The 72,089-nt window shown below is 36.9% G+C and overlaps 2 protein-coding genes and 2 long non-coding RNA genes across 4 annotated transcripts; all 4 read right to left on the reverse strand.

Moving 5' to 3' along the window:
• Positions 1-1,569: 1,569 nt before the first annotated feature.
• LOC119770055 lies at positions 1,570-17,067 on the reverse strand. The gene is made up of 3 exons (XM_038264199.1): positions 17,027-17,067; positions 16,283-16,298; positions 1,570-3,130 (listed from the first exon to the last, which is right to left on the reverse strand). The coding sequence occupies exons 1-3, from the start codon at positions 17,065-17,067 to the stop codon at positions 1,610-1,612; spliced, it is 1,578 nt and encodes a 525-aa protein (XP_038120127.1). The 3' UTR covers positions 1,570-1,609.
• LOC119768155 lies at positions 13,674-16,238 on the reverse strand. The gene is made up of 3 exons (XR_005277976.1): positions 15,644-16,238; positions 13,880-14,678; positions 13,674-13,823 (listed from the first exon to the last, which is right to left on the reverse strand). It is a non-coding gene; the product is annotated as an uncharacterized LOC119768155 (long non-coding RNA).
• An 18-nt stretch (positions 17,068-17,085) lies between the features above and the next one.
• Positions 17,086-21,360, reverse strand: LOC119770057 (uncharacterized protein K02A2.6-like). The gene is made up of 4 exons (XM_038264209.1): positions 20,988-21,360; positions 19,895-20,913; positions 19,032-19,829; positions 17,086-18,978 (listed from the first exon to the last, which is right to left on the reverse strand). The coding sequence occupies exons 1-4, from the start codon at positions 21,358-21,360 to the stop codon at positions 17,086-17,088; spliced, it is 4,083 nt and encodes a 1,360-aa protein (XP_038120137.1).
• A 4,605-nt stretch (positions 21,361-25,965) lies between these two features.
• LOC119768133 lies at positions 25,966-27,920 on the reverse strand. The gene is made up of 2 exons (XR_005277954.1): positions 27,364-27,920; positions 25,966-26,400 (listed from the first exon to the last, which is right to left on the reverse strand). It is a non-coding gene; the product is annotated as an uncharacterized LOC119768133 (long non-coding RNA).
• Between the last annotated feature and the right edge of the window lie 44,169 nt (positions 27,921-72,089).

Below are 72,089 nucleotides of genomic sequence, written 5' to 3' on the forward strand. Positions count from 1 at the left end.
AACTTGTCAAAAAAAAAAAAGAAAAAAAAACTTCGAAGACCTTCGTCGTAGTCGCGCGCAAGCCCCCCGTATGCCTTTTTCTTGCCGTCCGGCCACAAAACTTGTACACTTTGACAACTTCTTGACAGCCTTGACGTGGTTCTTGTTGACACCCAGGTAGATCAGGACCACCAGTATGTTGACACCGATTTTCATGGGAGCTTGGGGCTGCGGGACAGACGCAGCCTTTTCTGGCAACGGCACCGCTTCCGGCAGCAGCAGCAGCAGCCGCTCCCTTCTAAGCGGCAGAAGCCTTCTTGGCCAGTTCGGTCTCGGGCAGCGGCCAGATTCTTCATGCCTTCTTGACCATGCCGTACAAATACTCCAGGTAGTCGTGGTCGAGGAAGACATGTTCAGCGCGACCTTTGTCCGTTAGCAGCCAAGCAGCACCCATGCGGTTGCCTATGTTCCCCGTCCGGCTAAGGTGGTTCGCCATGCTCAGCAGCACCACCGGGTGCAAGTTTCTAGCAGCTTCCGGCCGGATTTTGCTTCGAATTTTTGCGGACAATTAAATTTTCAGCGACACACGATGTTTACTTTTTTCCCAGTTTGACAGATGAAAATGCGCTTACACGCAAAAATTAAATTTGCAATAATTTTGGAAAACGGAATTATTCCACCATCATTCTGGAATAATTCTGGAATGAACGGAATGATTCGAATAAAAATATTCTATGTGTCAACCCCTTTGGCTTTCACTTACTATCTTTTTTCTACACGCTCACTTGTAGGACCTTTAAGTGTCGAATAAGAGGAATCCCGGACCGCTAGTCGGTGTTCCCCGCAAGCACCGATTCCGTGACATCGCGGTGTCCCGAGGTCGCATTTCCGGGTGCCTAGTCAATCGAGGGCCCGAGCTTCTCACCGTGCGCGGTGATCAACATTAAGGAAGCAATACTCAGATCGTTGTATCCTAACTCGCAAAAGAGTATACCCATCTGCCGGAAGTACCTTTTTGTACGGCCGGTTCGTCAATCAGAAGAAGACGCCCAAGGTGTGTCTACCACATCCAAACCGCTTGCTGAAAGTCGAGTACCTATCTGGGGGCATCCCGGTCTGGACGGCCCAGACGACGCTGCTGGACAGCGGCGCGCGAACCTGTACAAACGCTAGATTTCCCCTCTGCAATCCACTCGGCCGTGGACCCACCACGTGTCCTCCATGTACCAGCCACCACAACTGTTCGTCAACCACACGGACGCGGTGTTCCTGAGCCACGAGTCGACAAGCAGCACGTGCACGAGAATCGAGGCCTCGAGATGATGTTTACTGGGTAAGACAGTTGTGGAAGATGAGTGAGTGATTCCCCAAAGTTGACATTTCCGTAGTTCGTATTTTTTATTTGGCCAGGATGACATCATGGATTGCTCCAACAATATGCGCGCATGTTTTGAATGTGCACGACAAAAAATTGGTTAAATTTTAACCGGCTAGAAAATCTTATGAAATGTTAGTGTCCGTTAGATTATGCCCTAGTTCACTGTCATGAATTACTTGTTGTAAGATTTTCGGATAGGAAGAAAACATGCATTCAAAAAATGTAAAATTTCATCTTTAATTGCCCAAAAAATTACACATGCTTGGGTTTGCTAACAGTTGCATATTCATGCTTAGAAATATTATTATCTTCATCATTCCGAACAATATTAACACAGTTTGTTGGGTAAGAGGCAGTTGATGTTTGATTATTTGTGTTTGATTTGCGTATCATACCATATCCTTGATAACTATCATCCGCCACCCTACATACTAAAGTATCTGGAGATGTAATTGTCATTTGATTACCACAGTTATCGAACACGTCAACAACATTGCTGTTACAAGCAAATAGTGTGGAAGAAGTGGGTGGATCTCCAACTATTTCATAATCGTCCGATAAACTACCTTGTGTGATAGAACCTTTCTGTTTTATTGGCACAATTGTTTTATATCCGGAACTTGCTTTATGACTGGTTCTGAAAAAATCCAGTTTATCGTAGCTGCTATCACTATGCGTTGCACTACTACTACTTTCCGGCATGGTAAGGGAACTCTCAGTATGCTTAACATCGTCAATACCAAGTTTTTTCCAAGCATCAGTTATGTCTTCAACACTTTCGTACTCCCGATCATTTTTCGGGGACAATGGCACAGAATTACTATTAGTATTAACAGATAACTCCTGGTTGCTATGATTACTTTGAATGAAGACAGATGAGACATTGCATGCAGAAATATTATTTCGGCTCTCCGGAATTTTAGAAAAGTTGTGCTGCTGAACAGTTGTTTTTCGCGGTGGTTTATTTGGAGGGTAGGGTATGTCAAGGGAGGCAACCATACTACGGAATGGGGTTTCAAGATCAATAAATTGTGCCTGAGTAGTTGGAGGTAGAGGGCTTCTAGAACCAGGCTCCATAGAAAATGCAGCACTAAACTGACTTGGAATGTTATGGGTGCTGCTGGTGTTGAAACTTTCACTGGTCATATTTTTTTTCATCGATTTCATTTTGGTTGACATACATCGAAATATTTCCTGCGGATTAACATTGTCCAGCTTAAAAGTGCCTTCGCCAGTGTCACACTTTCGTCCAGCTTCGAAAGTAAATTTTCCCTCGCGATATCCATACTTCCTAATGAACCTGTATGGCCAACTAGCAACGACCACAGCTTCATTATCATAACATTTCAATTGAATCTCTGTATTAGTAAGCATCAGCGTATACATTCTACATTCAAGACCACATTTCAACGAGGCGTCTGTTGGGATTAAGGTTGCTGTGAATATATCGCTATACGATGAGCAATACAAATCATTGTCTTCTTCAATACTTGAATTTTCATTCAAAATGCAAGTTTGTGAAATTTTCTCTTTGAAAGCAACAGATTGCAATGCAATCTTCCATTGCTTTGCAGTTACGTCACTGGACGAACCTAACTGAATTTGTCCTGTTTTAGTAACAACATTGATGATATTTGAAGGAGCTTGCTCAAGAACAATCTTAACGCAGTTCTCTAGTGTAACAATTCTTGTGTTTTTGTCTAATTCACTGTCACTTATTTCCAAACGTTCTATTCCATTTCGGCTTGCTTTGAAAAGCTGGCAGAATTTTGGCTGAAATAAAAGAAACACAAAATTAGTTTTATTTATGAATAATTTGATTCACGCTCATTGATTAGGCAATGTAGTTAAGACGCTGCAGAAATTCTGCTTGCTGCAAGAATGCCGCTTAGAGAACAGAAATTATATTTGAAATTAAATTTTTCCCATGTGTGTTTTGGACGATTCTGACTTTTCATCATTTTTAAGTTTAGTTTGACGAATACTTTCCAAAAAGACCGAGCCACGTAGCCTAGTTGTAACGCTTCCGCCTCGTAAGCGGTAGATCGGGGTTCAAATCCCGGCTCGGACCATCACAACTGGTGATCTTTACCCTTCTGGAATTGATTGCTTAGTAAAGGGAAGGTAGTGTATCTTCACAAACTGGACCTTATCACGACACCTTAGGGAGGCGACCTATGGAATGTTAACATTAACCTTAACATGTTAACATTAAGTTGAGAATGAAATTGCCACTGAATCCGCTTTGTAAATGCCGGCCCCGATACTCTTCAAGGGTGTTCCCCTCAGGAACTCGGAAAGATTTACTTTTTACTATCCAGCTTTTAAGCGAAAATGGCGTTCGAATGGTGAACGCTCGAAATGTCAAAATCGCGCAGTGGTACCAACATTGTGAAAAAGTGTGCCATGGCATGACAGCCATTTTTTGTCTAATATTTGTGCTACTGCGCGATTTTGACATATCGGACGTTCAACATTCGAACGCCATCTTCGCTTAAAAACCTGGATGCCTTCCAAAAACCCATTAAATCTAGAGCCGTATTGTTATTGTTAAACTTACCTGTGTTGTATTATCAAACTTACAATTAAGGTGGATTTTATGAAAACATTTCATCGCACCAAGGAGGAGGAAACTTCAAGAATAATAAAATCATCTTGATAGAATAACGAAATTTTAATATACTTTTTAGCATGAGCATGAGAGACCACCCATGGTTGTCCTTCTCCGTTGCTGAACAGAACCGTAATATCCTTTCAGCACTACTGATCATAGGCTTCGACTACCAAGTGGTATTTCCCTTATCAACAGCATGTATGAATGCGCTGAAAAGATAAAACACCATGATTGCCAAAACAAGATCAGTTGCGAATAGGTAACAGTCATTGGCCACCAACGGCGCCCGCCATGTCAGTTTGTAGATCTCGATTTTAAGGGACGGGAATGTTAGTTAGCGCAGGTTGCTACTAGGGCAGCTGATTTACTCTGTGCTTACACCCCACAAGCGCCAGGAACCTGAAAATTGGTTAGTAGGATAGGGTGTTTGGTCAGGATTCATCATAGAAGATGATGATGCGACCCAAAATCATAGTGTTTGTTGAAAGGTATTATATTTTATTCTCAAGGCAAACAATCGGTTGCTGCGGATGAGACATTTCCCGTTTAACTGTTGTTAAATTTTTAATGAAATGGTTTAATCTTAGACAGCCGGCTGTGGAAAGATATAACCAAATACTATTTATTTATAAAATGAGGTGTTAAACGCAATGCTGCAATGATAGCGTAGTCTGATTTTTAATTATATAATCATTTAGTTCATGAATTTGTTACGGAATAGACGCGACGAACTCAATCATCAAGTGCCTTCCTATCTTCTTTCTGTTAGCTAGATAAGGTATTGATTTTCGTTGCCTCTCGAGCTACGATGCTATGGAGAGGGCTTTACACACAAACAACCGACGTCGAGCCCTCCGAGCTACGGAGCTATGGGAAGGTCTTTTCAACACAAAAAAGACTCGCGCACCACATGACGTTCTTGATGAATCAAAATAATTTTGTTACGCGATAAACCTAGCGAACTCGGATCCTTTTTAATCGAAAACTATATCACAATTCACGACAAAAATGCGAAACAAAAGGCACACACAAAAAAAATCACTTTTCACTCCGAATATTTTTTACGACCACGCGCTCCCTTAATCAATTATGCACTGATGACGCTGCATTTTCAGAGGGTAATCTTCTCCTCGCAGCGCACAATTCACGACAAAAATGCGAAACAAAAGGCTCACACAAAAAAAACACTTTTCACTCCGAATATTTTTTTACGACCACGCGCTCCCTTTGTCAATTATGCACTGATGACGCTGCTTTTTCAGAGGGTAATCTTCTCCTCGCAGCGCACAATTCACGACAAAAATGCGAAACAAAAGGCTCACACAAAAAAAACACTTTTCACTCCGAATATTTTTTTACGACCACGCGCTCCCTTTGTCAATTATGCACTGATGACGCTGCCATAACGAAATTTTAATATACTTTTTAATATATTAACGAAATGTTAGAGCAACACATGTCTCATGGTGAGAAACATTGGAAAGTGATAAACATTGAATAAAGAAGATAATTAGAGAAAAAAATTTGCACTGTATTCCGGCGACCTCTTAGAACGTGATCTGTTTCTACTGGATAATCGTATAACATTTGTTCCATGTCTCCGACGCAACCATAACACCTAATTCTAAAGAGAGAGAAATTTACATAATAGAAGAGCGGGTCAAAAACTCAAAATTACTGCGAAAATAAGCCGCACAGAAAAAAATCATTTCTCGAAACCGTGAAGTCAGTTCACGATTATGAGAACCACGAAGGAATATATTCACGTTTATGGTGCAAATGCACCATACTCATTAATAAATTCCTTCGTGGATCTCACATTCGTGAACCTTATTCACGATTACGGGAATTGATTTTTTTCAGTGCGGTGGCTTTAATCCACTCAAATATTGGCATTGTTCAAGTAGGCAACCGCGTTTATACGTCGCATTTGGGTCGAGGTGTTCAGTATTCACCCAATGACCCTATGAACAACGACACAAATGCTTCTAAAAATATACTTGACCCACAATGATCTCGGAGAGCCACTGGAAAGAGAGAGAAATTGACATAATAGAATAGCGAAATAATTAGGTGTTATGGTTGCCGGAAAGTTTAGGTGTTATGGTTGCCGGAAAGTTCCGGCCGGAGTGGGCGACCGACCGAATCAAAGTGTCTTGTATTCCAGATTTCGGTCTTCCTAGCGGTATAGGAGGAAGAGGGCGGGCCATTCCAGAAGACGGGACGGGAAGGAACCAGTTTGCGACCGAGGAAACGGTTGGTGAGTCATGTTTTAGAAACGATGGAGGAGTGTGCTGGAATTGGACGATCGAAATTAAAAATAGGATGAATGGAACATCACAAATTCTTAACTTTTCAATTCAATAATTTCAAACAGAAAAATAAAAAAATCTAATATACTAAACCTTAAAAAAAAAATTCAACGCTGATTTGATTTGATAATTGTAAAATTAAATTAGAAACTTTTTCTTTCTTATTTAAAATTCTAGCATTCCAGAACTTAAGAATGCAAGAATTTGAAAATTCTAAATTTATTTAATTTCTTGATTTTGTGCAAATTGTTATTTTTTTAAATTTTAGAATTTATTAATTCTTAAAATTCTCAATGTCTTCAAATATTTAAAAATGAAATTCTAAAATATGAAATTTTGAAATTGACAAAAAATTAAATACCAATTCTCCAATTCTTGTAATTGTAATTGTAATTTTATTGAAACGATATCCTGTTAGTTTACACTGTATATCAGGGCAAGGAGGTAATGTGGATCTGAATTAAACTTTAGGAGCTACTAAAATTCTTCAATTCAGAGCGAGTTGTGGCGCTATAACCACGGCAAATAGTGTCCAGGTCATTCGTGGAAATACAATGTCCCATCCCAGAGGGTTCCGGAGTACCAAACCTTCTTAGCATGGTGCTCCCAACGAATACAACCAAATCTCGGAGCGTATGGTGGTGTGTCCCCACGCTTTTTCCTCCCCTGTCGATTCAGAATTGTGTTGTTGTTCGAACACTCAGTGCTCAAACTCAACCCAATTACGAGTCATCTCTGCGATACGGCTTTACGCAGTAGGCCTGGCCGCTTTAACGCTTGTGATGTTTCAATGCATTCCGATGCAATGGCGCACTACAAATGTTAATAAATGACAAGAAGAGTGCTAGGCGTCATCAAACCTAAGGCACTCTCCAGGATCCCTTCGAAAGATTGGCTGCGATTAGATTAGATTAGGAGCTACTAAAATTCTTCAATTCATAAATACTAAAAATCTAACATTATAAAGTTCTTAAATTTCCAAAACGTTTATCGCACGAATTTGAAAATTCAAAAAATTATCAGTTATATAATTCCAAAATTGTAAATTCAAAAAATGCTAAAATTCAAATTATTCATATTTTTTAATAAAAAGATACAAATTCTAAAAATTATAAAAAAATTAAAAATGAAAAAATACAAAGTACAAAAATTATACAAAATTAAAAAAAAAACAAAATATTTTTTTAAGTTTTAAAAATGTTAAAGTTATGAATTTCTTTTAAATATTTTATACTTTTAGAAATTCTTTAAAAAAAATCTGAAAATTCTTAAATTTTAAAATTTTAAATTGGAACACATCTACAATCTATCATTTTTGAAAATTTTGAAACGATTTTACAAAGTAAAAATTAAAAAAAAAAATGGTCTAATAAAAAACAGGAGTTATAAAAATATCACGAATTGAATTAAAGATTTTGGTATTGAGGTACTCTAAAATTTTAAAATTAGATTTTAAAATTTTCGAATTTAAAAATTTTAAGATTTAAAAATTTTAAAATTTAGGAATTTTAGAATTTTGGAATTTTAGAATTTTGGAATTTTATAATTTTATAATTTTATAATTTTATAATTTTATAATTTTATAATTTTATAATTTTATAATTTTATAATTTTATAATTTTATAATTTTATAATTTTATAATTTTAAAATTTTAAAATTTTATAATTTTATAATTTTATAATTTTATAATTTTATAATTTTATAATTTTATAATTTTATAATTTTAAAATTTTAAATTTAATAATTTTATAATTTTATAATTTTATAATTTTATAATTTTATAATTTTATAATTTTATAATTTTATAATTTTATAATTTTATAATTTTATAATTTTAAAATTTTATAATTTTATAATTTTATAATTTTATAATTTTATAATTTTATAATTTTATAATTTTATAATTTTATAATTTTATAATTTTATAATTTTATAATTTTATAATTTTATAATTTTATAATTTTATAATTTTATAATTTTATAATTTTATAATTTTATAATTTTATAATTTTATAATTTTATAATTTTATAATTTTATAATTTTATAATTTTATAATTTTATAATTTTATAATTTTATAATTTTATAATTTTATAATTTTATAATTTTATAATTTTATAATTTTATAATTTTATAATTTTATAATTTTATAATTTTATAATTTTATAATTTTATAATTTTATAATTTTATAATTTTATAATTTTATAATTTTATAATTTTATAATTTTATAATTTTATAATTTTATAATTTTATAATTTTATAATTTTATAATTTTATAATTTTATAATTTTATAATTTTATAATTTTATAATTTTATAATTTTATAATTTTATAATTTTATAATTTTATAATTTTATAATTTTATAATTTTATAATTTTATAATTTTATAATTTTATAATTTTATAATTTTATAATTTTATAATTTTATAATTTTATAATTTTATAATTTTATAATTTTATAATTTTATAATTTTATAATTTTAAATTTTATAATTTTAAATTTTATAATTTTATAATTTTATAATTTTATAATTTTATAATAATTTTATAATTTTATAATTTTATAATTTTATAATTTTATAATTTTATAATTTTATAATTTTATAATTTTATAATTTTATAATTTTATAATTTTATAATTTTATAATTTTATAATTTTATAATTTTATAATTTTATAATTTTATAATTTTATAATTTTATAATTTTATAATTTTATAATTTTATAATTTTATAATTTTATAATTTTATAATTTTATAATTTTATAATTTTATAATTTTATAATTTTATAATTTTATAATTTTATAATTTTATAATTTTATAATTTTATAATTTTATAATTTTATAATTTTATAATTTTATAATTTTATAATTTTATAATTTTATAATTTTATAATTTTATAATTTTATAATTTTATAATTTTATAATTTTATAATTTTATAATTTTATAATTTTATAATTTTATAATTTTATAATTTTATAATTTTATAATTTTATAATTTTATAATTTTATAATTTTATAATTTTATAATTTTATAATTTTATAATTTTATAATTTTATAATTTTATAATTTTATAATTTTATAATTTTATAATTTTATAATTTTATAATTTTATAATTTTATAATTTTATAATTTTATAATTTTATAATTTTATAATTTTATAATTTTATAATTTTATAATTTTATAATTTTATAATTTTATAATTTTATAATTTTATAATTTTATAATTTTATAATTTTATAATTTTATAATTTTATAATTTTATAATTTTATAATTTTATAATTTTATAATTTTATAATTTTATAATTTTATAATTTTATAATTTTATAATTTTATAATTTTATAATTTTATAATTTTATAATTTTATAATTTTATAATTTTATAATTTTATAATTTTATAATTTTATAATTTTATAATTTTATAATTTTATAATTTTATAATTTTATAATTTTATAATTTTATAATTTTATAATTTTATAATTTTATAATTTTATAATTTTATAATTTTATAATTTTATAATTTTATAATTTTATAATTTTATAATTTTATAATTTTATAATTTTATAATTTTATAATTTTATAATTTTATAATTTTATAATTTTATAATTTTATAATTTTATAATTTTATAATTTTATAATTTTATAATTTTATAATTTTATAATTTTATAATTTTATAATTTTATAATTTTATAATTTTATAATTTTATAATTTTATAATTTTATAATTTTATAATTTTATAATTTTATAATTTTATAATTTTATAATTTTATAATTTTATAATTTTATAATTTTATAATTTTATAATTTTATAATTTTATAATTTTATAATTTTATAATTTTATAATTTTATAATTTTATAATTTTATAATTTTATAATTTTATAATTTTATAATTTTATAATTTTATAATTTTATAATTTTATAATTTTATAATTTTATAATTTTATAATTTTATAATTTTATAATTTTATAATTTTATAATTTTATAATTTTATAATTTTATAATTTTATAATTTTATAATTTTATAATTTTATAATTTTATAATTTTATAATTTTATAATTTTATAATTTTATAATTTTATAATTTTATAATTTTATAATTTTATAATTTTATAATTTTATAATTTTATAATTTTATAATTTTATAATTTTATAATTTTATAATTTTATAATTTTATAATTTTATAATTTTATAATTTTATAATTTTATAATTTTATAATTTTATAATTTTATAATTTTATAATTTTATAATTTTATAATTTTATAATTTTATAATTTTATAATTTTATAATTTTATAATTTTATAATTTTATAATTTTATAATTTTATAATTTTATAATTTTATAATTTTATAATTTTATAATTTTATAATTTTATAATTTTATAATTTTATAATTTTATAATTTTATAATTTTATAATTTTATAATTTTATAATTTTATAATTTTATAATTTTATAATTTTATAATTTTATAATTTTATAATTTTATAATTTTATAATTTTATAATTTTATAATTTTATAATTTTATAATTTTATAATTTTATAATTTTATAATTTTATAATTTTATAATTTTATAATTTTATAATTTTATAATTTTATAATTTTATAATTTTATAATTTTATAATTTTATAATTTTATAATTTTATAATTTTATAATTTTATAATTTTATAATTTTATAATTTTATAATTTTATAATTTTATAATTTTATAATTTTATAATTTTATAATTTTATAATTTTATAATTTTATAATTTTATAATTTTATAATTTTATAATTTTATAATTTTATAATTTTATAATTTTATAATTTTATAATTTTATAATTTTATAATTTTATAATTTTATAATTTTATAATTTTATAATTTTATAATTTTATAATTTTATAATTTTATAATTTTATAATTTTATAATTTTATAATTTTATAATTTTATAATTTTATAATTTTATAATTTTATAATTTTATAATTTTATAATTTTATAATTTTATAATTTTATAATTTTATAATTTTATAATTTTATAATTTTATAATTTTATAATTTTATAATTTTATAATTTTATAATTTTATAATTTTATAATTTTATAATTTTATAATTTTATAATTTTATAATTTTATAATTTTATAATTTTATAATTTTATAATTTTATAATTTTATAATTTTATAATTTTATAATTTTATAATTTTATAATTTTATAATTTTATAATTTTATAATTTTATAATTTTATAATTTTATAATTTTATAATTTTATAATTTTATAATTTTATAATTTTATAATTTTATAATTTTATAATTTTATAATTTTATAATTTTATAATTTTATAATTTTATAATTTTATAATTTTATAATTTTATAATTTTATAATTTTATAATTTTATAATTTTATAATTTTATAATTTTATAATTTTATAATTTTATAATTTTATAATTTTATAATTTTATAATTTTATAATTTTATAATTTTATAATTTTATAATTTTATAATTTTATAATTTTATAATTTTATAATTTTATAATTTTATAATTTTATAATTTTATAATTTTATAATTTTATAATTTTATAATTTTATAATTTTATAATTTTATAATTTTATAATTTTATAATTTTATAATTTTATAATTTTATAATTTTATAATTTTATAATTTTATAATTTTATAATTTTATAATTTTATAATTTTATAATTTTATAATTTTATAATTTTATAATTTTATAATTTTATAATTTTATAATTTTATAATTTTATAATTTTATAATTTTATAATTTTATAATTTTATAATTTTATAATTTTATAATTTTATAATTTTATAATTTTATAATTTTATAATTTTATAATTTTATAATTTTATAATTTTATAATTTTATAATTTTATAATTTTATAATTTTATAATTTTATAATTTTATAATTTTATAATTTTATAATTTTATAATTTTATAATTTTATAATTTTATAATTTTATAATTTTATAATTTTATAATTTTATAATTTTATAATTTTATAATTTTATAATTTTATAATTTTATAATTTTATAATTTTATAATTTTATAATTTTATAATTTTATAATTTTATAATTTTATAATTTTATAATTTTATAATTTTATAATTTTATAATTTTATAATTTTATAATTTTATAATTTTATAATTTTATAATTTTATAATTTTATAATTTTATAATTTTATAATTTTATAATTTTATAATTTTATAATTTTATAATTTTATAATTTTATAATTTTATAATTTTATAATTTTATAATTTTATAATTTTATAATTTTATAATTTTATAATTTTATAATTTTATAATTTTATAATTTTATAATTTTATAATTTTATAATTTTATAATTTTATAATTTTATAATTTTATAATTTTATAATTTTATAATTTTATAATTTTATAATTTTATAATTTTATAATTTTATAATTTTATAATTTTATAATTTTATAATTTTATAATTTTATAATTTTATAATTTTATAATTTTATAATTTTATAATTTTATAATTTTATAATTTTATAATTTTATAATTTTATAATTTTATAATTTTATAATTTTATAATTTTATAATTTTATAATTTTATAATTTTATAATTTTATAATTTTATAATTTTATAATTTTATAATTTTATAATTTTATAATTTTATAATTTTATAATTTTATAATTTTATAATTTTATAATTTTATAATTTTATAATTTTATAATTTTATAATTTTATAATTTTATAATTTTATAATTTTATAATTTTATAATTTTATAATTTTATAATTTTATAATTTTATAATTTATAATTTTATAATTGTATAATTTTATAATTTTATAATTTTATAATTTTATAATTTTATAATTTTATAATTTTATAATTTTATAATATATTTGTCTTGTTTTCAAAGTCAAACTAAAAAGTGACAAACTGTCACTTTTTACATGGGGCTTACGCACACTATCAAAACAAACGTTTGGCAGTGTGTGTGAACTCCGTGTAAAAGGGGTGCCAAACTAAAAAGTGACCCCGCTCGTTTGACAACAGTTGGTGTCAAACCATCGGGGTTTGAGTGTATATTTTTAATTTTTATCATATTTTTGAACGAAACCATACCTTTTAGTTGTATTATTTTATATTTATTTGAATCTTAGAAAATTTGAATTGTGGAATTGAAAAGAATCAGAATTGAAAAAATAGAATATTATTGTTTAGAATTTGTGATGGTTCAGGTTTTAAATTGTCCAGTCCCCACCCCCAGCCCTTTCCCCCTCACACTTTCATCGTCCTCATTTATTTTTCGTCGTCCAAATGGGATGCACACTAGGATGCACACCTCTTCTATCGTTTCAAAACCACAACTCACCGTATAAAAACCATGCACCGCCACCTCCCGCGAAAAGTTAAACACCAATCTGCTTCCTCGATCACAGACCGGGTGCTTCCCTTTCCGTCTTTCGGCATGGCCCGCCGGAGCAACGATGTGACCCGTTCTCCTCCTCCTCCACCACGAAGGCCGAAATCAGGAAATCTGGAATATAAATATTGCTGTGATAAAACCGCTCGCAAAAAAGCAACACAACTTACCAATCAACCGGCAAAAATCCACACGAACTTTTCAACAACGTAAACTGGTTCGATTCGGCTCAAAGTTTCTCTGATTTGATCAAGTCCAAACAAGACCAACTGAAGAGAACTGTCATACTGCGTCGACGAAAATCGTGACGTCAAATTGAAGGAAAATCGATGGAAAAAACAATGTCGGGCATGTCGAGTGTTTGTCGTCCGTTTGTCGTCCTTTCGACCAATCGATATCGAAACGGTAAAATCAAAACCGCGCGACAGCTCGCACGACGTGCGACATTTTTCAAACAGGGATGCCGTGCTATTATCGTGTGCAGTCATTTCGGATTTTTTGTTATTGCACTCGAAAAAAAAATTATTGTTTTGTTTTTATTATTTTTTTTTATTCAAGCAAGCATAATTTCACTTTTCACTTCACTTTTTAACTAATTCCGAATCACCGATTCTTATCAGACTTGGGTTCTTTCGGATACTATCACATGGGATTTGCCTTGTCCGAGGCTTCCGGCTTGGATGTTGGTGTTCTGTGGCAGCCCGGCAGCATCTTGGTCGTGTTGGACTTTTTCTCCTCTACAAGGCTGATAAAAATTGTAACCGGATGCGACGCCAATCTTCAATATCCGACGGATTTATGGCCACCGGAGTATGAGACAACGTGGGTTTGTGGAGCGGGTGTTTCCGTAGCCGTAACTGCTTTTGGGGGTTCTACGGATGCCACGCGGGCCACACGCAAGCGCATGGTTTCCGGCAAGATCAGATTGGAAGATGCTTGTTGCCTGAAAAAAAGATAATGTTCGGCTTGCTGAAAAATGCAGTGAATAAGAAAAAAAGAAAAATTAGTGACAGCTGGCTCACTCCAATAAAGGAAAAAAACATAAGTTTAACACAAAATTGTATGTATATTAGGGTGTAATAACAACATCGATTTTGCAGCCCAGCAATTTTTCAGTTCCTTTTGGGGTCCGGAGCATAAACAACTCCCCAAAGTTTAAGAACGATTGGTGCGGTCCTCACATTGCGCAAAGCAATTCCATTTTCCATAAAAATCTGTACGGGAAAAATATTTTTTTGAAATTTGGTATTTAAAAATTCCACGTTTCACGCTATATCAAAACCGGATTCATATTCGGATTCTCTGGAAGATGCTCTACAACTTTCCTGAAGAGAGTATGCTCCTGAAAAAAGATACAGCGTCCTCAAAAATCGTCTAAAATGTGATTTTCGCGCAAAAAAACACGTTTTAGACGAGTTTTGAACACGCTGTATCTTTTTATAGGAGCAAGTTAGCACCATACTCTATTCGGGAAAGTTGTAGAGCACCTTCCATAGCATCTGGAATATGAATATGAATCTGGTTTTGATATAGCGTGAAACGTGGAATTTTTAAATACCAAATTTAAAAAAAAAAAGATTTTTCCCATACAGATTTATATGGAAAATGGAATCGCTTTGCGCAATGTGAGGACTGAACCAATCGTTCTCAAACTTTGGGGAGTTGTTTAGGACCCCAAAAGGAACTGAAAATTGCTATGCTCAATAAATTTTGGCGACTTTTGTTTTCATACAACCATATTACGAATCTATGACATTTCCCCGAAACCCATATTACCGAAAGGACATTTCCCCGAATGCCACTTCCCCGAAAAGACACTTCCCCTAATAATCATTTCCTCGAATTCCATTTACCCGAATTTCCCATTTCCCCTAATCGTCCACATCCCCGAATGCCATTTTCCCGAATGGGCCACAATCCCGAATGCCACTTACCCGATTACCCAAGTAACCATCCAGCACTAGCAAAAAGTCATAAATCGGCAACAGATTAGCATTTCATTGCTAATTAGCCACCCAACAGCATTTACAAATGCGATTCAGCACTTATTCAACTGCACTGTCCAAAGCTGACTTCCATCAAACTGGCAACATTGTTCTCATTCTGAGAGGAGAGAGAAAGAGAGAGTGCGAGAAAACAACAACCTTCTCACTTTCTCGTATAGATCGCACCAACGATTGGAAATTGGAAACTGTCCTGCTGGTGGGCCGAATTCTCCCGCCGAAATAAGCGGGTGGAAGACAATTCATGTATTTATTTATCTCTAAGCAAATTCATGGCAAGTTGTACGTATTTTATTATATTATTATGAATAAAAACACTAAATCTTCCGAACCTCATCAAAAACTGATTTCTTCAGTGCCCTTTTAAAAGGGGTGAAACATTAAACCCAAGTTGTTTGGCATTCTTCTGACACAAAGTCGCTACATAAGTACCCTGTTTGAAAAATGTCGCACGTCGCACGAGTTGTCGCACGGTTTTGATTTTACCGTTTCGATATCGATTGGTCGAAAGTACGACAAACGTACGACAAACACTCGACATGCCCGACATTGTTTTTTCCATCGATTTACCTTCAATTCGACGTCGATTATCAGTTTGAGAGTTCTTTTCAGTTGATCTTGTTCGGACTTGATTGCAACCGAGTCGAACCAGTTGTTGTTGGTTTTAGGCTTTGGGAGGATTTTGATCAGTTTAAAGGTAAGTTGTGTTCTAGGTTGAATTACTTTTTCTGCCGGAAAGTTCCGGCCGGAGTATGCGAGCGACCGAATCAAATTGTCTTGTATTGCGTCGACGAAAATCGTGACGTCAAATTGAAGGAAAATCGATGGAAAAAAACAATGTCGGGCATGTCGAGTGTTTGTCGTCCGTTTGTCGTCCTTTCGACCAATCGATATCGAAACGGTAAAATCAAAACCGTGCGACAGCTCGCACGACGTGCGACATTTTTCAAACAGGGATGCCGTGCTATTATCGTGTGCAGTCATTTCGGATTTTTTGTTATTGCACTCGAAAAAAAAATTATTGTTTTGTTTTTATTATTTTTTTTTATTCAAGCAAGCATAATTTCACTTTTCACTTCACTTTTTAACTAATTCCGAATCACCGATTCTTCTCAGACTTTGGTTCTTTCGGATACTATCACATGGGATTTGCCTTGTCCGAGGCTTCCGGCTTGGATGTTGTTATGTTCGGTATTTTAAATAGAAATACTCGATTTCAATGCTGAACAACTCCAATTTTATTGAGCTCTAATTCACAACGTCTGCTCTAGCAAGATGGCTGTCTCTACTTAACTCTCCTCTTGTGGGTCATACCCAAACTCCTTGTCGTGGCCAAGACCGCGACTCCGTACCATAACATCCTCCCCACTTTTTTATTCCAGACAATAATCGTGTAATTTAGTCGGCAGCTTCACTTCTCGTTTGGGGCGCGATCTCTCCAGTGTAACCGTCTCGGTAGGCGATGCTTTTTCCTTCGGCTGCGGTGTCGATGACAGCGAAGACAATCGTTTGTTCGGCTTCGAAGATTTGGTGATCGGGGTGCTCGGTGAATCGGTCCACGGAAACTCCGCTGGTTTCTCGGCCACTGCTACATCTGGATTCGGACCAGACGGCAACGGATTGTCCTGTAGAACGGGATGGTTGACGGCAGGCTGCGTGTTCGGTTCTTTGCGTGACTTTAGGTTAACCAAATCCCGTCGATAGAATGCCCCGTCCACATCCACGAGATACGATCGGTCAGTTTGCTTGGCGGCGACTGTTCCGGGTGACCACACCGTAGACTTCTGTGGATGGACTTGGACGTACACTGGTGCACCGGTTTCCAGCTGCGGCAGATTACGACACTTTCTATCGTAATAATACTTTATCTTCCTCCTGTTTTCCTTGATAGCATCCGGAACTCCCTCGACCACTCGCGGAAGTAAGTTGCCAGCAGCAGTTGGGACACCACATCGTGTTTGACGAGAGAATAAGCGAGCTGCAGGACTCGATCCGATCTTGTTTGGTACGTTACGCCAATGCAGGAGAGCGTACCAAAAATCCGTGCCGGATTCTTCACACTTCTTGATCAACTGTTTAGCGATTTTAACCGCTGCCTCCGATTTGCCATTCGCTTGTTGATGGTGTGGCGCTGAAGTGGTGTGACTGAAGTCCCATTCTCCCGCAAATTGTCGCCACTCTTTTCCCACGAAGTGCGTTCCGTTATCTGTCAGCAAGAGCTGGGGAACGCCATGCCGCGCGAAGTTGATCTTGCAAGCCGCGATGGCGGATTGTGGAGTGAGATCCTTCAGCAGATCAATCTCGAACAGATCGGAATAGTGATCAACCGTCACCAAAAACTTCCGCTTAATACCTCGGTACTCAGCGAAGAACACATCAAGCGACACCAGTTGAAACGGGTGAACTGGAACCGGGTGACTCGGCATCGGGGGCTTGGACTGCGAACCGGCGAATTTGGCGCAGACGGCACACTCCTTGACTGTGTCTCGAATTTGTGCGCTCATCCCAGGCCAAAAAATATTCGCACGTGCCAGCTTCAAGGTCGCCTCAACACCATTGTGGCTGATGTGAGTCTTCTCGATCATTTTGCGCCGCAGCTTGTGGGGAATCAGTATTCTGTCGTTACGGAACACTAATCCATCCTGGGTGGTAAGTTCGTTTCTGTAGCTGAAGAAAACGCGGACGCTGTCCGGTACACCACCGATGGTCTCTGGCCAACCTTCACCAATCAACCGGATCACCAGCTGCAACACTGGATCCGCCGCCGTCTCCGCCATGATCTCCGTCAGACGATCATCTGAGATGTTCAAGAAGTGCTTCAGCTTAACGTCTTCCAGGTCGCGCATCACCTTGAATATCTCCAGCTTCTGGTAATCTCCAGCTTGAGCGTGATCGTCGTCGTAAGGGGCTCGCGAAATGGCATCAGCGACGACGTTTTCTTTGCCGGCCACGAACATAATCTCCGGCTTGTATCGTTGCAGGTTCAACAGCATATGTTGCAAGCGTCGTGGGGCCGACAACAACGGCTTCCGGAAGATGTTCACCAGCGGTTTGTGGTCGGTTTTGATAATGGTCTTCGGGTTGCCAACAATTAGTTGATCGAATCTGAGGCAAGCAAACAAGATCGCCAACAGCTCCTTCTCTATCTGGGCATAGTTCTTCTCCGTCGCAGTGAGGGTTCTGGACGCGTAACCGATCACACCGTCTTGTTGAAACACTGCAACGCCCAGACCGAAACCACTCGCGTCACACTCGATTACCAGGGGCTTGGTCACGTCGTAGTAGCGCAGCGTGTGGATGTCGGCTACGAGATTTTCACTTTCTGGAACTCCTCGTCCTCAGCAGCAGTCCAGCGCCAGCTTTCCTTTTCGGCGATCAGTTTCCGCAGGTTGACAAAATGAGCGCTTAGGTTCCGGATGTACCGGCTCAAATAGTTGACCATGCCGACAAATCGCAGGAGCTCCTTCTTGTTGGTTGGTGTGGGAAAGTTGCGGATTGCGGCTGTCTTGGTTTCGTCTGCTGTTAGTCCCTTCGTTGTCAGCACGTGTCCAAAGAACTTCACCGATGTCTGACACAACTTGAGCTTGGACCGGTTGAGTTTCACGTTGTTCTCTTTGAGCCGCACCAACAGTTGTTCTAGAGCCCGATTGTGGTTGTCCAAAGCTTCCTCCAGATCCGCTCCGGTGCCGTACACCAGCAAGTCATCCGCTAACCCGGTCACTCCTTCCAGTCCTTGTATCGCACCTTGCAGCTTCAGCTGGAACAGTTCAGGTGCTGGAGAAATACCAAACGGCATCCTGACCCAGCGGTATCGACCGAATGGTGTCCAGAAGGTGGTCAGCTTGCTGCTGGGGGTGTCCAGTTCCACGTGCCAAAATCCTTTTTTCGTGTCCACAGTTGTGAAAATCTTGGCGTTGCCCAACTCGGGAAGCAACTCGTCAATCGTGTCAAACTGCAAATTGGGCCGCTTCAGCGCTTTGTTGAGCGGGACAGGATCGAGACAAATCCGAACGGACTCGTTCTGGCCGCCACGGCGGACTAACACAATGTTGCTAACCCACTCGGTGTGTCGCGTTTCCTTCACTATAATGCCGTCCTCTTCCAGTTTGTCCAACTCCTGCTTCAGTTTCGGGCGCAAAGCGATTGGGACCCGACGAGGATGCTGAATAGATGGCTGCACACTTTCGTCCACTTCCAGGAAACCACTCCGGGAAACCGGCCGTAGCCAGCGAAGATGTCACTGTGTTTCTCGACGATTGCTTCGGCTTTCACCTTGTAGACACTGAGCAGCTTCTCCTCTTCTGTGGCTGCTTCTGGTCGGCGTATCTTCACCGATCGGCAGAACTTCACAAAGCCCAGCGACTGTGAAGCCTTAAGCGACAAGAGCGGGCGGTGGTCATAGTCAACGACTTGCAGGACGAGCTGGAACCGCTTGCCTTTTCGTTTTACAGGTAGCATAACCTGTCCCAACACTGGTATCGGGTTGCCACCGAAAGACTTCAGCTTGATGCTTGTTGGTTGCAGTGTCGGGTTCGGAGTTTCAAGAAGCTCAGTCAAACAGTTATACCCGATCAATGTGGCATCCGCACCCGTGTCGATCTCGCACGTAACTGGTTTCCACTTCCGGCCTAGCTTGAAATCCAGAACCGCCAAAGCACTACTCTCCACAGCTGACTTGGACTTGATTTTGGCAATCTGCACTTCGTGCTCACTTTCTTCGTCGTCGCTGTCCACACTGCTGGATTCAGAGCGTTCCTCGGAACTGCTCTCGTCGTCCTTCACCTCCTTGACACGACGGTGGCGTCGCTTCTGCTTCCAGGGTTGATCGATTTTACACGCCTTCTCAAAGTGGTTGCGGCCGCCGCAACGCTTGCATTTCTTGCCGTATGCTGGACACGCTCCCTTCACAAACTCGTGCTCATCTCCACAGAACTTACACCGCTGCAGCTTCTTCTTGGTCTTCTTGTTAATCTTCTTCACATCACTGACCACCGGCGACTCCAAGGAGAGGTGCCGCAAACGTTGCTCTGCAATCTCTTCCACGCGGCAGATATCCACTGCTTTTCCCGTTGTGAGATCCTGCATGCTCAACATTTTGGTCCGCAGGTGGCCCCACTTGTTGCTGGTCACTATTTTGAACAAGATAAACTCGTCCTCCAAGAGTGCAAATTTGCACGGTTTCGCCAAACTTTTCAGCCGGGCTGCAAAGTCATCGATGGATTCGCTGGACACTTGACTCGCCGCGAAAAATCCAATCGGTCCACGAACAAGTTACGGCTGCGCACGACCTTCTGCTTGATAGCCTTCAGGGCCTCGGCGACGTCTTTCTTTTGATCCTCTGTCAGGTCGAAGTTGTAATACTTTTTGAGCGCAGCTTCTCCGATGACGGACATCAGAAAACTGACCTTTTTTGAGGCCTGATTCGCCGGCCAACTGTCCATGCCCACGGCTTGTGAGTAGTTTCTCCAGTTGGTTAGGAAAAACTCGTAGTTCTCCTCCATGTCTCCGTCAAGACAGAGAGCCGGTGGTGGCGGAACCACGGAACTGATGTTCGACGCCGGCACAGCACGCTGTTGTAGGCCAGCAACCAGCTTCGTCACCAGCTCATTTTGTTTCGCCATAAACTGTTGAAACTGGTCGGCATCCATTTTTTCCACTATTTTTCTTCACTTGTAGTCTCTTTTCAACTGTCAGTTAACTTATCGTTTTGTTTACGTTTTACTTGTCACTTCAGCGGATCGTTCTCAAACGTTTTCCCACACTGGTGCAATGTTTGCACTAATACACTGGTGTAAACAGTACACTATCGCACTCGCACAGCCAACAATGCGAGAAAGAGATAACAATAGTCTCTTTGGGTGGATTTTCATGGATTTTTCGATGACCGACATCGAAAGCGGCTTTCGATGCTCGTGGTCAAATTTGGTCGAAAACTCATATTTTTCGACCAAGTTAAGTGGTAAAATAGTTTAGATTGATTGTTCATGGCAGTACGAACAATAAAAACAAATACTAATTGCCGGAAAGCCCCGAAAATGTGATTTTCCGACTTTTGATTTTCGATGCACGAGCATCGTAAGATGACCGACATCGAAAGCATAGTCACTACCATGCTTTGCAAAATGTCAGTGCATCGTAGTTCGATGCCTGTCCTGTCAGCCATATTGCTGCCGCGACACCATGGACACAAACCAAATAACGCTGTGAAATATTTCCGTGAATATTTCAAGCAGGCAAGCGTTTCAAGCGTTTTGTGGCAAACACATGAGATTTTTCCGATGCCAAAATGGCAACAATGGAATCGGCTGATGTTGATGTCGACAAAGTTTTGAAAAGAGGCGATAGGCTACCTCAAATTATTTTAAAGTGGGTTTTACGTTTTCAAATAACAAGAAAGAATTTTGATTTTATTTCACAGCATGAAATGTATGTCATTCAAGGAAAATGTTGATTGCCACCTATCATACGAGTGTTTCCCATAAACATAGAACATTTTTAAACAGTACGCTAGATCAAAGTGTGTACGGTTTACCATGCACGGAAAGTTGAAAACATGGAAAAAATTAGATTTTTTTTCATATTTATTTTTATGGAATAAATATTTGATAATTGCATCATAGTTCTGGCTGAAGGTTAGAAGAGTGGGAGAAATTAAGAAGAAAAGCAAGTAAAGAAAAAAAATAAAGAAATAACGTAATAAAGAAATAAAGAAATAAAGAAATAAAGAAATAAAGAAATAAAGAAATAAAGAAATAAAGAAATAAAGAAATAAAGAAATAAAGAAATAAAGAAATAAAGAAATAAAGAAATAAAGAAATAAAAAATAAAGAAATAAAGAAATAAAGAAATAAAGAAATAAAGAAATAAAGAAATAAAGAAATAAAGAAATAAAGAAATAAAGAAATAAAGAAATAAAGAAATAAAGAAATAAAGAAATAAAGAAATAAAGAAATAAAGAAATAAAGAAATTAAGAAATAAAGAAATAAAGAAATAAAGAAATAAAGAAATAAAGAAATAAAGAAATAAAGAAATAAAGAAATAAAGAAATAAAGAAATAAAGAAATAAAGAAATAAAGAAAAAAAGAAATAAAGAAATAAAGAAATAAAGAAATAAAGAAATAAAGAAATAAAGAAATAAAGAAATAAAGAAATAAAGAAATAAAGAAATAAAGAAATAAAGAAATAAAGAAATAAGAAATAAAGAAATAAAGAAATAAAGAAATAAAGAAATAAAGAAATAAAGAAATAAAGAAATAAAGAAATAAAGAAATAAAGAAATAAGAAATTAAGAAATTAAGAAATTAAGAAATTAAGAAATTAAGAAATTAAGAAATTAAGAAATTAAGAAATTAAGAAATTCAGAAATTAAGAAATTAAAAAATTCAGAAATTCAGAAATTAAGAAATTAAGAAATTAAGAAATTAAAAAATTAAGAAATTAAGAAATTAAGAAATTAAGAAATTAAGAAATTAAGAAATTAAGAAATTAAGAAATTAAGAAATTAAGAAATTAAGAAATTAAGAAATTAAGAAATTAAGAAATTAAGAAATTAAGAAATTAAGAAATTAAGAAATTACGAAATTAAGAAATTAAGAAATTAAGAAATTAAGAAATTAAGAAATTAAGAAATTTAGAAATTAAGAAATTAAGAAATTAAGAAATTAAGAAATTAAGAAATTAAGAAATTAAGAAATTAAGAAATTAAGAAATTGAGAAATTAAGAAATTAAGAAATTAAGAAATTAAGAAATTAAGAAATTAAGAAATTAAGAAATAAGGAATTAAGAAATTAAGAAATTAAGAAATTATGAAATTAAGAAATTAAGAAATTAAGAAATTAAGAAATTAAGAAATTAAGAAATTAAGAAATTAAGAAATAAAGAAATTAAGAAATTAAGAAATTAAGAAATTAAGAAGTTAAGAAATTAAGAAATTAAGAAATTAAGAAATTAAGAAATTAAGAAATTAAGAAATTAAGAAATTAAGAAATTAAGAAATTAAGAAATTAAGAAATTAAGAAATTAAGAAATAAAGAAAAAAAATTCAGAATTTCTCAATTTCTAAATTTTTTAATTTCATATTTTCAGAATTTCTTAATTTCATAATTTAAGAAATTCAGAATTTTAGAATTTCAGTATTTCAGTATTTCAGAATTTCAGGATTACTGAATTTCTGAATTTCTGAATTTCTGAATTTCTGAATTTCTGAATTTCTGAATTTCTGAATGTCTGATCTCAGAATTTCAGAATTTCTGAATTTCAGAATTCCAGAATTTCAGAATTTCAGAATTTCAGAATTTCAGAATTTCAGAATTTCAGAATTTCAGAATTTCTTAATTTCATAATTTAAGAAATTCAGAATTTCAGAATTTCAGTATTTCAGTATTTCAGAATTTCAGGATTTCTGAATTTCTGAATTTCTGAATTTCTGAATTTCTGAATTACTGAATTTCTGAATTTCTGAATGTCCGATTTCAGAATTTCTGAATTTCTGAATTTCAGAATTTCAGAATTCCAGAATTTCAGAATTTCAGAATTTCAGAATTTCAGAATTTCAGAATTTCAGAATTTCAGAATTTCAGAATTTCAGAATTTCAGAATTTCAGAATTTCAGAATTTCTGAATTTCAGAATTTCAGAATTTCAGAATTTCAAATTTCAGAATTTCAGAATTTCAGAATTTCAAATTTCAGAATTTCAGAATTTCAGAATTTCAGAATTTCAGAATTTCAGAATTTCAGAATTTCAGAATTTCAGAATTTCATTTCAGAATTTCAGAATTTCAGAATTTCAAATTTCAGAATTTCAGAATTTCAGAATTTCAGAATTTCAGAATTTCAGAATTTCAGAATTTCTGAATTTCTGAATTTCAGAATTTCAGAATTTCTGAATTTCTGAATTTCTGAATTTCTGAATTTCTGAATTTCTGAATTTCTGAATTTCTGAATTTCTGAATTTCTGAATTTCTGAATTTCTGAATTTCTGAATTTTTGAATTTCTGAATTTCTGAATTTCTGAATTTCTGAATTTCTGAATTTCTGAATTTCTGAATTTCTGAATTTCTGAATTTCTGAATTTCTGAATTTCTGAATTTCTGAATTTCTGAATTTCTGAATTTCTGAATTTCAGAATTTCTGAATTTCTGAATTTCTGAATTTCAGAATTTCTGAATTTCTGAATTTCAGAATTTCTGAATTTCTGAATTTCGGAATTTCTGTATTTTTGAATTTCTGAATTTCTGAATTTTTGAATTTCTGAATTTCTGAATTTCTGAATTTCTGAATTTCTGAATTTCTGAATTTCTGAATTTCTGAATTTCTGAATTTCTGAATTTCTGAATTTCTGAATTTCTGAATTTCTGAATTTCTGAATTTCTGAATTTCTGAATTTCTGAATTTCTGAATTTCTGAATTTCTGAATTTCTGAATTTCTGAATTTCTGAATTTCTGAATTTCAGAATTTCAATTCACCCCATGTTTGTACAGTTGACTCTCTGGCTGTCAATTTGCTTAATATTAATATGGCTCCATCTATCAATTATTTTTCAGTCCCTTCAAATAGCATACCTGGAGTTTTTTTTTTTGAAAAGGACCCCGCCTTGAGTCAGGGTATTCAAAACACCCAAAAGCAAAAAATGAAAATTTGGTTTATAGGACCTTTTCAAAAAAACTCCAGATACTTTGATTTTTCGTTCTATAATTAGATACTTCCCGTTCTCGCCGGTCTTATTTTGGTCTATTTTGTTGTGCTCTACTAAATGCTGCCAAACATTGTTAATATTAATATTATTTTGTTCTATCCGGAAATAAATTTTGAATGGTTCTAAATTAAAAGTTCCCCTGCATTTGTCTAAAATTTTTATCTTTGGTTTTTCCGTGCACGTGTTGCTTTGTGTTGACGTTTCCCCAAGCGTTTCTCTCCCATTTTCTACCGTTCCTTCTTGAAACGCTTGCGGGAAACATGGTGGTCTGCCCGTTATTTAGGTTTGAGTCATAGCTAAGTCATAACGCCATCCAAGAGCATCGTAAAAATTTCGATGCTCGTGCTTACGATGTCGTTGCATGATCCATGAAAATCCAGCCTTTTGGGGAAAACGCTGAAACTTCCGTAGCACTTCACTGATTGTTCAGTTTTTTTTTTTTTTAACTTTCACAAAATTCAATATTCGCGATATAAATGACGACGAAATCAGTTTCTATGGTCACGATTCTTCTGACACCATGTTATGTTCGGTATTTTAAATAGAAATACTCGATTTCAATGCTGAACAACTCCAATTTTATTGAGCTCTAATTCACAACGTCTGCTCTAGCAAGATGGCTGTCTCTACTTAACTCTCCTCTTGTGGGTCATACCCAAACTCCTTGTCGTGGCCAAGACCGCGACTCCGTACCATAACAGATGTTGGTGTTCTGTGGCAGCCCGGCAGCATCTTGGTCGTGTTGGACTTTTTCTCCTCTACAAGGCTGATAAAAATTGTAACCGGATGCGACGCCAATCTTCAATATCCGACGGATTTATGGCCACCGGAGTATGAGACAACGTGGGTTTGTGGAGCGGGTGTTTCCGTAGCCGTAACTGCTTTTGGGGGTTCTACGGATGCCACGCGGGCCACACGCAAGCGCATGGTTTCCGGCAAGATCAGATTGGAAGATGCTTGTTGCCTGAAAAAAAGATAATGTTCGGCTTGCTGAAAAATGCAGTGAATAAGAAAAAAAGAAAAATTAGTGACAGCTGGCTCACTCCAATAAAGGAAAAAAACATAAGTTTAACACAAAATTGTATGTATATTAGGGTGTAATAACAACATCGATTTTGCAGCCCAGCAATTTTCAGTTCCTTTTGGGGTCCGGAGCATAAACAACTCCCCAAAGTTTAAGAACGATTGGTCCGGTCCTCACATTGCGCAAAGCAATTCCATTTTCCATAAAAATCTGTACGGGAAAAATATTTTTTTTTGAAATTTGGTATTTAAAAATTCCACGTTTCACGCTATATCAAAACCGGATTCATATTCGGATTCTCTGGAAGGTGCTCTACAACTTTCCTGAAGAGAGTATGCTCCTGAAAAAAGATACAGCGTCCTCAAAAATCGTCTAAAATGTGATTTTCGCGCAAAAAACACGTTTTAGACGAGTTTTGAACACGCTGTATCTTTTTATAGGAGCAAGTTAGCACCATACTCTATTCGGGAAAGTTGTAGAGCACCTTCCATAGCATCTGGAATATGAATATGAATCTGGTTTTGATATAGCGTGAAACGTGGAATTTTTAAATACCAAATTTAAAAAAAATGATTTTTCCCATACAGATTTATATGGAAAATGGAATCGCTTTGCGCAATGTGAGGACTGAACCAATCGTTCTCAAACTTTGGGGAGTTGTTTAGGATCCCAAAAGGAACTGAAAATTGCTGTGCTCAATAAATTTTGGCGACTTTTGTTTTCATACAACCATATTACGAATCTATGACATTTCCCCGAAACCCATATTACCGAAAGGACATTTCCCCGAATGCCACTTCCCCGAAAAGACACTTCCCCTAATAGTCATTTCCTCGAATTCCATTTACCCGAATTTCCCATTTCCCCTAATCGTCCACATCCCCGAATGCCATTTTCCCGAATGGGCCACAATCCCGAATGCCACTTACCCGATTACCCAAGTAACCATCCAGCACTAGCAAAAAGTCATAAATCGGCAACAGATTAGCATTTCATTGCTAATTAGCCACCCAACAGCATTTACAAATGCGATTCAGCACTTATTCAACTGCACTGTCCAAAGCTGACTTCCATCAAACTGGCAACATTGTTCTCATTCTGAGAGGAGAGAGAAAGAGAGAGTGCGAGAAAACAACAACCTTCTCACTTTCTCGTATAGATCGCACCAACGATTGGAAATTGGAAATTGTCCTGCTGGTGGGCCGAATTCTCCCGCCGAAATAAGCGGGTGGGGACAATTCATGTATTTATTTATCTCTAAGCAAATTCATGACAAGTTGTACGTATTTTATTATATTATTATGAATAAAAACACTAAATCTTCCGAACCTCATCAAAAACTGATTTCTTCAGTGCCCTTTTAAAAGGGGTCAAACATTAAACCCAAGCTGTTTGGCATTCTTCTGACACAAAGTCGCTACATAAGTACCCTGTTTGAAAAATGTCGCACGTCGCACGAGTTGTCGCACGGTTTTGATTTTACCGTTTCGATATCGATTGGTCGAAAGTACGACAAACGTACGACAAACACTCGACATGCCCGACATTGTTTTTTCCATCGATTTACCTTCAATTCGACGTCGATTATCAGTTTGAGAGTTTTCTTCAGTTGATCTTGTTCGGACTTGATTGCAACCGAGTCGAACCAGTTGTTGTTGGTTTTAGGCTTTGGGAGGATTTTGATCAGTTTAAAGGTAAGTTGTGTTCTAGGTTGAATTACTTTTTCTGCCGGAAAGTTCCGGCCGGAGTATGCGAGCGACCGAATCAAATTGTCTTGTATTCCAGATCGCGGTCTTCGTGGCGGTATAGGAGGAAGAGGAGGAGGAGGAGGACGGGAAATATGGTTAACTCGGCGGGCCATTCCGGAAGACGGGACGGGACCAGTTTGCGATCGAGAAAGCAGTTAGTGTTTGGTGTTTTACTTTCCGTGGGAGGTTGCTTCGCATATCTAATGGAACTGGTGAGTCATGTTTTAGAAACGATTGAGGAGGTGTGCTGGGAGTGCGATTAAACGATCGAAATTAAAAATAGGATGAACATCACAAGTTCTTAGCTTTTCAATCCAATAATTCCAAACTGAAAAATGAAAAAATCTAAAATACAAAAGCTTAAAAAAAAATTTAACGCTGATTTGAATTGATAATTTTAAAATTAAATTATAAAGTTTTTCATTCTTAATTTCAAATTCTAGCATTCCAGAACTTAATAATGCAAGAAATTTAAAATTCTAAATTTATTTAATTTCTTGATAGTGTGCAAATTGTTAATATTCTCAAATTCTAGAATTTATTAATTTAAAATTCTCAAAGTCTTCAAACATTAAAAAAATTGAATCTCTTAAATGTAAATTTTTTTGAAATTGTCAAAAAATAAAATACTAAAATTTCCTAATTCTTAAATACTAAAATTCTAATACTAAAATACTAAAAATCTAACATTATAAAGTTCTTAAATTCCCAAAACGTAAGTCGCACGAGTTAGAATTTTGAATTAGAAAATTCTAAAAATTATAAGTTCTAAAATTCCAAAATTGTGAATTCTAAAAATGCTTAAATTCAAATAATTTATATTTTTAAATAAAAAAAATTAAAATTCTATTTGTGTTAAATTCAAAGTATTTTAAAAATTTGTAAGCTTCTTAAAATTCAAAAAAAAATGCACATCTAAAATTGTTGATAATTTTAAATTAAATACAAATTTTAAAAATTCTGAAAATTTAAAAAATTGCAAAATACAAATTATTCAAAATTCCAAAATATTATCAAATATATTTTTTTAGTTTTAAAAATGTTAAAGTTTTCAATATCTTTTAAATATTTTAAGATCTAAAAAATTCTTTAAAAAAAATCTAAAAATTCTTTAATTTTTAAATTTATATAATTTAAAAATCTAAAATCCAGTAACTTTTGAAAATTGTCAAGGACTTTACAATGTTAAAATTAAAAATAAATCTAATGAAAAATAGAAGTTAAAAAAATATCACGAATTGAATAAAATGATTCTGGTATTGAGGTACTCTCAAGTTTAAAATTCAAATTCAGAAAATTAGAGTTCTATAATACTGAGATTTCAGAATTTTAGAATTTAAGAATTTTAGTATTTTAGAATTTTAGAATTTTAGAATTTTAGAATTTTAGAATTTTAGAATTTTAGAATTTTAGAATTTTAGAATTTTAGAATTTTAGAATTTTAGAATTTTAGAATTTTAGAATTTTAAATTTTAAATTTTAAATTTTAGAATTTTAGAATTTTAGAATTTTAGAATTTTAGAATTTTAGAATTTTAGAATTTTAGAATTTTAGAATTTAAATTTTAGAATTTTAAATTTTAGAATTTTAGAATTTTAGAATTTTAGAATTTTAGAATTTTAGAATTTTAGAATTTTAGAATTTTAGAATTTTAGAATTTTAGAATTTTAGAATTTTAGAATTTTAGAATTTTAGAATTTTAGAATTTTAGAATTTTAGAATTTTAGAATTTTAGAATTTTAGAATTTTAGAATTTTACAATTTTAGAATTTTACAATTTTAGAATTTTACAATTTTAGAATTTTACAATTTTAGAATTTTAGAATTTTAGAATTTTAGAATTTTAGAATTTTAGAATTTTAGAATTTTAGAATTTTAGAATTTTAGAATTTTAGAATTTTAGAATTTTAGAATTTTAGAATTTTAGAATTTTAAATTTAAATTTTAGAATTTTAGAATTTTAAATTTTAAATTTTAGAATTTTAGAATTTTAGAATTTTAGAATTTTAGAATTTTAGAATTTTAGAATTTTAGAATTTTAGAATTTTAGAATTTTAGAATTTTGAATTTTAAATTTTAAATTTTAGAATTTTAAATTTTAGAATTTTAGAATTTTAGAATTTTAAATTTTAGAATTTTAGAATTTTAGAATTTTAGAATTTTAGAATTTTAGAATTTTAGAATTTTAGAATTTTAGAATTTTAGAATTTTAGAATTTTACAATTTTAGAATTTTAGAATTTTAGAATTTTAGAATTTTAGAATTTTAGAATTTTAGAATTTTAGAATTTTAGAATTTTAGAATTTTAGAATTTTAGAATTTTAGAATTTTAGAATTTAGAATTTTAGAATTTTAGAATTTTAGAATTTTAGAATTTTAGAATTTTAGAATTTTAGAATTTTAAATTTTAGAATTTTAGAATTTTAGAATTTTAGAATTTTAGAATTTTAGAATTTTAGAATTTTAGAATTTTAGAATTGAATTTTAGAATTTTAGAATTTTAGAATTTTAGAATTTAAGAATTTTAGAATTTTAGAATTTTAGAATTTTAGAATTTTAGAATTTTAGAATTTTAGAATTTTAGAATTTTAATTTTAGAATTTTGAATTTTAGAATTTTAAATTTTAGAATTTTAGAATTTTAAATTTTAAATTTTAGAATTTTAGAATTTTAGAATTTTAGAATTTTAAATTTTAGAATTTTAGAATTTTAGAATTTTAAATTTTAGAATTTTAAATTTTAGAATTTTAGAATTTTAGAATTTTAGAATTTTAGAATTTTAGAATTTTAGAATTTTAGAATTTTAGAATTTTAGAATTTTAGAATTTTAGAATTTTAGAATTTTAGAATTTTAGAATTTTAGAATTTTAGAATTTTAGAGTTTTAGAGTTTATGAATTTGATGATTGAAGTTTGACCATTATTTTTTTTTAATTCTTAAATTTGGTACAATTTTTAAATAATAATAATAATATTTTCGGATTTTTTTTACTATTTGCATTAATTTGAGTTTTATACGTTTTTAAATTTAAATTTTTTAGATATCTTCATTTATAATTCTTTTTAAATTTTTAAATTTTGATTATTCTAGATTCCTTTTAAAAAAAAACCAATGCGCCATGGGTTTCCTATGTGCATAGGTCATTTTGTAAAAGTAGGCGAGAATAAAGAAATTTAGTTTTTCTGTTATAGTTACAAAATATTTGAAATTGAGTAGTGCGGTGCCTGTGTGGACGCGCAGTCCTGTTTTTTCGTGTTATTTTCCGTCTCTTTTGTGTCGCTGTTCGAGTGCATGGGGTGATTGGCTATTATAATAGAGTTATCTAAGCCCGTTCTCACAAACACTAGCACGCCATTTGTTTTGCTGGCGGGTACAAAATTTAACCTCACTTTTTTTCGTGTACGTACACGCAATACATGCGCACGTAGATAACTCTATTAAATAATGGCATCAGTAGTGCGGTGCCTGTATGGACGCGCAGTCCTGTTTTTTCGTGTTATTTTCCGTCTCTTTTGTGTCGCTGTTCGAGTGCATGGGGTGATTGGCTATTATAATTAAATAATGGCATCAGTACCCTGTTTGAAAAATGTCGCACGTCGTACAAGCTGTCGCGCGGTTTTGGTTTTACCGTTTCGATATCGATTGGTCGAAAGGACGACAAACACTCGACATGCCCGACATTGTTTTTTCCATCGATTTCCCTTCAATTCGACGTCACGATTTTCGTCGACGCAAACAGTTTGACAGTTCTCTTCAGTTTGTCTTGTTTGGACTTGAATGCAACCGAATCGAACCAGTTATTGTTGATGTTGGGCTTCGGAAGGATTTTGACCGGTAAGTTGTGCTTCTTTTTCTGTCGGAAAGTTCCGGCCGGAGTGGGCAAGTGGCCAAATTATAGTTTCTTATGTTCCAGATATTCAGAATTCTGTCTTCGTGGCGGTGGAGGAGGAGGACGAGACGCATGAAACCGGCGGGCCAGATTTTCGTGGGAAGACAGGACCGGGAGGAACCGAGCTTATGGAGGATATGGTTCATTCCAAAGGAGGAGGAGGATGAATCACCGAATGTCAAAAGTTCTTCCCAAGGTAAGAGAAAAAGGGGTACAGAATAATCATCTCGTGGCGGTGTTTCTGATCCACCGGATTTTTTAATCAATAGAACTGTTGCTTCAAGTCATTGAAATGATGGAAGAGGCGCATTTCAAAGTATCGGGAGTGAGCTTGGAAGACCGGAAGTATGAGGGCTAATATTGGGTGTTATGATTATTGGACTTCAGAATTGTATAATAAAAATTCTAACATTTGACTAATCAAAAATTAACTCCTTAAGGAAATTTTTAGTATCTCTGATTTAACCCTTCAAGGCCCAGAACTTTTGTACAGTTTTTATTACCTAAAAAGTAGTTAACATTGAAAAAACGGATTTTTGGAATGGTGTAAGTGCTCCGCCAGGAACATCTTGATGATGAGTTGCAATATTTAAAAACTACCAACATCCTGAATTCTCTAATATTTTACAGTTTTTTTTATATTTTTTTACCGAAAAAATAAAATTAATTTAAATAAAAAAGGTTGAAAACAAAGCAGATTACAAAAAAATTAATTATTTTTAAAAGGTTTACAAAAATATTTTTTTAAATGAAAAAAATATTTATGATAAAATTATAACAAATTGAAAAAATGCAGATTACAAAAAGTTAAAAGCAATATCTTTTTTTATTTCAAACACTTAGAATAAAATTCTAAAATAATTCTAAAATTCTAAAATTCTAAAATTCTAAAATTCTAAAATTCTAAAATTCTAAAATTCTAAAATTCTAAAATTCTAAAATTCTAAAATTCTAAAATTTAAAATTCTAAAATTCTAAAATTTAAAATTTAAAATTTAAAATTCTAAAATTCTAAAATTCTAAAATTCTAAAATTCTAAAATTTAAAATTGTAAAATTCTAAAATTGTAAAATTTAAAATTTAAAATTCTAAAATTTAAAATTCTAAAATTTAAAATTCTAAAATTCTAAAATTCTAAAATTTAAAATTCTAAAATTTAAAATTCTAAAATTCTAAAATTCTAAAATTTAAAATTCTAAAATTCTAAAATTCTAAAATTCTAAAATTCTAAAATTCTAAAATTCTAAAATTCTAAAATTCTAAAATTCTAAAATTTAAAATTCTAAAATTTAAAATTCTAAAATTCTAAAATTCTAAAATTTAAAATTCTAAAATTCTAAAATTTAAAATTTAAAATTCTAAAATTCTAAAATTTAAAATTTAAAATTCTAAAATTTAAAATTCTAAAATTCTAAAATTCTAAAATTCTAAAATTCTAAAATTTAAAATTCTAAAATTCTAAAATTCTAAAATTCTAAAATTCTAAAATTTAAAATTCTAAAATTCTAAAATTCTAAAATTCTAAAATTCTAAAATTTAAAATTCTAAAATTCTAAAATTCTAAAATTTAAAATTCTAAAATTCTAAAATTCTAAAATTCTAAAATTCTAAAATTCTAAAATTCTAAAATTCTAAAATTCTAAAATTCTAAAATTCTAAAATTCTAAAATTCTAAAATTCTAAAATTCTAAAATTCTAAAATTTAAAATTCTAAAATTCTAAAATTCTAAAATTCTAAAATTTAAAATTTAAAATTTAAAATTCTAAAATTCTAAAATTCTAAAATTTTAGAATTTTTAAATTTTTTAGAATTTTTAGATTTTTTAGAATTTTAGGAATTTTTTTTTTTTAATTTTAGAATTTTGTGATCTTAAAATTTTAGAATTAAAGATTTATAGAAATTAAGAATTTTAGGGTTTCAGAATTTTAAAGTTCTAAAACTCTAAATTCTAAAATTTTTTTTAATAATTTTGAATTCTTAGGTTCTACAATTTTTAATCTCTTAAATTATTATGTTGTATTACACTCAGCCCCCGGTGGTTGGTCACTTTTTCGTTTGTAAAATGGGTGTCAAACTAAAAAGTGACCCCTTTCGTTTGACAACAGTTTGTGTCAAGCCATCGGGTTTTGAGTGTATTCTTTTAATTCTTGATATTTGTAAATTTCAAAAATATCAAACATTAAATTTCATTTTTAAATTATTCAGATATTTTGAATTTTTACGATTAATTTAAACATTCGAACATTTTAAAATTATTTAAAGTCTTTTAAGTTCTTAGCTTCTTCAAAGCATGAAGACCCCAAGTCTTCAGAAACACATGCATTTTAATTTAAAAAAAATCAAAAATATTTAAACAGGTCCAGGTGGGGTTTCTTCATTAAACATGCGTAAATGTTGATTTTTAATTTGAAATTTAAAATGTTAGAATATTTTGTTGTCTTAAATTTGTTTTAATCTTTATTTTCTGAATAAAATAAGGTTTAATTAACTGCTTTTTTAATTAATTTGTTTTCAAAATTTTACATTGAAAGTTAAACTTTTGAATATTCCACAATTAATTATTTTATGAATTTTCACAGATTTTTTGAGTATGATATCTGTCATGAGATTCCCTTTGTTTCAACAACAAAACTCTAGATATGATTTGGATATGATTATTCAGCCGAATGACGTTATCTTTTTTCAGGTAACCAAACATATTCCAATCTGATCCTGCTAACAACCCAGCGTCTCCGTGTTGTTCCACGCAGCTTGTTGAACGGAAGCTGTAACGACCGCAAAAACACCTGCTCCAGAAGTTCGTAAACGTTGTCCCGTACTCCGGTGGCCATCAATCCATGGGACATAAACGGTGGCGCCGCACCCCGCCGTATCTGCGGCTAGTCGAGGAGCAATAGTCCTTCTTGATCAAGATGCTTCCCCGCACGCTGGCGTCGGCTCGAAAAGATGGCTGACAAAATCCGGACCCGGAAGACAACGCCAAAAAAATCCGGCCAAGATGCCGAGCGACGAGGAGATCTGGAAGACCATCCGGAAGACGACACCAAGATGTACGTGAAGATCCGCGACACAACAAGTATAATGAAATAATTGATTTTTTACTGTGGGGAAATGTGCAAATTACATGAAAAAATAAAATAAATTAAAAATAAACAATCATCTATTTTTAACTGCAACATAACCTAAAAACCTGAAAAACAGCACACGACAAAGGCACGACAACCTAAATAACAAAACCGTGCGACGTCGGTCGAATGTCGTACGACAATGTCGAACAATTTCGATGATCGATCGCACGACAAATACGACATTTTGGTGCAAAAACGTATGACATTCGTGCGAATGTCGCACGACATTGTCGTGCGACGTCGTACGGTTGCACGGACGACAAACGACGGACGTCCGACGGACTTTTCAGTCAGGGTAGTGCGGTGCCTGTATGGACGCGCAGTCCTGTTTTTTCGTGTTATTTTCCGTCTCTTTTGTGTCGCTGTTCGAGTGCATGGGGTGATTGGCTATTATTAAGGCTGCCAACTCTTGCTGATCAATTATCCGTAGGACGGCTCACTTTGATCATTTTTTAGAAAATTAAAATTTCCCAAGCCAGCTTGACAAGTCGCAATAGTGCGTGTTTTTAATTTTTTTATCAAATGTTAAAAAGTTTACGAAATGTCAAGTTTGCTATCAAATTTGTTTATTTGTTTATTTGTTTAACACCAACAGGCACCACATGCCCAAATGGTGTGCTTAAAACTAAGTACATGTACACAAATTATCGCCTGATCATCAAATTATCGCTATCGTTCTTAAGGTAAGAACAAGATTGTCCGTCAGGCCTGAACGCAAACGCAAAATTTTGCGCCTGTCATCATAGCCTGCCAGTCATCGACCATTGAACAAAGCAACCCCTGCAGATTGTTCGACTGACAGTTGATGGAAAAATCGAACTGGCACAGCGTTCTGCGTTCACCACTGCGTCGAACGGATTGAAAACTATAACATGTGAAACACAACAGTTTATAGGACCTTTAAAAATACTCTAGATTTGTTAATTCAAATGTTCAAATGTTTTCACAAGTTTCAGAAAGCCTTTGGAAATGGATAAATATATTTAGTAAAGTGTTGGGTCGCGGACCCTATTATCGGTAATTATTTATCACCCCCCGTCGCACGGGGGGGTGAGTACGAAAGAGACGTCAGTGGTGGCAACTGACGTCTGCTTGACTTGTTATTGTTTTGAATGTTGACTTGACTTGTTATTGTTTTGAATTTGTGTGAAATAAATTGGTTCTGTTGCGTTTTGACACCCGTTGAGACTGGTCGTCTCATCGGGACCAAGAAAGACATCGTGTTTTATTTTATTGTACCGTCCTCCCAGTGGTGTCTTCGTCCGCCGTCGTAATATTCGTTTCGTTTCTTGTTCCGGACGTCCCCGCAAGTAATGCACAACGTAGGGGACTGGACGATCGGGCCGAACAGTAAGGAATTTCTAAAAGAACAATTCTAGAGTTTTTTTTTAAAGGTCCTATCAACATAAGAAAGACAATAGTTCAAAAACTCTAGAATTATTGATAATCAAGTTTGAATTGAGGAAACCCCCTTAAAACTCTCCCTTTTTAAATCAAACTCACAGAAAATAAAAATTTCTTGTTAACAAAAGCTTTTAGCAATTATATGATTAAAAAGTTGTTAAAACTCCGTACAAATCCGTACTATGCGTAAAATTCCCTACAAAAATTCCGGCCTGTTTAAAATCCGCGAAGAGGTTCAAAAATCCGTATGGTAAGAAAAAAATCCGTACAGTTGGTAGCCTTAGCTATTATAATTAAATAATGGCATCAGTAGTGTGGTGCTTTTCGGGACGCGCAGTTCTGTTTTTTTACCTTCTTTTTTTTCATTGTTTTTTTTCCACTCGCGTTCGTTGGCCGATGAGTTTTTTTGTGTTGTTCTCAATTTATAGTTTTCTATAAAAACGTACCTTTTTTTTTAGACTAGCAAGTCGTATTGCTGGATTAAGCCCATTCTATATCATTTCAATAATCATTTCAATAAATGAAGCCCTTCCTACATCACCGTTGATCGGAAGGCACGCCGACGGAGAATTTCTGGAGAATCGCGGTCGAGTTAATACTATATTTAAATCCCTAGATATCGGTTGTTTATCGGTTGAAATTTTAAAATCTTAGGCAGCCGGCTGCGGAAAGATAGCCGCAGCCGGCTGCCTAAGATTTTTAAAATTTCAACCGATAAACAAATTGCTTATGGTCGCATCACCTACCGCAGTGAATCCTGACCTCATACCCATCTTACTAATCCCTCAAAACTCATGTGATACTTTGTCGGAGACGCAGTCGATTTGGCGGTCCCATCACTCAAGTATCGGACTAACATTCCCATCCACTTCCCCGTGTCTTACATCTGGTCGTGGCCGGCGTCGGTATTGATCAGCATGATAGGGACCTTTGAAAATTGCGAAGGGGTGATGATTGGTTCCTACTTTTCATCTGTGGTCCACGGAGCAATGTTTGGGGGTCCTGGTCAATAACGAAGTAGCAGCTACGGGTAGACACCAATGCTATGCTATGCTATGCTATAGTTACAAAATATTTGAAATATTTGAAATTTTATTGTCTTGAAATTTTATTATTATTATTATTGAAATCTGAATTTAATTTATAAATTCTTGCCAATTGTTGATTGATGTTATATTTTTTCAGGTAACAAACATATTCTGATCTGATCCTGCTGGAAACCATGCGTCCCCGTGTGGTCCCGCGTGGCTTCCGTAGAACCCACGGAAGCAGCCACGTTTTCTCGTACTCATACTCCACAAACCCACGTTGTCTCGTACTCCGGTAAACATCAATCCGTCGGAGGTCCAAGATCGTCGCCAAGGTGTCACATCCGGGTTTTGATCAGCTCGTCGAGGAGCAGAAGTCCAACACGGCAAAGATGCTGCCACGGCCGCCTCAGAAGAATACCAACATTCAAGCTGGAAGCTGCGGTCAAGTTGTCCCCGAAGGAAGCCAAGTTGGAGAAGAATCGGCGATCCGCAAGTTAAATTAAGTGAACAAGTAAATATTTTTTTTGAAATTTTGACAGTTTGAATAAAAAAAAAAACAATAAAAACAAAACAACCGTTTTTTAACTGCAACATAACCTAAAAATCCGAAATGACAGCACACGACATTAGCACGACATTCTAAATAACAAAACCTTGCGACGTCGGTCGAATGTCGTACGCCAATGTCGTACAATTTCGATCATCGATCGCACGACAAATACGACATTTTGGTGCAAAAACGTATGACATTCGCGCGAAAGTCGCACGATATTGTCGTGCGACGTCGTACGATTGCACGGACGACAAACGACGGACGTCTGACGGACTTTTCAGTCAGGGTAGCTGTAAAAACCTGCTTGGAAAGCCATCTCCCATTTAGGAGAAAAGGCACGGGCGCAGGAATCAGCAGCGAAGACAACTTCTACCATCTGGCATCAAATCCCAATCTCATCATCTTCAATCAAAAAAATCAACTTCGCAAACTCGGTCAGCTGAGTCGGTAATGTAGTAACTAAACAAACCAAAATATAATGGTGACAAAGAGGAAGCAGAGAGAGCGAAAGCAATATTTTTGCCTCTCTCATTTTTATGACATTTTCTGCAGGGGTGGACACCAACAGTAGGGGCCAGCACTAAACCAGCCAAGTAAAGTCCAAACTCGGTCATTGTCTAGCACTGAAGTAGCTGTTAGGGCTGTCCATCCATGGCAACGTCCATCAAACAAAAACAAACTAATGTCAAACACCCTTTAAAGCTTCGTTTCGCCAAAAAATGTCTATGCAAGCCATGAAAACTGAAATTATTGACAACCGGAAGAGATTTTTAAAGCAAACAGAATCCAAGGGACCATCGAGGAAGAGATCCTTCAAGCAAGGGAAAATATCGAGGAATGAAGATAATTGAAGTATGCAGATTGAAGGGACTGAAAAAATCATCGATAGATGGAGAATTATTGATATCGAGAAGATCGACAGCCAGAGAGCCGACTGTTTAAGAAAAAAAAAATGGTGGCAATTTCTATCACATCATATACATATAATATTTCTTGAAAGGTTGGTATCGGCCTTGAATGATCAACTTTCTTTTTGGCTTCACTCAGAACAGACGTAGCATTTTAAGGCTAATATGCAGATCGGAAGCAAAGGGGTCAAGAAACAGCTTTACGAACAGCAGAACAAAGGAGAGAGACCGATTTCTTGGGGCTTTTCTTCACCATCTCTGACTTGCTTGCGCTGCCGCTGCTGCTCATTTGATTTTTTTCTTGACCGATTCCTTCCGATGTGCGTACACCGCTTTAGGGGGGAAGGGGTGTTGGAAGGTTTGGTACTATTCATTCAAATACAATGAATATTGTCAGTCTGCGATCAGCAGAGAAGCGAGTCAGACGTGCGTCCCTCACAAACCAAAAAAGTGCTAAAAAGTGCTAAAAATGCCTCACGGCAAGAAAAAGAGGCGGTCCTCACCAGCAGGATCAGCAGATTTGAAGAAGCTAAAGAATGCCGAAGCGCTACCTGCAAAGCAAGGCAGTTTGAGCAAGGACACTCAAAAATTGTCTGGAAACCAGTTCGCTACACTCCCTGTGGACGTGAGCGAGAAGGAAGAAATTGAACGACGGGAAAAGTTGCCACCCATTTTTGTGAAAACATCGTCATCGGATTCGGTGCGAAAGTGGCTGACCGGATTTATCAAATCTGGTGCTTTACGAGCTTCCATTCGCTTGTGTGCTGATGGACTCAAAATTCTGCTACCTACCAGAAAGGATTACAACTACGTTCGGGATTTCCTGAACAACACAAAGATTGAATACTACAGCCATGACGATCCAGGTAAACGCCCCATGAAACAGGTCCTCCGAGGCCTGTATGACATGGATGTGAGTGTGCTGAAAGAAGAGCTCAAAACTCTTAAGTTGAACGTGATCGAAGTCTTCAAGATGACGAGACACAACAAGGACATCAAGTATCGTGATCAACTGTACCTGGTTCATCTCGAGAAAGGATCGACAACGCGTCTGAGCTGAAAGCAGTTCGGGCAATTTTCAACATCATCGTGACTTGGGAACGTTATCGTCCAGTGCACCGTGACGCAGAGACACATCGAGCTCTACAGGCTCAATAAAAACTCTTTACCTGCTCTGTATGGTAGAACAGAGCTAAGCTCTGTATGCAGCGAACAGAGCCAGCTCTGTATGGGGATAAATAATATTGAATTGCATATATCTCAAAAACGATAAGTTTTAGAAAGTTGACATGTTCTAGAAAGTTGCTGGTACCGAAAGGTTCTATATTATTGTCTCAGACGTCATTACAATTTGATTGATTTTAGTTGTGCAAAACAAGTAAAAACTATTTATTTTCTAAGATACAAGGTATAGAATATTTTTGTTTTCGACAAAGTTGCTTAACTACCAAAAATGAACAACTCTCTCGAAGACACCAAAGCTTTATCTTCAATAGATACCGAAATAAAAAATAAAAACTATTCTTATAATAAATACTGCTTGCGACAAACACAAAGCGACCGCGTCGTAGGCACAGGTAATATGAAGCATGTTTGGTAGAGATCGTCTGAAGTAAAAACTAGTATAGCAGAGTGTCCATAGAGAGTTTTTATGTTAAATGCTCTCGTCTGGATGGTTGAAAGAAATTCCAGATACAATTATACAAATTTATAAAATTATATTCTTTTTATTGTACCGGTAAGTCATTAGTATTGGAAACAATAAAAATATTTTACAGCTATTTTTTATGTTTGTCTTGACAAAACAAATGTTCAACAAATTAAGATAAGAACTATTTTGAATTTGCAAGTTAAAAAAATAAAAACTAAAGCTTCTTACAATTATTTAAATTTTATAAAAAGAAAATCAATTAACATCTCAACAGAAAAAAGTTATATTTTTCTTATTTTTTTAAGCAAGATAACCATTAGAAAGTTTCAATTAAAAAGCAAACCTCATTTTTTCTTTATTTCACAAGCAAGGAAATCAGTGAAGAGTTTTTTAGCTCTAAATGCTCTCTATGGAAATTGGCCATTTTATTACCTGTATTCTAATTTTTTTTTAATTTTTCTGGCAGAGGAAACAGTGAAGAGTTTTTAGCTCTAAATGCTCTCTATGGAAATTTGCCATTTTATTACCTGTATTCTAAATATTTTTTATTTTTCAAGCAGAGGAAAACAGTGAAGAGTTTTTAGCTCTAAATGCTCTCTATGGAAATTTGCCATTTTATTACCTGTATTCTAAATATTTTTTTATTTTTCAAGCAGAGGAAAACAGTGAAGAGTTTTTAGCTCTAAATGCTCTCTATGGAAATTTGCCATTTTATTACCTGTATTCTAAATATTTTTTTTTATTTTTCAAGCAGAGGAAAACAGTGAAGAGTTTTTAGCTCTAAATGCTCTCTATGGAAATTTGCCATTTTATTACCTGTATTCTAGATATTTTTTTATTTTTCAAGCAGAGGAAAACAGTGAAGAGTTTTTAGCTCTAAATGCTCTCTATGGAAATTTGCCATTTTATTACCTGTATTTTAAATATTTTTTTATTGTTCAAGCAGAGGAAAACAGTGCAGAGTTTTTAGCTCTAAATGCTCTCTATGGAAATTTACCATTTTATTATCTGTATTCTAAATATTTTTTATTTTTCAAGCAGAGGAAAACATTGAAGAGTTTTTAGCTCTAAATGCTCTCTATGGAAATTTGCCATTTTATTACATGTATATTAAATATTTTTTTAATTTTTCAAGCAGAGAAATCAGTGAAGAGTTTTTAGCTCTAAATGCTCTCTATGGAAATTTGCCATTTTATTACCTGTATTCTAATTTTTTTTATTTTTCAAGCAGAGGAAAACAGTGAAGAGTTTTTAACTCTAAATGCTCTCTATGGAAATTTGCCATTTTATTACCTGTATTCTAAATATTTTTTATTTTTCAAGCAGAGGAAAACAGTGAAGAGTTTTTAGCTCTAAATGCTCTCTATGGAAATTTGCCATTTTATTACCTGTATTCTAAATATTTTTTATTTTTCAAGCAGAGGAAAACAGTGAAGAGTTTTTAGCTCTAAATGCTCTCTATGAAAATTTGCCATTTTATTACCTGTATTCTAAATATTTTTTATTTTTCAAGCAGAGGAAAACAGTGAAGAGTTTTTAGCTCTAAATGCTCTCTATGGAAATTTGCAATTTTATTACCTGCATTCTAAATATTTTTTTATTTTTCAAGCAGAGGAAAACAGTGAAGAGTTTTTAGCTCTAAATGCTCTCTATGGAAAGGAGAATGGGCAAATTTGGTCCAAGGATGTACACGAACAGGACCAACTTTTTTCGAAAGATCTCGCCGAGACATGAAAAAAAGTCTTCTGGACCAACTCTCTAAACCCCGGGGTTCAAAAGTTTCAAGTTGTTGAAGTTTGAGCATTTTGGGTAAAAATGTACAAAAATCGTTATCTTGCTATTTCTAAAATCATTCATAAAATCTCTATTTTATTATGGATTTTGCTCATCTTGACTTCATTCGACGCGCATCAGTAAAAACTATGAGTTCCAATATGTCTTAGCATGATTGAAACATGATTTCTCTTGTTTTTATACGTTTGAACCGTTTGTGCAAGAGGTATCCCATAGAAACAAGTCGAAACTTCAAGGTTTTGAAACCGGATCCGACCCAGACTGCTTCAATGAGTATGGAAGGCTTCAGTGCAATGTTGTAACAACTTATTGGGATGGTCTGAGTCATCCGAGAACTCCTTGGAGTTAAGACCGGTGAGTCTACCGCCGTAACAAGCAAGATGTCGGCGGTTTTTGACCACGGATCATACCCGCATGGCTTCAGTGAGTATGGTAGACTACTATGCTGATGTGTTGGAGTGTCCTGGGTTCTCCTAGGACTCCCTGGAGTTAAGATCTGTGTGTCTACTACCGTAACAAGCAAAATGTCGACCGGTTTTGACAACGAAACATACCCGCATAGCTTCAGTGAGTGTGGTAGACTACTTTGCTTTGGTCGCTTTGTGTTTGTCGCAAGCAGTATTTATTATAAAAATAGTTTTTATTTTTTATTTCGGTATCTATTGAAGATAAAGCTTTGGTTTCTTCGAGAGAGTTGTTCATTTTTGGTAGTTAAGCAACTTTGTCGAAAACAAAAATATTCTATACCTTGTATCTTAGAAAATAAATAGTTTTTACTTGTTTTGCACAACTAAAATCAATCAAATTGTAATGACGTCTGAGACAATAATATAGAACCTTTCGGTACCAGCAACTTTCTAGAACATGTCAACTTTCTAAAACTTATCGTTTTTGAGATATATGCAATTCAATATTATTTAACAGAGCTGGCTCTGTTCGCTGCATACAGAGCTTAGCTCTGTTCTACCATACAGAGCAGGAAAAGAGTTTTTATTGAGCCTGTAGAGCTCGATGCGTCTCTGCTTGACAGTGGACTGGACCAGCAACGACGCGCTAGAAGAACTCATCGATCACAGCGGGATGCTCTCTTCGGTCGACCTGATGCACGCCAAGATGAAGGGTAGTTTTAGAAAATTTTGTGTTTTCTCCTCACCTCAGTGAACGATCACCTCTCAAGGCGGCATATCAGAAATGGTTTCGGCTGGCGGACGCTTTCAACAATTAAGTCCACGACGACACCCGGCGCGACTTTCATCCGTCCTTTTTCAGAACGGACGACGTCAACGCATACGGCCAGATTATAAAGCTTACTGTGCAGCATTCGTCGAGAAAGACAAGATTTAAATTAACAGACTTTTAAAAGATAAAAAAAATAAACGTTTTGAATGACTCTTTGGACAAATTCTGAAGCTTTGAATTTCTGAAAAAAAACTTTAAGAACATCAACTTTAATTAGCATCTGTCTATCTTACAATTGAAAATCAAATCAAATTATTCGCTCTACAGCATTGCCTTGGCGTTCTCAATTGCGAGATTCCTACTCGAAACTAGGTGTCCGAAGGCTTGATTGTTGAGGCAATTGCAAACCTCTTTTTACACCTTAGCTTCCATCCACCCCGGGATTCGAACTGACGACCTTTGGATTGTTAGTCCAACTGCCAACCAGCGAGGTTAGTCCGGGGCCAACATTTACTTCCCGTCCGACGGAAGGCGTGATCAGACAAATCTCGTCTCAAAAAATGCCACCAGGCCGACTGGGTGAGAGGCAATCACGCTTACCCCTACACCATGGTCCCGGCCCTATCTTACAATTGTTCTTAGAAATAACAAAATACAAATTTTTCCGATTCTCTAAAAAACAGCTTGCCGGGTTAATACACTCCGGGCATTCTGACACCATAAAATTTTTCACAGGATTCAAAGATTCCAACGCAAAAGACATGCCGCGCTGGTAGTCCTGGTTGCCTTTTTGGTCATACGGAAGATGCGATCACGATCTTTTCCAGGGCCACCGCAATCCTTCACCAGCCAAAGTTCTGTTGATCGCTTCAACAACGCGTCCGTTTCCTGGATGATCGTGATTTTGTTGAAATTCCAGGTTCTTCACCATCGGCAACACCGGAAACTTGGTCAGCTTTTTGATCTGTTCTTGGCCAATGTGATCCAACACCGCTGGGTTTATTTTTCTCCTCCGAAGGTATATTTAATTCGTCATGCTCCACAATTACCGCCTTGGCCATCTCCTCCATCTACCACCGCTGCCTGGAATACACGAAATGCAACGACTTTCGGAAGTTTTCCGCAAATATTAGATAAGAAATTGCGAATTAAATTAAATTATTCAACGCATCGACATTTCTCTAAAGCGAATTCAAAACAAATTTGACAGTAGATCGCGCGAAAGAGACAGAAGCAAACCCTCGAGCAAACCAATGTTTTCAAAGCAGGTGTGGTGCTGTCAAATGTCAAATGATGTGAGGAATTTAATTCCTTAATATATTAAATGCGAAAAATTAATACATTAAGGCCTTTGTCACGCCCCTCGGGCGGGGGTTTTCTAGGGGTTGTGCCAAGAACCAAGTCCACTTATATGAGCCAGGCCGATGACGGACGCGGACCGGCAAGATCTAAATTCATTAAAGTCCGACCCAGCTGCTCAACTCAGGGCAGGTGGAAAAGGTAACGGTGGCACCGAGTCATCGTCAGCAACCGACACGTGGTATGAACCGAGATGGTAAAAGATTTTCCGACCCATTCGGTTACCGAATTACACCCCAGTCAATGCCTTAACAACCTAGGTGCTACTTGCTCTTTTCTCTATGACGACACGTGCAGGTCCTCCGAGGACGGAAGGCGGATGGTAGACAGCGACGGCGTACTCGGGCGCGTTTCTGGGCCGAACTCGGCAGCGGCGACGGGAGCAGGCAACTTGTAGTCCACCACGTTCAGGGCCCGCGCAATCCGGATGGCGGCGGGTAGACGGCGTCGGCGTACTCGGAACGCATTTCAAGGCCGAACTCGGCGGTGGCGACGACGTGTGATGTGGACCGGTGCTCGCGGGTGATGCGGATGTCCTCAGGAGGTCGATCTCCGACCGACCGATTGAAGATGACGACTGCGGTTGCGGATACGCTCGGACGTCGTGGGTGACTGCCCTATGGCTCAGGGGTTGGGTGGAGTTGGGTGGGCCCCTTACAGGACCGTCACAGTTCGAGCGATGCTCGACACGATTTCGGCAGGTGGAATATCCACGACGACGTCTCTTGGCTCAGGAGCGGTTTCGAATGCTCCCTACGGACTGGTATCTGCTTGGTCTGCCTCGCTTCTTTCCCGTCGCTATCAGCTCTGTCGTTGCGGGTGACCGCCCGGTGGCTCAGGAGTTGGATGCGAAACAGCCACTTCGACGTCCACTTGCTCAGGAACGGTCTTAAGGGTTCCCTACAGACTGGCTTCAGAACTGGCTCGCCACGTGGATGGCCTTGCGTCCCTCGGATGTTCGTCACGTCAACGCAGGTTCGGCACGTGGACGGTTGAGGTGGCTCCACGCCACTCTCGGACGTTCGACACGTGATCTTCTGCTGTCGAGGGATCTCGACACGTGGGTGGTGGAACCGCGCCGCGCAGCGCTTTGGCGTGGATGGTCGGGCAGCGTCACGTGGTTGTTCGTACGGTACGGAACCGATCTGAGGCGAATGTCACCCGCCGCGGGTGAAGGTTCTTTTGCTCAGGGTGATGGTGGGGTCCCTACGAACACGCTCCGGGACGGGATCCTTTTGCTCGGGGAGGTTGACGATGTCCCCTACGGAATCGTCCACGGTTTTTACTCTACTTACGATCGCTGTTCTGTTTCCGTCCACGGGTCGTGCGTATTCGCGTGCGCCGCGCACACTCACAGGTGCATCGTCTTTCTGCACCGAAATCCGGCAGATGGCGGCACATATGTGGTTGTGGTCCGGACTGCTTGTCGACGATGGGTTGGACGTTGGGTCACCGACCAAACCTGACCTCTCTCTCTACGGCCCTGTAGAAACATTTGAACGGGGGGTTCTGTCGGCACGTTTTATGTTAATTGTTTCTGTCATGCTGTGGCTATTTTCATTCGTTGTCCACTGTTTTTTTTGTGAACAAATGTGTTACAATTGAGTCTTAAAGTCGTATTTATTTATTTGCACCGTCTTCGACTGAGGTCGCACAGACTGAATAACTTAAAACTAACATAAAAATAAACATGTTCTAACACAGGAATACATAAAATACGTCACAGTTGAAGGGTACGAATTCTACATTTAAAACGTTCTCTAGCCATTCCAGGTTCAAACTCGTTCGAAATACTGTTGAAGATGCGACAGCAACGGTCGATGGGTCGGTTGTAACCATAGAGCGTACGGTGGAAGGGAATCCTTAGTAGGGGCTGGTTCCTCAGCACTCGTACTGGCCTGTGCACGTTGATTTCTTCTCGCAGCTGGGAGCAATCGATGCGGCCCGTCAGAAGATCGAAAACAAACATCCGTTGATGGAAAGTTCGTCGCTGTTCGAGAGACTCCATGCCGAGCAGAGCACACCTGTCACTGTAGCTTGTTTGCCATACACCGTTCCTCCAGGGTAGACGGCGCAGGGCGTTCTGACCAAACTGACGAAGAGAGTTCTCGAAGTCAGCAGTATTGCGTCGAAGAAACCCCAGCATCGCAAATGCTTTGGCTGTAGTAGCGGCGACGTGTTCCGAGAAGTTTAGTTTCCGGTCAATCAGCAGGCCGAGGTCCCTGATTGAAGAAACCCTGTCAAGGTCAATGGAGCTGAATGAATACGCGTACACGGTTGGGACAGCGATCTGGTGAAACTTATGCATTTGCATTTGGCGGGGTTCACTTTCATCCCGTTGAGGTCGCACCATTCGCGGATGGCTTCGATGTCCTGTTGGAGGGCGACGCAGTCGATGACGGAATTGATCTCACGAAAAACCTTCAAATCATCCGCATATAACAGCTTCTGGGACTGGAGACGTTGACAGATGTCGTTAACAAACAAGATAAATATTAGCGCCTTGCGGCACACCGGATGTGATGCAGAACCTCCTGGAGACAACAGCACCGAGACGCACGTAACCTTGTCTACCACATAAATACGACGAGAGCCACACAGTCAGCCAGCTAGGAAAACCCAAACGATTAAGTTTTGTTACAGCTAACACATGAGGAACGGTGTCGAACGCCTTGGAAAAATCAAAGTAGATCGTGTCGGTCTGCTTTCGCTTTTCCAGGTTAGCATTCAGCGCGCTGACGTACGCCATCAGGTACGTAACCGTTGACCGTTTTTTTACGAAACCATGCTGGAAAGTAGACACAATTTCTTGGGCGGCCGAGTACATCCCCTTGTGTATTAGCACTTCAAAGACCTTGGGCAGGCAGGACAGGATGGAGATTGGCCTATAATTCTCCGCATTCAGTGTACTGCCTGATTTATGAATGGGAGTTAATGCTGCCAGCTTCCATTCGTCGGGGAAAACACCTTCGGACAGGGAGCGGTTGAAGATAGTGCTGATAGGTCTGGCGAATGAACTGGAGAGCTCCTTGATGAACGCAGGCGGAAGTCGATCGGGCCCGGCACCCTTCGCAGGATCGATGGCGTTCAAAGCCATTTCTACCTCAGCTTGAGTAAAATCTGGCCGAGGGAGGTCGATGTCAAACGTCCGGAGCGTGTCTAGGTAAGTGGCACTAGCAGTAGGCGTCACGGTATCATAAACACTGCTGAAGAAGTCGGCGAAGAAGTTTGCTGCGTCAACTGGATTATCCGCAGAACGGCCATTGTGCGAGATCTTCGTAGGATGTACACTGGAACGTTTCCTTCCTTTTATGTACCTCCAGAAAGATGATGGATTGTCCTCAACGTCTGCTTCAACCCGGCTCAGATACTCTCGGTACCGCAAATCTTGCAGTGCTTCGTACTCTGCTTCCAATGTTTCCACAATTGCGTTATTTTCGGGCGTACTGGCTCGAAATAACCTTTTCCGAGCTTTCCGCAGTATGTTCCAACTGTGTCGAAGGTCGGCAGTCCACCAAGGAAGCTTTCCAGTGCGAGTACAAGAAATTCGCCTCATTGGTACAAATTGCTGTATGAGGTTGTAAACAACATCGTAAACGTCGCAGTCGAACCGTTTGTGTCTTGATCGCGTAGAAGAGTATCCCAGTTGACGGAATTGAGCGCTTCAGACACTCTGGTCTGGTTCAAAACCGGGCAGCGGACTTGACTCACTGGCGCCAGCATAGAAGACGGCCTTCAAAACGAACGCTTTGTGGTGTCGGTCAGTTTTCAGAATAGAAGTAGGAGGTTCGATGAGCTCAACGGAGTTCACGTCGTTGACAAAGGCCAGGTCAAGAGTCCTTCCGTTAACATTCGTGAGCGAGCAGACTTGTTGGAGTCCGGTTGAGATGACATTTTCGCTAACTCTTACTCAGATGACGCGTTCAGTGGGATCAGGCAGTTCAAGTCGTCGTCAAAGTACCACGAAAGATGAGGCAGGTTGTAGTCACCGGTGACGATGACTGAGTCATCATGCGTAGAAAGGTCCAATAGTTCCTGAAAAGCGGCTCCGTGCGAGACATATATGTCAGGGTCACTGTTTGGTCTGATATAGATACAGCAGACGAGGATGTGATGGTTATGGACCTTGACGCGAACCGCGACTTGTTCCAAGTGTTCGTATCCTTCCGAAACCACACGTGTACGCGTGTACAGGTGAGTTCCTAACGGCGATAAGTACGCCACCTCCTCTTCTACGGTCGCTAGTCCGAGCACTACGATCTTGCCGGAAGATGGTGTAGTTCGGTGATAGCTCAGCATCCACTATGTCGTCGGCAAGGGCTAGGAAAAACTGCTTGCTTTTTGAACGCCTTTCCGCCAGCATTCTGGTAGTAGACAGTGGCGAAACTGGACGATATGGTACGATTGCCAACCGAGACGTTTTGCTGCAATTGATTGATTCAGTGCGGGGCCACATGAACTAGCACTAGAGTACTTGCCTGAGAGTTGAGGTCGGAAGTCCCCGCTACCGTGTCCGTTCACAGGGCCGGGACGTCTCTGTTGGCTCGTTCTTATACCGACCCGAGCAGGGGTAAATAACACGGGAATACCAAATTTTGGTATTACTTGGGCAAATAACAGCGACCAAAATGTGCCCTTGGTTGCCCAGTAATAGATGGTAAAATACCATGAAATCATACCAAAATCTTGTATGTGTAAGGGCACAACAATACCAAACCATGTTATTCCAAGGGTAAAATAATACCTCAAAATAAAACCATTTCAATACCAAGTTGAGGTCTTCTGGATTTTTGAACATTGCTTGAATACCAAAACTTGTTATTGCCATGGTTTTATTTTTAGGTATTCCCGCGCCCTTGAAAAATCATATTTTGGTATTTCTGTGGTCTTTCACATACATGATTTTGGTAAGATTTCATGGTATTTTACCATCTATTACTGGGCAACCAAGAGCACATTATGGTCGCTGGTATTTGAACAAGTAATACCAAAATTTGGTATTTTCATACCATTTTTAGTGCAGCAGTTGTAGTTAGTGAAAAAACGGAGATTATTCATATGCAACAGCCAAATCTACTCACCTGATGATTCCATGTTGTTATTAGTGATATTCTTCACCACACCGAATGCATTTGTCATTGATGAACGGCCTGTGCTTGAAGTTCTTGAAGCATCTGAAAAATAACAAGATTGAAAAATAAGTATTATTAAAATGAAACTGAATTGAAATTCACCAAAATTCGTTAATCTGTCGATTGACTCGTTTTTCAAAGTATTTGGTTATCCCGACTTAGAGATATTTCAACGTTTTTGAAAAAAATATTAGTGGGTATATCACACTAATTTTTAAAATCATCTTTAACATTTTTGGGTTTCAAGTCATTTTAGCGCAAAATTAATTAACTCGCAAATTTTTTTTTAACAAATTTCCCATAGTTTCAGAGAAAATTGATGAAACCTTTCAATATTCAAATAATACCAAAATGTGCCATCCTGACTTAGAAAATTTTCCACAATTTCAAGTCATTTCTGTAGGGGGTACATCAAAAATGTTTAAAATCAAGTTTGAAATTTCCGGTTTTGAATGAAAGCATTCGCTTTGAGACATCATATTAGCGCAAAATTAATTATTTTGTCAAAATTGGTCAAAATTTTCCCATAGTTTCAGAGGAATTTGATAAAACACTTAAATACCAAAATAATACCAAAATGTGCCATCCTGACTTAGAAAATTTTCCACAATTTCAAGTACTTTCTATAGGGGGTATATCAAAAATGTTTAAAATCAAGTTTGAAATTTCCGGTTTTGAATGAAAGCATTCGCTTTGAGACATCATTTTAGCGCAAAATTAATTATTTTGTCAAAATTGGTCAAAATTTTCCCATAGTTTCAGAGCAATTTGATAAAACACTTAAATACCAAAATAATACCAAAATGTGCCATCCTGACTTAGAAAATTTTCCACAATTTCAAGTCATTTCTATAGGGGGTATATCAAAAATGTTTAAAATCAAGTTTGAAATTTCCGGTTTTGAATGAAAGCATTCGCTTTGAGACATCATTTTAGCGCAAAATTAATTATTTTGTCAAAATTAGTCAAAATTTTCCCATAGTTTCAGAGGAATTTGTTAAAACACTTTAATACCAAAATAATACCAAAATGTGCCATCCTGACTTAGAAAATTTTCCACAATTTCAAGTCATTTCTATAGGGGGTATGTAACCTGGTTACAGTAACCACCTATCGATTTGTTGTATGTGCACTCCATACGAGGCGAAAGTTACCTAAATTACCCTAACGAACATGGAAAGCAGCGTTGCATTATCTTTCCCTTCGGCACCTTCAGTGCCTCTGGCGGCATTCGCTGGAACTTCTCACTCTAACCGAGTCACAGAACAGTACTCATCGTTCGCCGGATACTTAACACATATAATGTCCATAAAACCCGAAGGGCACCTCGTCTGTATTTGTGACCGGGGACCTTGTCCTTGGAACGTAGCGGGCCAAAGGTTAAGGCAACGACAGGTCTTTTCAATTTGACCGGCAAGCTGTGCACACGCGTGTGTCCAAGTGGAAGTACAATCAGCGAAGCGGTCGCAGAGTTTGCCGATCGTCATAGTGAGTGGCAAGAAGAAGACTAGGTTCAACTTGTGATCTAATTGTACCTTCCTAAATTTTAGTTCAAATTGAAACCTGTGGTTTTGAACGTTTTCACTAGGCCCAACGCGCCGATAGGGAGTGTGCTTTGTGAGTAGATAGATTATTTGTAGCTCGGTTCAAACCTTTAAAACATGTGCACTCTGTAGCTTAGGAAAACCGACCGAGTGACGTCAACCTAACACGCGGTCATCCCAACCCAACCGTAATACGCTTGGGCGAGGCCAGGTAATTTTCTTGGATCTGAAGATCGTATTGTAACCATGTGTGAAAAGTTGGGTAACTCGTGCGTGAATTTCTTTATTGAAGGACTATTCCTTCAATTGAAGGTGTTAGTCTCGGGCAGGTGTAGGATTCGGCGACCACCACGCCGGCTCTGCGGGACGGTCCGGAGACCCGGAGGGTCCGCGACCCGAAACCCGCGTGCGCACCTGTGGGCCAGGAGGTCACCACAACCTCTGGGACGGAGGGACTCGGTCGTCAATTGCCGAACTTCCATCCCCGGCCTCGAACCAAGCCACCCCGGGGAAGTTGAACGCGGCCCAGCCACACTGGCCGTCGAGCACGTGACGCGTGCAAACCATCTGCGTAAGCCTTTAGTACAACAAGCCAAGACACCAACCCAGAACCAGCCGAACCGACGCCGACGCCGGCGCCTTCGCCGCCTCGTCACCACCAGCATGCAGAATCCAGGTCAGACCCACCCTTTGTTATTCTAAAAATAGACACCAGTGCGATGCATGAACCAAAGCGTTACGGGAAAAGGTTAGACTAATGTTAGGGGATAAGAATTAGCGCGCCACCAGCAGGCAATGTCCGGACAAATAAACTATCGAGCTACACGTCGTCGAGTTTCCGTTTGTCCTAAAAATTAAAGGGTTGTTGTTGTTCTTACACGCGAAACTCCTTGATAAGGTCTTCTAGTTTTTAAAGATATTCTATGTGGAGGGTTGTCGTTGAGCGATGTTGTTGGGGTTCGAATAGTGGCTTCGAGATAAAAAAAAAATGAACTCGCCCTGAGCGAGCTAGACCGGGACGTAACGAACACGCTGCTTTGCATGTACCTTGGGAACTCGGTACTTGGCGCTTAAGCGGAGTAGCAGAATCTCCTTGAACCCTTGCCGTTCAGCAGCGACGCGCTTGTTACATTTGGCGCCCAACGTGGGGCGATAATTGATTAGGGCGCTTTAGAGAGTTGTCGTTGTAGAAAAAAAAAAAACGATTATTCTCGGAACGACACAGTATTTGCAAATCGAGTAAATTAGGATTATTCCGGGCGCGATCAGTGGAAAATAAAGGTAGAATTTAGGGAAATCTATTCGCGAATCTATTGGTATTTGGGAAATTGTATAACGGGGTGAAAAATCGGGGTTTGCTTACTTTAAATTTGAATTAGCATAACTTATAATTATTTAAAAATTATTGAAAAAAAACAAGGAATAATCAAAAAAAAAAATCATTTCTCAAAATGGGTTCAAATAACAATCAAGTCGGTCTGGGAACGTATTTGAACCCGAGCGAGCTCTTACCCGACGAAGTGGAGTATGAGTTGAACCTCCGACAAATAAACATTTCGCATCTTCAATTGGAGGATCGGAGGCTGGTGTTGCGACGTGCCCAGTTGGCAGAAATGAACCAACCTGTTGTCCTGACCTCTCGTCGAACGATTATCCAAGACACGAACTTTATACAATCCAAGCTCGTCGACTTGCGATATGAATTGGAACGATGCGGTGCCAGGTCAGAGTTATTAACACGGTTGAGACACATCCGGTTACGTGTTCTGCGTACCGAGGCGCCGACGAGAGACCAGGTCATGGTAAAGAATGAATTGTTGGAGGAAATTGACTTTTACTTTGGAGTTTACGCCAGTCCTCTAGGTGGACCGCGGAGGAACGCTTCTGGGGGACCTCAGCTGTCCAACACAAGTGGACAGAGTAATCCCGATGGCGCCGGAACGCAGTCAAATGTGCACGGAGCACAGGGTGGAGCGGGTCCGAATACGCAACCCGGGAGAAGTCGCACGGGAACCGTGCCGAGACGAACGACCAATCCGACCCCAAACCCGGAAACAGCGCCTCCCAGAAGGCTTATCTTCGATTTGGCATCAAACTCGTGGATTGACAATACTGGAGCGAATTCTTCGCACGGTGGTAACTTCGACTCTCCCCTAGCGAGAGGCGGCCAGAATCGTCAGAGCACGCAAAATCACGGACCATCGGAGCATTCGTCACCGTACGTCGATGAAACAGCACCGGTGCCGCCAAGGAATTCCAGACTGAACCCGAACGTGAGATCTGAACTTAGTCAGATTGTGGACGACGTTTTAACAACCCGAATGGAAGGAATGATGGATCAATTAATGCAAAGTATGCTCACATTTATTGACCAAAATCAGCATCGAAATCGGGACGAGACCGAGGAACCGGAAATCGGAAACCTGAACCTCGGCAACAACCAGGCTGGCGGAAGACCATACCGGGATCGGTCAGAGCCTCCTCCAGGCGGCAATGGAATCAACGCCAACCCCAGAGGAAGGCCGATCGATGGACGTGGGTCAGGTAACCCGGACTTCCGGCAGCGAGATACCCCGTTCGATCAAGGATTACCGGACAATTATCCAGACGGGGATGGAGCCCAAGGTTACGACACGCGAAATCGAAACCCGGAGAATAACGACGGAATTAGGGGAGATCCTTCGTTGGGAAATGATGGAAATCGTGGTTCCCCAAGCCAGAATCCGCCATTTGGCCGTGGAAATTTGGACCGGTATTCAAGAAACCGCGAATTGTCGCGAGGCAACTCTTCGGGAAACCCAGATCGGTGGCCGGATCGAAATCACGGACAACGGGGTACGGAAGGAGAATTCGAACGATACCGCGAGTCAGGTGGAAGGCCCGAACAACCAAGTCCTAATCGGTCCATGGACCGGGGGTCGGTTCCAGATTATGACCCAGGGAGACGTGGGTTCGAAGGACGATATGACAATCACCGGATCCCGATCAACAAGTGGCCAATCAAATTCAGCGGCGATCAGAAGGTCATGTCAGTCGAAGAGTTTGTAAAACGCGTCGAGATACTCGCTGGGAATAACCAAGTCAGCGACGAGGAACTGTTGAGAAAGGCTAATTTCCTCTTTAAATCGGAATCCGTCGCGGAAACCTGGTACTACACGTTTAGTCACAAATTTGCATCGTGGCAAATGTTGAAGCACCAACTCCGCCTTCGATTTGAAACTCCGAACAAGGAAAAAGTACTAGCGAGACAGATCCGAAATCGAGAGCAATACCCTAATGAAACGTTCCAGATCTACCGAAGTGAAATCGAGCGATTAAATCAGCAGATGAGTAGACCTTTGGGTGACGGCGAGTTGTGCAGTATCTTATTTGATAACATGAAGGACTGGTACCGTCCTCATTTTGCGTTCATGAGACCCGAGAACCTGACTGTAGACCTGCTGAGCGATCTATGCCATGAGCTGGACAAGTCGGTTTATCGCACGTACGCACCCCGCCCGCGACCGTATCATGTCAATTGCCTGGAAGAAGACGGAGCTTATGCGTACCCACCGGACGAAGAACCGTATGGAGAGGAAGTCAATGCGATGTCCAGATCCCGACCTCGACGATTCGCTAGACCAGAACAAGGAGAACCGAACCAAAACGCGCCGGAGACCGAGAACAACGTACTATGCTGGAACTGCCGTCAGTTCGGGCATTTCTGGAGAGGATGCCAGAGGAACATCAAGCTGTTTTGCCATGTGTGCGGAAGACCAGACGTCACGACCGCGAACTGTCCGGAAAATCACCCCAGAATGGAGAACCAAAAAAACCCATTCTTGGAAGGGAATTAGGAGGACCTCTTCCAACGCAAATAACACTCCCGACAGCTCATTCGATCGTTTTTCTGAACTGTTGACCATCAACGTTCGGGAAAATCGGTGCCCTTATGTGACCGTTTCGATCTTCGGGACTTCTGTCGAAGGACTGTTAGACTCAGGAGCGGAGGCATGTATTCTAAGTGACGCCGAGCTGCTCAACAAACACAACTTCACTAGGTCTCCCACGAAATTGAAGATCCGAACCGCTGACGGAACCGCACACAACTGCTTGAGTTCCGTTTATATCCCATACACGTTCCGAGGGGTGACCCAGGTGATCCCTACCCTGTTCGTACCTAATCTGGCCAAGAAATTGATTCTTGGGAACGAGTTCTGGAAGTTGTTCAAGATCACACCCGCGGTAGAAGAACATGGGCAACTCACTCAGTTGAACGTTAACGAAGTAGGCGTGGACGAGATCTCGATCAATTTTATCGAGACGTACTTCGCCGAAGAATCGGCAGAGATCAACCTCGTTCTCGAACCGGATACGGGATTCATCCGACCGGTACCCGTTGAGGAAGATCTTAGTCTCGAGCTTCCGGCTGTAGAACCTCCATATCAGAAGCCGATCGTGAGTGTGGAGACGGAGCATCCGCTGTCCCCAACTGAGAATAAACAACTTCTAGCTCTAGTGCGTAAGCTGATGGGAAACGGAAAATTAGGACGAACTCATGTTTTGGAACATAAAATCGAAATTTTAGAAGGAGAGCGGCCGAAGAAACCGCCACGGTATCGAGTTTCACCGGCCATTCAGAAAGAAATGGACAAAGAGATCGAGAGGATGAAGGAGCTCGACGTGATTGAAGAGTCGGATTCAGATTGGTGTAATCCGTTGCTCCCGGTCCGAAAGTCGTCCGGAGAATGGCGGTTGTGCCTCGATTGTCGTCGAGTCAACGAAGTGACCAAAAAGGAGGCGTATCCGTTCCCGGACATGCAGGTAATCCTCGGGAGAATTGAGAAAGCCCGATTCTTCTCGATCATTGATCTGTCCAAGGCGTATTGGCAAATACCGCTAGCGATGGAAAGTCGAGATTACACGTCGTTCCGAGCTGGGAAGTCCCTTTACCGCTTCAAGGTGATGCCGTTTGGGTTGACAGGAGCGCCTATAACACAAACCAAGCTGATGAACAAAGTGCTGGGATACGACCTGGAACCGAACGTCTTCGTGTATCTGGACGATATCGTCGTCACCTCCCACACTTTCGAGGAACATCTTCAGCTGTTGCAGAAGATTGCTGATCGCCTGGCCGCTGCCAACCTTTCAATCAGTATCGAAAATCTCGCTTTTGTCAAAAGAAAATCTCCTACTTGGGCTACGTCCTGACGGAAGAAGGGTTGTCGATCGATAGCCAAAAGCTCGAACCCATTTTGAGCTACCCCGCACCGACTACAATTAAGGAGATTCGTAGACTGTTAGGCATGGTCGGGTTCTACAAACAATTCATCCCGAACTACAGTACGGTGCTCGCACCGATTACGGACCTCCTGAAGGGTAAGTCTAAAATTGGATGGGTGTACCCCATTTGGCATAATGGACATTTGGCATAACGGGTTTTCAAGATGGACGTTTGGCATAATGGACGTTTGGCATAATTGGTCCAAGACATCAGGGACGTTTGGCATAATGGACATTTGGCATAATGGACGTTTGGCATAATTCGTTCAAAAACCATCAAGGACGTTTGGCATAATGGACGTTTGGCATAATTGACGTTTCGCATGATTATTACTAGCTTGTTTTTTTTAGTTAATTATTTGTCATTTTCACGAATGAAAATGTATATTTTTTACCTTTTTTATATTACTTAAAGAGATTATCATTTTTTTCTATAAAAAATTAGGTATCTCTATATTTTTTCCTAATAGTAAATTCTTTTCATTTTGAATAATTCACAATAAATCTTTTCAATGAAATTTTGATATTTTTATTAAATAATTAACATATCTCTTGTTAGCTTAAGATTTTTCCTTTTCAATGTAATTAGGAGTAATTTTTCAAATGAAATTTTCCTTCTTTTATATGAAATTCATGATGAGAAAACCTCTTCAAATCTTCGACAATTGAGCTTTTATAATGCAATTTTCCCTTCTATTGATCAAAATTTTACTTGAAGAAGGAAATTTCTAAATATATTCACATTTTTCCCTTCTTTTTCGAATTTAATCTAAAGAAACCCCAGAACTGGACAGCACTCATCCGACACGAGACTAGCGGAAAGATTCACTGACACAGAGAACACAGTTCTACATGACCGAGAGAATTATGCCCTCGAGTCCATTTTCAAGAAAAAGTTCATCCTTCAAAACGAAAAGTGTTCTCTACGGGAATTGAACCAGAGACTAATAATAGACTAACTCAATGACTAAACTGCCTTGGCCACAGCAGCTTGATGACACAAGAGTAGTCAGATTTCGATGTATGACTCTTGTTGCAGATTTACTGTTTCAATTAATTAATTAAATTAATTGTTTTGCAGGTGTGAGTTGGTACCATTATTCTATCGAGTTTAGCATTGTGCTCTCTATAAATTTTGATGGAATTATACTCGATCCTGTATTTTGGGTGAATGGATGTCGATGTTGCTTTTCTTTAAATATTTTGCAATTAAGTTTTTTTATTCAATTTTCCCATAATTTTTTATATTTAACTTGAAGAAGGGAAATTCTCTTATAGATGTTATCTTTAAACATTTATATAATTTCTGCACATTTTTTCTCTGTTGGTTTAATTTTTGCAATAAAGTTGTTTATGGAATTTTCCCTTCTTTTATTTATTCAATACTTATCTTAAAGAAGGGACAACTGCCTAAAAAAAATGCTGATTAAATGTTATTTTTAAGAGAGGTAGGTGAAAAACATAAAAATATTGCGATAGTCAAACATTTAAAGAGTGTCAAAATGTGAATCTTTAAATTTACTTTTCCTTCCATAAGTTGAATTTTATATAAATAAATATATATTTTATAAAAAATTCATAATCGAAGTTTATTGTCAAATATTCGAAAAGTATTGTTTTTAGAGATTTTCCCTTCTAAAAGTTGAATTTAAAATAAAAGAAGGGAAAATTTCACAACTCATTTGTCAAATATTTAAAGAAAGAAAAAATGTACATCCCTTATTAAGGATGAATATTAAAGAAGAAAAAAATGCATAAAAACAATGATTGCAAAATTTTGAAAAAAAAACAAACTGCACATTTTTTGAGAGATTTTACCTCATTTTAGCTTTAAAATAAAAGAAGAGCAAATTGCTTTAAAAAATTTAAATGCATTTCGTTAAATAAGAGCAAAATGTACATACATTCTTTAGGTTGAATTTGAAAAAGGAGGGGAAAGGGTAAATAGTATAAATTTTTTATTGCTAAATTTCAAAGACTGGCAAAACTTACATCACTTTGTTAGGTTGAATTTAAAATAAAAGAAGGAATAATTGAATACAAAAAATTAGCTGCAAAATATTTCAAATGAAGACAAATCTCAATATTATATATATATGAAAAAAATGCATTTTATATTTATGAAAAATTGCATTTTAAAGATTTATTAAGAAAAAAAAGGAAAAAAAATACATCTATTGGGAGAAAATGACAAAGATACTAGATTTCTTGAAAACAAAAATCATTTTAAAGTAAATAGCTTAAAGTTAAATACGGCTTATGCCAAAAAACGAATTATGCCAAACGTCCATTATGCCAAATGTCCATTTGCCAAACGTTGATGTCTTGATGCCAAAATTATGCCAAACGTCCAAACCCGTTATTGTGCCTAACTCTCAAATCGATCAACGACTTCTGCCAGTCATCGAGGAAGATGCAGTTCCGTCTACGAAAAGCCGTAACTGCGGGAATAACCGATTCTGGCACCAGCCGAGCAGGTCAGCGCAACTGGCCCACTTGCAGGGTCCTGTTACAGAAGACTGTTGAACGAAGAAATCCAAGGATCGCCAAGGATAGCTACTTCTGGCTCAACTCCAAACGACCGTCGACCGAGCACAGCGTGGCCCACTTCGGGTTCTACAAAACGTTGAAAAAAATCCAGGAGAAGTACTACTGGCCCGGCATGACCGTCGACGTGAAGCGGTTCTGTCGAGGCTGTGAAGTCTGCAGAACCTCGAAATATCCCAACACAGCTCGAGTTCCGCCGATAGGTCGATCAAAGGTGGCTAGCATGCCCTGGCAGATGATTTCCGTCGACTACATGGGACCATTTCCCCGGTCTAAGCACGGGAACACGGTCCTGTTGGTGATCACCGACTATTTCTCGAAATTCGTGATCATTCAACCAATGAGGGAGGCCAAGACTACCGCCCTAGTGGCGTTTCTGGAATCGATGGTATTTTTGCAGTTCGGGGTCCCCGAAATCGTAATCTCTGACAACGGACCGCAATTTAAATCCGCGTTGTTTGGGAACTTGTTGAAAAGGTACAAGGTTAATCACTGGAAGAATGCGAGCTACCACCCGGCCAACAATCCGACCGAACGAGTGAACCGAGTCATTGTTGCGGCCATTCGGACGTACCTCAAGGACGATCAACGCGAATGGGACGAAAATATCAACCAAGTGGCCCTTGCCATCAGGACCGCAGTACACGAATCTACCGAGTTTACGCCCTACTTCATCAATCATGGGCGCAACTATATCAGTTCCGGGGAAGAATATTCGCGGATCAGGGAAACCAACGGAGGAACAGAACAGGAAGCCGAGAAACTGGGAGAGGACATGAAAATAATATTTGAAAAAGTGAAACTCAACCTAAAAAAAGCTTACGATCGCTACGAGAAGTATTATAACCTCCGATCGAAAGCGAAAGCCCCCATTTTTGAAAAAGGGGAAGTAGTGTTGAAGAAAAATTATGGGTTATCTAATAAGGCGAAAAGATTTAATGCTAAATTAGCAAACACTTACTCTCCCGCCAAGGTTATCGCCAAGTTGGGTAGTCATTGCTACGAACTGGAAGATTTAACCGGTCAAAAATTGGGAGTTTTCCGTTCCGCGGATCTCCAGAAACGTTGATCTTGGGATAAAAGCACTAGCTTGTACAACTCTAAACTAAACTAAAGTTCATTGAGGGTAAACAAACCAAACCAGACTTACCACCATCTTTTCTTTAATTCTCTTCTCTGCAAACCATAAACAATACCCCATTCAAACACTCCCCACCTTTTCCCTTCCCGACGCCTTCTAATAGCTCATTTTCATTTTTCTTAAGTAAACAACCCCTAAACCATGTCACAATAATAACCACCTCCACTATTTACTTAATTTAGTTAATAAATTTTTAGAAATAAATCGAAGAATATTTAGATAAAAGTCAAAAACCGCAAACAAGAGCGAAAAAACTCGCGACGGGACTGACGTTTGAATTGTTTTGATTTGCCGAGGTTGTCGGCCTGCAAGTCGGTAAAGCGGTTTAGTACACGAGAGCAAAAAGCCAGTGGCGTACGCTCTCAAACTAGGTTAGAAAAAAAGAGTAGGAAAATATAAAACTTTAGGCGGAATTTATGGAACCAAACTGAGTTCAACAAAGGTACTAAAATTAGCCATTTTGTTCGGATAACTATCTGAAACGGAGGAGTATATCTCCTAACAAGGGAATACATTGTTCTATAGCTGAATTCAATAAGCGGCAAGAGAAGGAATGACCTTCAGTTATGATTCACGCGGAATCGAGTACGGGTCATAGTGGATTTTTATCTGCAAGTCGTATAATAAACGGGAAAATCGGAATTAGGAAGAACACGTAATCTGAAGAAGCAGGACGACAAACAGTATTCCAGTGCGCTTCGTAAACGAAATCAAATGTTGGATTAGTTACGCTGTGGTTCTAAAATAATCGTTGAGAACTAAATTAATAAGTAAGGAACAAAAGCGCCCTCATCAATTCAGTTTAAGTGATCTTATATGTAAAAAAATTCTTGCATAATTTTTTTGTTGAGGAAGGGGGAAATGTAACCTGGTTACAGTAACCACCTATCGATTTGTTGTATGTGCACTCCATACGAGGCGAAAGTTACCTAAATTACCCTAACGAACATGGAAAGCAGCGTTGCATTATCTTTCCCTTCGGCACCTTCAGTGCCTCTGGCGGCATTCGCTGGAACTTCTCACTCTAACCGAGTCACAGAACAGTACTCATCGTTCGCCGGATACTTAACACATATAATGTCCATAAAACCCGAAGGGCACCTCGTCTGTATTTGTGACCTTGGAACGTAGCGGGCCAAAGGTTAAGGCAACGACAGGTCTTTTCAATTTGACCGGCAAGCTGTGCACACGCGTGTGTCCAAGTGGAAGTACAATCAGCGAAGCGGTCGCAGAGTTTGCCGATCGTCATAGTGAGTGGCAAGAAGAAGACTAGGTTCAACTTGTGATCTAATTGTACCTTCCTAAATTTTAGTTCAAATTGAAACCTGTGGTTTTGAACGTTTTTACTAGGCCCAACGAGCCGATAGGGAGTGTGCTTTGTGAGTAGATAGATTATTTGTAGCTCGGTTCAAACCTTTAAAACATGTGCACTCTGTAGCTTAGGAAAACCGACCGAGTGACGTCAACCTAACACGCGGTCATCCCAACCCAACCGTAATATACTTGGGCGAGGCCAGGTAATTTTCTTGGATCTGAAGATCGTATTGTAACCATGTGTGAAAAGTTGGGTAACTCGTGCGTGAATTTCTTTATTGAAGGACTATTCCTTCAATTGAAGGTGTTAGTCTCGGGCAGGTGTAGGATTCGGCGACCACCACGCCGGCTCTGCGGGACGGTCCGGAGACCCGGAGGGTCCGCGACCCGAAACCCGCGTGCGCACCTGTGGGCCAGGAGGTCACCACAACCTCTGGGACGGAGGGACTCGGTCGTCAATTGCCGAACTTCCATCCCCGGCCTCGAACCATGCCACCCCGGGGAAGTTGAACGCGGCCCAGCCACACTGGCCGTCGAGCACGTGACGCGTGCAAACCATCTGCGTAAGCCTGATCAGCTGCCTTTAGTACAACAAGCCAAGACACCAACCCAGAACCAGCCGAACCGACGCCGACGCCGGCGCCTTCGCCGCCTCGTCACCACCAGCATGCAGAATCCAGGTCAGACCCACCCTTTGTTATTCTAAAAATAGACACCAGTGCGATGCATGAACCAAAGCGTTACGGGAAAAGGTTAGACTAATGTTATGGGATAAGAATTAGCGCGCCACCAGCAGGCAATGTCCGGACAAATAAACTCTCGAGCTACACGTCGTCGTGTTTCCGTTTGCCCTAAAAATTAAAGAGTTGTTGTTGTTCTTACACGCGAAACTCCAGGATAAGGTCTCCTAGTTTTTAAAGATATTCTATGTGGAGGGATGTCGTTGAGCGATGTTGTTGGGGTTCGAATAGTGGCTTCGGGATAAAAAAATGAACTCGCCCTGAGCGAGCTAGACCGGGACGTAACGAACACGCTGCTTTGCATGTACCTTGGGAACTCGGTACTTGGCGCTTAAGCGGAGTAGCAGAATCTCCTTGAACCCTTGCCGTTCAGCAGCGACGCGCTTGTTACAGGTATATCAAAAATGTTTAAAATCAAGTTTGAAATTTCCGGTTTTGAATGAAAGCATTCGCTTTGAGACATCATTATAGCGTAAAATTAATTATTTTGTCAAAATTGGTCAAAATTTTCCCATAGTTGCAGAGGAATTTGATAAAATACTGTAATACCAAAAGAATACCAAAATGTGGTGTTCGATCATTGACAAATTCTGCAATTTTGCAATATCAAAACAATACCTTAAATTGGTATGATACCACATTTTGCTCTTGCATAATCCTTAAGACAAATTTTAAAGGGTCCAGGAATACCAAAATTTGGTATTGATACCAGAGAAAGGTATTATTACGCATTTCCCTTGTTATTTACCCATGCTCGGGGATGCTGGAACAGTTGGGTGGCTCGACTGTGTACGGCGGGCGGGAACATTCCTCATTACTTTGCAGCGTGCGTCCCGGCGTCATCGTATGCGGCATTCTGGAACCGGATGGATTGTCGCGAAGATTTGCTGGGTCTTGATGAAAATGTGGCGTACGTCTCGAGGTCTCGGCGCCGTCAGCTCGATGAGACGACATGGTTTCGTGGATGAGGTTGGTAGCTGAACTGTAGGATGGTTCGAGCTCTGCGTTGGCCGCCGTAAGCGTCAAAATTCTGGAAACCGGGAGATTATCAGGAGGAGAGACGGTTCTTGACGAGATTGTGTACTTGCCTGGTTGAGAGGCCTGGAAGATCCTGCTGTTGACACCGACCACAGGGCCGGGACGACTCAGCCAACAGGAACAGATAGTACGGCAGCATAACGAAGATGGCACACCTGTGGCGGGGCAGCGGGGATCTTCCAAAAGGCCGTAGTACATGCGTCCCGTGGTTGTCAAGTCGATGTCATGCTGGGATGATACAGGATCACTGACGAAATCTCGGAGCACGAACCTGGTCAAAATCGAACTCGCGAATCGCAACACCGGTAGACCAGGTTTCCGCTTGGAGAGCCACATCTCTTGTTTCATCGGGCAGAAGAACTCGGAACGACACGAACGGCAGCTTGGTCACATCCACATTTTTTTTGACCAGCCTTATCACTTTGGGGGCCACTTCAAGCCCAAGGCACTCCTGAGTCATTTCTGCGATGTCATCGACGGAATGACTGTGGTGAAGACGGCCCAGGTACATCCAAAACTGCTCACGTTCATCAACCACTGTTTTGATTTCTCGTTGAACAGTACGCGTCCCACAGATGGTCTTCACTTTCTCCCGTGGTGGCTGATGTTGTTTGTATTGTTCATCTTCTCGGAGACGTTTGGAACCCGGCTCATAAGATTGTGACCCCGAGCCAACTATCCCAGCGTAACTGCTCTTCGGACGGTTGTCCAACCGCTTGGATAGCTCAGACACTATGCCGCTTAATTTGTCCACGACCTCAACGAGCTTCGCAGACTCACCTGCGGGGGCAGTGACCTCGTCTGTTTCCATTGCCTGCAGCAGGTTATCGAAACGTCCATTGCAATTATCGCACAACCTGAACAAGTTGCTGGTGTTTTTCACAATGGCATCGAAAGTCGGTCGATTCAGGTCGGTCGATTCAGGCCGATTTGCAACAGCGACACGCGATCCTCTCGATCCCGGTGATCTCAGCCTCGCACTTTTTGCAGCTGGGAGCCATCTCGCGAGTGCTACAGCAGGTGTTCTTTCTCCAACAAACGGGTCCGACGGTCACTAATTAACTGCACTCCAACGAATTGTAACGACGGGTACTTTCCGACACGGTTTGAGTGTGGTTAATTTTAGTAAAAAGTAGTGAAAAATAGTAAAAAATGCAAAAAACTATGCACAGCACAGATACTTGATGTAAAAAAACCGTATCGTATTCTACCTTTTTCTTCCCGCGTGGGTTTTTTCCAAGTGTTTCCAATTGTGCTGTTGTCCGTTTGGTGGTCGAGATGTTAACGGTCGAGTCCAGCGTTTTTTCCTTCCACGAAACCCCAGGAAACCCGAATCGTATCACTTCTTCGGGTAATTAATTTTATACCAAACGGAACATTAATTCTAGAGTTTTTTTTTATTAGGTCCTATATACATATGAAAGACAATAGTTTATTGGTCCTTTTTTAAAAAAAACTCTGGAATTGTACCTTGATGCTACCCTAACCCCTTTGAGCGTCACAGCCGTCGCAAGCTCAAGACCGTATTTAAATATAATATGTCCGTTACAGTGACTGTGTAACCATCGTTACACGGTTTCTTCCGAAGTGCATACCTTACATTAACCAACATCAAATTAACAATACAACTCGAGTCTAATTGTTTGAGCCATAGAACCCCCACTCCAAATTTGAGCCACTTTTGATTTGGAGCCTTCCGTTATTGCATGCCCGCAATAATAATTAAATAGATTTAAACATAAAAAAAAACTTACCTTTTTTGAAATTCGTATTGCAAACCCACTTTGGGATTTTATTGCTAGATATCCAGTTAACACTGGAACTTCTGAATCATCCATTTCTGCAAACTTTGTTAGAAGGTAGTTAATTACAAGTAGCAATGACTGAAAATAAAAAAAAAAAATCATAAGCATCCATGGAAAGACAGACTACGTAACGTGATTTTCGTATGCTCCCCACTATTCCAGTTTTTGCTGCTGAAATGATTTGTTTTGATTTTTTCCATTATAAAATGAAGTGTTTTGCGTTTTTGTTCGTACACCGAACTTAGGGTCAAACATAGACATTTTTCGTTTACCGCGTGACGAAGAATTGCATCGGGTGGAGTGGGTGGAATTTAGTGAATCAAAAATGCAATCGCTTGATAGTTCCTGGATAAAGCTGTGTATGCACATCGGAAGGAACCGGTCAAGAAAAATTTCAAACGGGCAGCAGCGGCAGCGAAAGCAAGCCAGAGAGGGTGAAGAAAAGCCCCAAGAAAACGCTCCCTCTTCTTTGTTCTGCTGTTCGTAAAGCTGTTTCTTGACCCCTTTCCTTCCGATCACCATACTAGCCTTAAAAACGGATCTATGATTAAATGTTGGTATGTGCATGGATTTTTTTAAGTGCATTGAATTATTTCTTTTTTTATTCGTTTTAGTATACGTAGCATGTTACTTTTCAGCTGTCCTAAAAAAAACGCCCTGCTCCAGCTTTACCACACCCCATACTGTACATATAAAATTGGCTTTAGTTGGGCATGCACGGCAACACCCTTAATTGAACAAAGAATGAAATGAATGAAAAACGTTTTAGTGTTGTTAAGAAATGGACTGTGTGTGTGTGCAACCAACCAAGCGGGACCATGCGGTCACTTACAAATTGAGTTGTTTCCATGTATTTTTATTTAGATCTACATTCTATACATGCAAATAACTCGCATAGGCATTTGGAAGGTGTTAGCTCTGCCGAGCTTCGGTGACCCATATCGACGCTGGCTAGCGCGATGTACTTCAGCTTTATCGACAAAGCCCCGCCCTGAAGAACGTTAGCACCAATCGGGTTCAAACGTTATTCAGAACTTCCGAACCCTTGTCAAATGGACAAGGACCCAGCGCGTATATAGTTGATAGTAACAGTATTCCTAATTCCATTCATAGCTCACCAAGCCGTGATGGCCTATTGCTTACCAATCCAAAGGACGGGGGATCGAACCCCGGCTCGAGCGAGTTTGATTTTTCGTTCATGTTCAGAGTTTCAAGATTTATAATTCCTATACTTTCTCGTTGGGAGCAGATGGGAATCGAACCCAGGACCATTCGCTTACAAAGCGAACACCGTGACCAGTCAGCCACGGCCGCTCCTAGTGTTGTTTAAGAAATGGACTGTAGGAAAAATTAGCTTATACAAAGTGTGGTTTTTGCCTTTAGCGGTGTATGCACTTCGGAAGAAATCGGTCAAGAAAAATATCGAATGGGCAGCAGCGGCAGCGAAAGCAAGCCAGAGAGGGTGAAGAAAAGCCCCAAGAAAACGTTCCCTCTCCTTTGTTCTGCTATTCGTAAAGCTGTTTCTTGACCCCTTTCCTTCCGATCTCCATACTAGCCTTTTCTTACAAAAGAAAGGTTTAAGGTTTGCTTTTTGAAAAACGCTTTTCTAAAAAATCTTTTTAAAAAAATCGTGCACGGCGTGGAATCGTTCCAGAAAAAAAATCCTATTACCAAATGAAGGTTTTAGATGCGCTCTTTCGATTGAATTTTGGCCCGAAACCCAAACATCAAATTCTGATTTTTGAGAGCTCTCCTTCTGAAATACACGTAAACCTATTCCGGTGAACGTTGGATGCTCAATCGCCGCAGCCCATCCGATGTTCATAATTTTGAACATCAGATGTTCAAAGCGTTATTGCACACTTTGCACCAAATTCTCCACCCTTGCAAATAATATCTGCACACCAAATATTTGCACACTTGAAATCCTACCCCTTCTCCCCCCTCTCGCCTAGAGTGGTGCGTGTCTCGATTGAGCTTTGTTGCTTTCGACCACTGTAGAACAATTTCAAACTAGGGTGTGTGTCTTGGATAGTTTTTTCTGCTGTAGTGAGGTGTGCACTTTGTTGGAGAGTTTTCCACAAATTGCACGATTGTCTAAAAATTTTTGAAATCCGGAATACAAAATTTACCAGCACTACCACAATCTGAATCATACGATAAAGTTTTTTGTCTTAGTGTGCGTTATTTTGCAAACCGTCTCTCAAATTCTTCTTTCTACTTTTCAAAATAGCCTGCCGCCTACTCTTCTTTTTTAACCAGATTGACGTTTCTCTTACTTGACGTTGTCCGTTTTTTTCCGCGTCTGTCGTCGTAGGGTTTTACGGTGTTCCGTGGACGTTCGCGGTTTGTGCTTGGCCAACAGCGGTTCCGATGGCCCCGGTTGTGTGGTTCGTGAGGGAAGTGCTTGAAATATGCAGGTTGGTCCCGGGAAACATTGACTGGGACTGCCAGAACGAGCTAGTGAATGTTTTTCTAAAATGTATTTCCAGAGATAAAGCCATATTGGTGTTTTTCGTATTATTTTTACCCTATTTATTCCTATAAAATTTTTGGTTTTATATAGAATCATATACTGAACATCAAATTCGAAGTCCCGGCTCATTCTCGCTCGAAAGATCGACAAGTCGTCAAGTCAAAGCATGAACGAAAGCACATTTACGCTTGCGCGTTTTACGCTGCGCATGAAAGCGTTCTTTCTGGCTTCTGATAATAGATCGACAAAGTGCAATAGCGATACAAATTTTTTTAAGATAATCATAGACTAACATTAAAGACTGAGTACCCTTAATTTTTTCGAGGTTTAGCCTAAAAAGATTCGAAGCTTTAGGCCGAATTCTCACTTGGTGGTATCATTATGTTTCTGAAAAATTAATTGCACCAATATATTTGTCGGAGTTTCATCATTTTGTAAGAAAGGCTCTATTTCACCTCTGGTGATATTAAATCGGGGTTTTTTAATTAAATATAAAAATGCCGGAGTGAAATATATTCTTCCGGACAAAAACCGCTCCTGGTGGCCGCGCTGGATTTGTACTTTCTGTAGATGTGCAGTACCTGACGCAGTTCAGGATGAAATAAGGAATGGAGATTTGGATCTGTTGAGTCCTTGCACAGCAAATAAAGTAGTAATCCAGCTGCGTGTAAAGGCCTCGGTGTAAAATAAATTTTGCATTATTTTATGAAATTCTGTGTAATATTACACCCTAAAATATGTAGCCCATCAGTATGGGAAACCTACTTGACCGAAATGTCAAGCTGATATATGCGTTTATCCTTACAGCTTTCCATCGGTCTGATGGCCGAGTGGGCTAAGGCGCCAGTCCTTACTGTTGGTGCTGGGTTTGAATCTCGTCGGTTGCATTTTTTTTGTGTTTGCAGAAATTGTACAAGCAGCGTGTAATATTAAGTGTCTTTTTTGACGAAGGTGATGTGCATGCTTTTGCATGCGATTTTACCATTGGATTTTTTGCTGTGTGGCTGAGTCTCATCAGCGGGTTGAAACAGAGGCTGCTCAGTTTAGCGAATACGAAATACAGTTGCAGAGGGTCAACAAGGATTTGACGGCGGCGGGACAGGGCCAACTCATACAACATGCGGATGTTCAGCTGTTTTTGTGGAGGGTGGTGGGGAGAATGAATGTGTGGTGGTGGCCGGAGATTTGAGGTAGCACGTGCGGGTTTCGGCGTTTGTCTTGGGTTATGTATTGCGCAGAAGTTCTGGTGGATTTCTCCCAGACTTTTCCCAGGTTTCTGCGCTTTGTTGAGTTCGGTTATGCGGTTACACTGATGGACTAGGTCAGATTTTAGCAAGTTTTTGCGGACGACTTGCTCCAGATTTTGAGCGTATATCTTGGCAAGGTTCCGGCGTATTTCGGGGAAACGTTTTCTTCCAATGTTTGTTCTGGGTTTTTATTTTATTTAGATACAAGTATGAAGCTTAATTAAATGATTTTTTAGCATTACAGCAAACCGAATTGGGACTCATTGCGATTGCTGGGGTTTCCTGCGTTATGGTGCGACTGCGGTGAAAATGTTCCATCAACGTACGCTGGTCAGTTGCAGAAGGTTCCAAAACAGTTTGAAGGGTCCGGGACGGAGTCAAGGTTACAGTAACCTTGGGACTGAGTAAGGTTTCCAGAACGGTGTTCAACTTCAGAACCAGGACCGAACTGTTGACTCCCATTTCGTTGCGACCTACGGACCGTAACATCCAAACCAGCTGGCTTCATGATGACTTCCGGTTCTATCCCATTCCCCAGAATCCCATTCCCCAGAATGCCATTCCCCAGAATTCCATTCCCCAGAATGGCCCATTCCCCAGAATGACCCATTCCCCAGAAATGTTTAGGACCTTGAAAAACATGTTATATTTCCCATTTGACATAATGCCATTTAGCATAACGCCGTTTGGCATAACGTAATGGCGCATAATGGTCAATTAGCATAATGATATTACATTTTCAACATTAATTCAATATTAGAATCGCTTTAAAGATGACATCGTGACTGCTGCTGATACTAATTGATTTTTTCCTTCTTTAAATCTAATCTAATCTAATCAGACCCTAGCGCAGCCAATCTTTAGAAGGGATCCTGGAGAGTGCCTTAGGTTAGATGACGCATAGCACTCTTCTTGTCATTTATTAACATTTGTAGTGCGCCATTGCATTAGAATGCATTCACAAGCGTTAAAGCGGCCAGGCCTACTGCGTAAAGCCGTATCGCAGAGATGACTCGTAATTGGGTTGAGTTTGAGCACTGAGTGTTCGAACAACAACACAATTCTGAAACGACAGGAGGAAGAAGCGTGGGGACACACCACCATACGCTCCGTGATTTGGTTGTATTCGTTGGGAGCACCATGCTAAGAAGGTTTGGTACTCCGGAACCCTCTGGGATGGGACATTGTATTTCCACGAATGCCCTGGACACTATTTGCCGTGGTTATAGCGCTACAACTCGCTCCCTGTAACAGTATTCCTAATTCCAGTCCACGCTCACCAAGTCGTCATGCCGTAGTGGTTAGCATTTTTGCTTACCAATCCAAAGGACGGAGGATCAAACCCCGTCTTTAAAGAATGGAAAATACAACTTTTAAGGGAAATTTCAACTTTTGTCAGCAGTTATCACAATAAAGGCGAAAACTTTAAAACTGATCACTTTTTGAAATAAAGTACATTTGTAATAGAAAAAAAACTTTTGTGGGGAATGAGTTTCTGGGGAATGGGCTATTCTGGGGAATGGGATTCTGGGGAATGGACCATTCTGGAAAATGGATTTCTGGGGAATGGTATTCTGGGGAATGGTATTCTGGGGAATGGTATTCTGGGGAATGGTATTCTGGGGAATGGAATTCTGGGGAATGGGATACTGGGGAATGGGATAGAACCATGGCTTCCTTGTAGAGGGCGAGGAAGGGGGGGGGGGTTCGTTGGTTCAGAATGCAGCTTCCTCACCAACTATCGCGTCGACTTGTACCTGAGGGGAATATCACGCGGCTGATTGTATCAGATCTTGGGCATTGCCAACGCCGTACCGGCTTCGCCACGTTGAGCTTACCCAGATCATGCTGTCAGTGATCAGTTTCAGGTAGTACACGAGTTCGTGGAACTCTAAGTGCGGCCCGGCGATTTCGGAATGGTGTTGCCGCAGCAGAGTCGCCGCCCGGAGAAGGAGGACGTAAGGCCGCTGCAGATGCTTCTCCAGGGCGATGTTCCACTGCTGCCATTCGCGGTGGACTCGCCGTCACGTCAGTGCACAGCAGGTTGAGGTTGACCTTGAGAATTCAGATAGAGTAGGGTGGGCCGGGACCATGGTGTAGGGGTAAGCGTGATTGCCTCTCACCCAGTCGGCCTGGGTTCGATCCCAGAAGGTCCCGGTGACAAATTTTGAGACGAGATTTGTCTGATCACGCCTTCCGTCGGATGGGGAAGTAAATGTTGGCCCCGGTCTAACCTAGAGGTTAGGTCGATAGCTCAGTCCAGGTGTAGGAGTCGTCTCCCTGGGTCCTGCCTCGGTGGAGTCGCTGGTAGGCAGTTAGACTCACAATCCAAAGGTCGTCAGTTCGAATCCCGGGGTGGATGGAAGCTTAGGTGAAAAAAGAGGTTTGCAATTGCCTCAACAATCAAGCCTTCGGACTTCAAGTTTTGAGTAGGAATCCCGTAATCGGGAACGCCAAGGCAATGCTGTAGAGCGAATATATTTTTTTTTTGGGTGAAGGAAAAGGGTGATAATCCATATTATCCAGCTACACTCAACTCCCGGTGGTTGGTCACTTTTTCGTTTGACACTTTTTTAGTTTGTACCCCGTTGGTTGGTCAAAGTCAAACTAAAAAGTAACGAACCGTCACTTTTTACACGGCCCTCACGCACACTATCAAAACAAACGTTTGGTAGTGTGTGTGAACTCCGTGTAAAAGGGGTGTCAAACTAAAAGTGACCCCATTCGTTTGACAACAGTTGTTGTCAAACCATCGGGGTTTGAG

The sequence above is a fragment of the Culex quinquefasciatus genome, chromosome 1 (genome assembly GCF_015732765.1).
Source record: "Culex quinquefasciatus strain JHB chromosome 1, VPISU_Cqui_1.0_pri_paternal, whole genome shotgun sequence".
Lineage (NCBI taxonomy): Eukaryota > Metazoa > Arthropoda > Insecta > Diptera > Culicidae > Culex > Culex quinquefasciatus.

Excerpts from the sequence above, each read along its gene's own strand:
- LOC119770057 (XM_038264209.1), bottom strand. The coding sequence starts at position 21,360 with ATGGATGCCGACCAGTTTCAACAGTTTATGGCGAAACAAAATGAGCTG. Across the intron at positions 20,914-20,987 it reads GCAGAAGGTCGTGCGCAGCC|CCCGGCTGAAAAGTTTGGCG; the intron begins GTAACTTGTTCG and ends ATGACTTTGCAG. Across the intron at positions 19,830-19,894 it reads TTTCCTGGAAGTGGACGAAA|GAGTTGGACAAACTGGAAGA; the intron begins GTGTGCAGCCAT and ends AAACTGAAGCAG.
- LOC119770055 (XM_038264199.1), bottom strand. The coding sequence starts at position 17,067 with ATGGTACGGAGTCGCGGTCTTGGCCACGACAAGGAGTTTGG.